General features: G+C 38.0%; 2 protein-coding genes and 1 long non-coding RNA gene across 5 annotated transcripts; 1 reads left to right on the top strand and 2 right to left on the bottom strand.

Moving 5' to 3' along the window:
- Positions 1-7,523: 7,523 nt before the first annotated feature.
- LOC113047091 (uncharacterized) lies at positions 7,524-9,166 on the bottom strand. Of its 2 annotated transcripts, none has more exons than XR_003276206.1 (4): positions 9,132-9,166; positions 8,936-8,994; positions 8,218-8,300; positions 7,524-8,141 (listed from the first exon to the last, which is right to left on the bottom strand). It is a non-coding gene; the product is annotated as an uncharacterized LOC113047091 (long non-coding RNA). The 2 variants fall into 2 exon arrangements; XR_003276205.1 differs by having other exon boundaries at positions 8,222-8,300.
- Positions 9,167-33,197: 24,031 nt separating this feature from the next.
- LOC113047080 (gastrula zinc finger protein XlCGF8.2DB-like) lies at positions 33,198-52,574 on the bottom strand. Of its 2 annotated transcripts, none has more exons than XM_026208344.1 (3): positions 52,516-52,574; positions 40,893-41,017; positions 33,198-35,019 (listed from the first exon to the last, which is right to left on the bottom strand). In XM_026208344.1, exons 2-3 carry the CDS (start codon positions 40,975-40,977, stop codon positions 34,349-34,351), a joined length of 756 nt encoding a protein of 251 aa, XP_026064129.1. In that variant the 5' UTR covers positions 40,978-41,017; positions 52,516-52,574; the 3' UTR covers positions 33,198-34,348. The 2 variants fall into 2 exon arrangements, with proteins under 2 accessions (XP_026064129.1, XP_026064130.1); XM_026208345.1 differs by lacking the exon at positions 52,516-52,574 and adding an exon at positions 43,866-44,288.
- Positions 46,266-48,022, top strand: LOC113047072 (piggyBac transposable element-derived protein 4-like). Its single transcript, XM_026208331.1, has 3 exons — positions 46,266-47,541; positions 47,732-47,792; positions 47,898-48,022. Exon 1 carries the CDS (start codon positions 46,329-46,331, stop codon positions 47,361-47,363), a length of 1,035 nt encoding a protein of 344 aa, XP_026064116.1. The 5' UTR covers positions 46,266-46,328; the 3' UTR covers positions 47,364-47,541; positions 47,732-47,792; positions 47,898-48,022.
- Positions 52,575-72,089: the final 19,515 nt, after the last annotated feature.

Below are 72,089 nucleotides of genomic sequence, written 5' to 3'. Positions count from 1 at the left end.
ATCTTTAATTGTGTTATTTAGACTCTCTTCTATTCAGGTATATGAGTGTATCTCTGCTTTAAGATCTTTTACATGTTTCGTCCTTGGTATCAAAATGATCTGCTTTTTATTCCATAGTCTGGTTAAAACTAAACAAGTTAATCACGCCAGTCATAAAACATGCAAATGAGGTGTCACTGGGACAAAGAAACACTTTCCATCTGAAACTATATGCCCTGTTACTGGTCAATTTAACCAAAAGGGAAACCAGATAAAACCTCTCCCACACCCAAAAAGTGGGCTTCTCTTAAATTGTGATTCCCTGGAGACACCCATCACCTTAGAAACCTCTTGACTCCCCTTTTGGGGAAGTCCAATCTTCTGGCAGTTTTCAGCAACTTTGTTGATTCACTTCGAAGCAGTCAATCCTAACAGGATTCAACAGGAATCTACGTATTACACATGCACCGGGACACTACTCAGGAACTACAGAGCCAATTCAAGTAACATCCATATCTAACATCCATATCTATTCACACTTGGTTGTCTGTATTTGCTGCTCACAGGATGAGGTCACTTTAACGTCCGGTTTTGTTACATGCTCTGGGAGCAATGTATTAGTAGTAAAATAATTTTTAGTGGCCAGTTAAACAGCACAAAAAATGGACATCAACACATTTACAACATGTATGTTGGAGAGAATATTCACTAATCTAATTGAAGGAGGTGATGCATATCATTTTAGAAATTCTTCTCAATATTGTTAACTCTTTTCTTTCTTTAGGACACATCCCATACGTTCAAGTTGACAATTATTATAACCTTTATCAAAAACAAGCTCAGCCATAACCATATACTGTAGGAAGCTATCCGGCATAAATGCTGCAAAATCTGAGGCACACTGTTAGTGGCACTTGCTAGTGATCCTTAAACAAGTCTAATTTTATTACAATGGAAAAGACAGTAACACAACCAATACAATACTTCATTCTGGGTGACAGGAAAAAGATTTGGTGACACCTTTCATTAATCTGTACAGAACCTGTATGATCTGGATTCAGCACCAAAATATATGGTCAGATCCACGGACTTGAATTGGGCAACGTGAGTCCATGCATTAACAGATAATCTACTTCCTTTTTATCTCTTCCCTCTTCCAGGGATTAGGTATTAGGTGTTTAGTGAGAGCACAGAATGACTTCTCAGGCTATGTCCATACGAAGCCAGAGCTTTCCCTATCCAATCTCATCTCAAGAAATATCTGTGTGCACAGGAAACCACAAAACCAACACAAAACACTGAAGTATTCATGCCAGAGCAGCACGTGGCGCTGTAATACTGGCCACAGAGATGCACAAAAAATGGAGAAGACAACTTTGACTATCCGCATAAACCTAATGCGTGGTATATGGAACAATACATTTATTGATCTGTGTTAATGTTAGTTCAGAGTTACTTGAGTTTATTGAACACAATTTATTTTTGGCGGTATGGTTTCTTATGGGGATTCTTGCTCCCAAATTAATTGAACATACGAGAGCTTAAACATCAACCCCCTCGGAACCATCAGCTTGGAAATACAAGACAATTGAGACACTTAATAAATGTCTTTAAAAGCAAACAGCAGTTATCGTGTAGATGTGGCAGTGGGACGTCTATCCTGTAGTTGGTTATGAGGATGAGTATCTCTCAGTGGACCTCAGTGAGGTCCATGTCAACTGGGACTGGAAAGCCTTAGTGATCTGAAACAAAGAGACGACAACCAGAAGGTGCCGTGTCTAATTGGAGAGTGGTAGCGATTGGAGCGATTTGACAGCTGACCGCATCAACTGGTCACAGCCTACACCTCCGTGACCTGACTGAACTAATCCTGTGCTCAATTTCAGACAGGACCACTTTGGCAAGTTATTCCTTATGGGGTTTCTTGCTCCCAAATTAACTGAACATACAAAAGCTTAAACATTAACCCCCCAAACATAATGAGAGGGATTACTGCCTGAAGAAGAACCCCCCCAAAACCAACCTTATTCCATTCTGGGCGGCAGTGGCTCAGTGGTTCATGTAGGTTGTCTACAAACCGGAAGGTTGGTGGTTCAATCCCCGGCTCCACCTGAGAAGTGTTGAGGTGTCCTTGAGCAAGACACCTAACCCCAGCTGCTCCCGACGAGCTTGATGGCGGCTTGAATGGCTGACACCGCAGTTGATGGGTGAATGGGTGAATGTGAGGCTACTTGTAAAGCGCTTTGGATGGCCATGTGGTCTGTTGAAAGCACTATATAAATGCAGTCCATTTACCATTTTACCATTCCTTCAAAAGAGAAGAGACAATGATATTGAGATATTCTTAATGCAGCCTACTAGCTAACAGAGGGGTATTCTCCCCTCAAAAGAAGGGAGAAAACAGCAGGCCCTTTTTTCCTTTTTGAGGGGTGTTCGTCTCTCGCTGAGGGATAGAACAGCAGACCAATGTAGTTATAGCAGCAAGGGTGTTCTCTCCAGTGGGAAAAAACAGCAGGCCATTTAGTTTTTTTGTAAATGTACGTTTTATACGAAATATCCACTTACTCATCAACAACTTTCTATATTTAGCTGTAGATCATGCTGTATACCATTACCATTACTCTGCCTAAGAAGCCTATCCAAAATCAGTTCATGAGTTGACTTCGTGAAAAAACGCTGCCTGCAAGTCATGGGGTGCGTTCGACTTGAAGCAGGGCTACAGACCACGATCAACAAGAGCAGACGCTCACAGTCTGGGGCGGAGTTGAAAACAAACATGTCGACCGGAAATTCTACTCCTGTTAGTGACCCTCACGCGGTGTTTGCTTACTTTATCACAGATCAAGTAAATAAAATGCAGTGTGTGTCAAATACAAAGACTTTTCAGAAGTGTTTTCATGAGCAACAGAAACACTTTTATACAGCGCCATATTTTCAAGAATAAAAGTTCAACAATCGTATGCTATTTAAATACTAATACAGTGGGGTTTATGCTCTTTTATCTGTGTTGTATGATAAATGAGACATAATACAACAGTGCGACTACATTAAAAAGCTTTTACCGATTTGTGGGCATTATTGGAACTGCAAATGTTGAATAAACCATGAAACATACGTGATCATTCTCATGTGGTGAATCTGGCCAATCGTGAAACAACTGTGTCGTCATCAACGCTCCTGCAGCCGCTCTGGAGAAACTGCTGCGGCTGAGTCAGCCGGCTGCTCTCGAAACACTCTCGTGGTACTCTGATGCCCCACATGAAAGTCATGTGGCGTCTCAAGTCGGACAAAATTTCTAACCGGCATGCACTGCTTCAAGTCAGATTGCGATCGGTTTGCGCAGTGCTGCGTGAAGTCAAATGCACCTAATGCCTGAAACTCAGCGAGTCAGCTGCCTAAAGTATTGGATGCAGCCAGTAACTTCACAGTAGTGATTCCTGATGGTTTTAGAGGATGATTACTCCTCGTTGCCCCCTGTTGTTCAGAAAATAGTACACCAGGGTTCTTTCACCTTCAAACGTAAAATTCAAGCACTTCCAAGGACAGTTACATTTTCCAGCACTTTAAAACTGTGGTAAATTACTGGTTTACATACTCTTATCTTAGTTAAAGCACACGCACAAATACAACACAGACACACCTTGAATATCGTTTGGATTCTTGAAGGCACATTAGCAATTTGCATTGTTCTAAACAAAAATCAGCAAATTGCCAGTAGGCGGTGCATTTGGACCAGTACAATAGTTTGTATGAACATCCTTACATTTGAATGTCTTTAGATTTTAGTCACAATGACAATTACATTTTTGGTGGGTGAATGACACGTCATATTCATACATCCTTCAATAGGTAATTTTTGTGGCATGAAACAAGATGGTTACTGCTAAAAAATATTACACCAAATAGAAACAGAAAATCAAGCTATTTATAAGCATTTTCATGAGAACGGGCTTTTCATTTTAAATACCAGCAATGTTAGTTGCAAACACTGCGATTGGTTTTTAAAATACTACATGGAGCACAATGAAACCATTTAAAAGGTGCATACAGTGGTCTCCGTGACAGTATATGAAACAGCCAACAAAGTAAAATGATCCCAAACACATCTATGGAGCACTCTCTTCATTTTATCAAATGATCATAATCACATCTATTCATTTTACAATACTGCTACTAGCCTTTGATTTGAACTGAAAACCCCTTTCATTTGGGTGAGGAAGCTGGCGTTTTAAGTAGGCCTGTCACAATAAAAACCTTTTTGTTGTGCGATAAATTACTGCAGAAATAAATGTGATAAGCAAAATTATTGACATTTTAAAGACCATTTTATGCCACTAAATATATAAGCATAATGTTATGACATAATAATGCAAAAATTACACACTTCCAAATTACAACATTAAATTTTTAAGAATATTTAGATCATGGAAATTATCAAAACATTAGATACCTTTAAAAAAATTGAATAAGTAGTAAATAAAAATGTTCTAACAAAAAGTGTAAAGTCCAAAAAAAAAGAAAAATGCACAGAACTTCTATGGAGATTTTTCTGTCTGCAGATTTTTCCCAGACCTTCTTTTCTCTGTAAATTAAGGGTGCACGGTATTACTAAAAAACACAACCCCTACTTAGCAGTCAGATGTCCGTATACACAGAGGAACAGAACCGTAAACAAGACCATATCTGCAGATTAAACTTTTTTTTTGTAGAAGCAGTTTTTTTATTTGAAGCTAGTGCCCCATGACTACACCACGTTGTACGAGAAGCTGCAAAAGACACAGGTGTAAGTGGAATATAAAAAACATGGTGACACAAACTTTTAAGTGAATATAATGGGCGATATATTGTGTCACAAAAAATGATTGAGGTCATGTACATATATTGCGCGAAAAGTCGATATATAGATTTTTGCGACAGGCCTAGTTTTAAGTGGGATTTGCACATCCTTGCATGCTGGTGACTATGAGCCACTGTAATAGATGGGTTTTGCAGTTTAAAGTTTAAGAATTAATTTATCGTTAATTTAAAGACGATCGATCATGGGAATGATCGAAAATTTACATCCCTAGTACACAGCGCAATTCGTTGGCAGCGCACGCATTTTTCAGACAGACGACGAGGAGAGGATGAGAGATTATCATTGCAACACTGAAGAATTATAAGAAAACATATTTGAAATAAGTTTTTAAGGTTTTTAACATCCAGGTTGTTTGCTCTGAATACATTTTATGAGATGATGTGTGAGTTAATAAGGCTGTAGGCTACCAGTTAATCAGACTAGAGAGATCGGTTCGCAATTCTTAGCATAATAATCCGTACGCTAACACCTGTGCTAGTAATACACGCATATATTATACTATGCCGTGTGTAAATTACAGTATACAAATGTTTAGCTAATTTGGGGAAGTTGTCCACAGCAGTCAGTGTTCAGCGAGTTAACAGTTTGAAATTGATTAGGTAGCTCAGTTACTTCAGTTCACGGTTATAAGGTAGGGGGCAATACTAACGCATCTCATGAACTAGTACCACCAGATCAAAACGCAGGCAAAGAAGCAGCAGAAGAAGCAATATGATAAGAGATCACTTTGTTGATAGACTATTTACTCATCTGTGTTTTGATCTGGATGTATAGTCATTATTAAAAATTTATGCTTTTTGCTCATGTTGCTTTTTTATGAAACTTAACATTCAAGTGCTGATAAAAAAAGGATGCACATCTTCTATGTCTAAAAGCAGAGGGTGTCTGTTCTTTCTTTTGATATATTGCATGTTCAGATATTCATACAACAAAATATTCTGGGGTGCCATGAAATTGTGTAAATTACCATGACCAGCTCTCTCAATGAATGTGCATAGAGTCAGAACTGTACTTTCACTGGTCACCGGGACATAAAAACTGTGAAATTTAATAAAAGTCTCCAAATAAGGTTTAAAACGCCTTTTTCCCACAGGTTATACTTTTACTACGCATGCGCAAGGGTTCCTCAACTGTGTGCATACGTCAGTGGAACCAGACGACTGTTAAAAGCAGATGATTGGCTTTCCAGCAGGAGGGGCGGGACATGTGCCATTACGGGTTTTACTTATATAGTTGTATAGGCCTATTTCACAATATGGCGGCGGAGACAGGAAGTAGGTAAGCATTACTTCCGGTCACGGCACCGCCGGTTACGATCGCTATTCATTCATTGCCATAATGGAGTCCGAACATGTTTTTTCACTGTCATCAATAAATTTACCCACAATTAGGATATCAGATGTTGTTCGTTTTGTTGATAGTTTTCAGGGAGATGTGAGGCGATCAAAATTGGACAAGGGTTATAAATTCTTTTTTGAGCAATTCGTTTTTGATTATCAAGGTATGTATTATTTTATACAGCTGCCATGATTGCTAATTTCCGAATGATCAATCTTGTTTTTGTGGTTTAATAATAATAAAAACGTCCTGTTAATAACTGTGTTTGTGTGTGTGTTGAGACACTTCAGTCTCAAACATTATTTTAGTGAAAGTGGTAATTAGGGCCAGGTGCTATAGGTCATTAAGAAAGCGTGAGGAACCACATCAGCTTGAGGTAACGTTAAATGCATTCAGTATTTAGCTAAAGGCTGTTTATAATGCATTACTTTTCTTAGTATCAATATCAAACATAGCTTTGAAGCCTAGTAGTAACAGCACCATCTGCAGTTAAGATTAAGTAAGCATAGCATGTGGTACTGCACATAGTACTGCATAGATAAGTGTGCATATGAATATATGAAAACACACATGCACTCACACTATGCATACGAGTATAATATATGTACATATTTGATATATTCAATAAACAATAACAAACAACAGCTGTCCCAAACATACAATACACAAACCCAGGTAAACACTAAAGTGTTAAATATGTGAAATACATGCAAGCCTTTGTATCACTTTCTTTAGATCACACTTGAAACCAGCACCCCACCTCAGCTGAATGCATTTACATGCTCGTGTGCTGCTGGAAGAAGTTTGTGCAACCATTTGGTTGCATTACTTTACCAGACAGCACATTTTAGTACACTAGGCACCAGGAATGTTCCAGCTGCCCTTGCATGCACAAGCAAGCAGCAGGCCTGGCATAGACCCCGCACCCAGGTAAAATGAAAAAGAAAACCACTGATCCTTCAAACAGTTTTAATTTGACAACACATAACAATAAATAAGCAGTATTAAATAAGTCACCATTAATAAAAAAGTAAAAAAAAAAGATATATAATGTAAAGTGCATAATGTTCAAATCAGGTTACAATCCTGTACATTATATAAATAAATGTTTTGTTAGGGCATAACTCCAGAACCAGTGAATGAGCTTGTGGTGCGCAAGCCAAAAGCCTCTGGTAGGAGCAGTATTCAGTCAACTCTATACAAAGCATATGGAGGTACTCCCCAAATACTAATAAAACCTTTCCGAAAGAGTTAACAATTAGCACAGTGAGACATAAACATTTTGTTTTAGGACCTTTGCCTGATAGTGACGTGATTGATGGAGCAGCATCCCTCATTTGCCTTCGACCGCAACCACTAATTGCAAAGATTGTTGATGGGATGTCTGCTGTAACCATGGTTTCAACAAAATTTGGAGAAGTCCCAAAAGGTTCACTGCTTTCTTACCAGTGTCCTGTTGTGCTGCCAAGGGATGTGCTAATCCATCCAAATGCACCAGAATTCCCCCCATTACCTATCCCACAATACACACTTCCACAATATCATTTTGTCCCTGGCAGCTGGGCTGAACTCATGCACATGCAGAGCCTGGAGGTGACACCTGAAATGTCAGGGACTATTGAGAAGGGAACATGGGATCAATCCAAAAGCCCACTCTGGTTTACCATGCGTCGCCTCCGGCTTACAGCAAGCAAGTTCTATGAAGCAGCTCATGTGAGGTCAGAATCTACTGCAAAAAAACTTTCTGGCCGGATCATTAAAGGTGCCCCCCAGACCAAATCAATGCGCAGAGGAGTGGAACTTGAGCCAGAGGTTCTTCGCCGCTATGCTGAGACCTTCAATGTTAATGTTCTTCCATGCGGTCTCATTATCCACCCGGGAGCTCCACACCTTGGTGCTAGTCCAGATGGCAAGGTGGTAGACCCAAATGAAGACCCTCCCTATGGCCTGGTAGAAGTTAAGTGCCCTGATGTGAAAGACATAGGAGGAGCATCACACACGGAGTTTGTTGGGGGCCAAGCAAAACTGAGGAAATCACATACCTACCATTGGCAAGTCCAGGGTCAGCTGTTGGTCTCTGGCTTAGCTTGGTGTGATATGGTGACAAATACCAGGGGTGACTTCACTGTGGAGAGAGTATGGAGAGATGATGAGCTGATCCAAGAAATCAAGGCTAAAGCTGATGAATTCTACTTTGGCACATACATTCATGTTTTGCTAGGGAGAAAGTAGGCAACCAATGTTGTTTCTTTTCTCACTGTTATATAGTCATTTAGTTTTTAGGATTTTTATTTTTTTATAGCTTGTTATTCAATTTCGATTAAGATTTATGATGTATGTCTTTCCAAATCTTTATTGCTGAACAATGAAAATATATTGTTGAAACTTAACTTTCCCAAACTGGAAAGATGAGTAAATGAGAGTCAAGTTCAATGTACTTAAAATCAGAAAGATGCTGTTGCAGGTCATTAGTAGAGTAAGTTCATTTGTAAATATTAAATTGTTAATGCAGTCTTTTTTGTTGTGTTTCCCAGACACATTCACAAATATTATTGCTCCCAGTATGCCACGGCAACCATTTTTGTGTGTGCGCTTGAGCGCTTTATGCAATTAAAGGCTTATTATTATGGCTCGTTTTGTTTAAAATGCTTAAAAATTAATGACTACTAGTCGTCAAAAAAAATCTTTAGTTGAGGGAAGCCCTACAAACAATATAACTTAAAATCCTGTCTGAAAAGGGTAACAAAAACTCAAACTTACCAGAAGATAGACAACAGTGTCACAAAGTAGACAAGGCTAGGACTCTCTTCTCTCTGCTTCTGTTAAATTTTACAAATATAATGTCCGTTATAAAATGTGTGTAAATTATCTATTAATGTTACTTAATACTTTGCCACAATTAATAATATTGACCAAAATACTTAAACAGAAAATGATTATTACAGAAATTACTTACCTAGCAAGAGATGAGGTTTACTGAAGATCATTGCTATACATTTTTTTACACTGTTAATGAGAACAGAAGAGGTGCTACAGTTAAATATTAGTTTTTACCTGGAGAAGTGGCAGGTAATGTTTTTTTATTTATTTATTTTTGAAGTACAAAACTATTAAACTGATGAAATTACATAGTTATACAGTATTGTTCAAAATAATAGCAGTACAATGTGACTAACCAGAATAATCAAGGTTTTTAGTATATTTTTTATTGCTACGTGGCAAACAAGTTACCAGTAGGTTCAGTAGATTGTCAGAAAACAAACAAGACCCAGCATTCATGATATGCACGCTCTTAAGGCTGTGCAATTGGGCAATTAGTTGAAAGGGGTGTGTTCAAAAAAATAGCAGTGTCTACCTTTGACTGTACAAACTCAAAACTATTTTGTACAAACATTTTTTTTTTTCTGGGATTTAGCAATCCTGTGAATCACTAAACTAATATTTAGTTGTATGACCACAGTTTTTTAAAACTGCTTGACATCTGTGTGGCATGGAGTCAACCAACTTGTGGCACCTCTCAGCTGTTATTCCACTCCATGATTCTTTAACAACATTCCACAATTCATTCACATTTCTTGGTTTTGCTTCAGAAACAGCATTTTTGATATCACCCCACAAGTTCTCAATTGGATTAAGGTCTGGAGATTGGGCTGGCCACTCCATAACATTAATTTTGTTGGTTTGGAACCAAAACTTTGCCCGTTTACTAGTGTGTTTTGGGTCATTGTCTTGTTGAAACAACCATTTCAAGGGCATGTCCTCTTCAGCATAGGGCAACATGACCTCTTCAAGTATTTTAACATATGCAAACTGATCCATGATCCCTGGTATGCGATAAATAGGCCCAACACCATAGTAGGAGAAACATGCCCATATCATGATGCTTGCACCTCCATGCTTCACTGTCTTCACTGTGTACTGTGGCTTGAATTCAGAGTTTGGGGGTCGTCTCACAAACTGCCTGTGGCCCTTGGACCCTCTTTATAGGTTTTCCCCTCTCTAATCAACTTTTTAATCAAAGTACGCTGTTCTTCTGAACAATGTCTTGAACGACCCATTTTCCTCAGCTTTCAAATGCATGTTCAACAAGTGTTGGCTTCATCCTTAAATAGGGGCCACCTGATTCACACCTGTTTCTTCACAAAATTGATGACCTCAGTGATTGAATGCCACACTGCTATTTTTTTTGAACACAACCCTTTCAACTAATTCAACTAATTGCCCAATTGCACAGCCTTAAGAGCGTGCATATCATGAATGCTGGGTCTCATTTGTTTTCTGAGAATCTACTGAACCTACTGGTAACTTGTTTGCCACGTAGCAATAAAAAAATATACGAAAAACCTTGATTATTCTGGTTAGTCACATTGTACTGCTATTATTTTGAACAATACTGTATATTATGGGGCTTCTCTTTAAACCAGACAATACTAACTACACAACTTTTATATAAGGTTATACCTTCTCTTGTTGACTCACGATGTTACTGGCTGGTGAGGAAGAGGAAGTGGTGGCCGATGTTACTGGCTGGTGAGGAAGAGGAGGCCGATGTTACTGGCAGGTGAGGAAGAGGAGGCCGATGTTACTGGCAGGTGAGGAAGAGGAGGTGGTGAGCAGGAGGTGGCCGATGTTCTGGCAGGTGAGGAAGAGGAGGTGGTGAGCAGGAGGTGGCCGATGTTACTGGCTGGTGAGGAAGAGGAGGCCGATGTTACTGGCAGGTGAGGAAGAGGAGGTGGTGGCCGATGTTACTGGCTGGTGAGGAAGAGGAGGCCGATGTTACTGGCAGGTGAGGAAGAGGAGGCCGATGTTACTGGCTGGTGAGGAAGAGGAGGCCGATGTTACTGGCTGGTGAGGAAGAGGAGGCCGATGTTACTGGCAGGTGAGGAAGAGGAGGCCGATGTTACTGGCAGGTGAGGAAGAGGAGGCCGATGTTACTGGCAGGTGAGGAAGAGGAGGCCGATGTTACTGGCTGGTGAGGAAGAGGAGGCCGAAGTTACTGGCAGGTGAGGAAGAGGAAGTGGTGGCCGATGTTACTGGCAGGTGAGGAAGAGGAAGAGGAGGCCGATGTTACTGGCAAGTGAGGAAGAGGAGGCCGATGTTACTGGCAGGTGAGGAAGAGGAGGCCGATGTTACTGGCTGGTGAGGAAGAGGAGGCCGATGTTACTGGCAGGTGAGGAAGAGGAGGTGGTGAGCAGGAGGTGGCCGATGTTACTGGCTGGTGAGGAAGAGGAGGCCGATGTTACTGGCTGGTGAGGAAGAGGAGGCCAATGTTACTGGCAGGTGAGGAAGAGGAGGCCGATGTTACTGGCTGGTGAGGAAGAGGAGGTGGTGAGCAGGAGGTGGCCGATGTTACTGGCTGGTGAGGAAGAGGAGGCCGATGTTACTGGCTGGTGAGGAAGAGGAGGCCGATGTTACTGGCAGGTGAGGAAGAGGAGGCCAATGTTACTGGCAGGTGAGGAAGAGGAGGCCGATGTTACTGGCAGGTGAGGAAGAGGAGGCCGATGTTACTGGCAGGTGAGGAAGAGGAGGCCGATGTTACTGGCTGGTGAAGAAGAGGAGGCCAATGTTACTGGCTGGTGAAGAAGAGGAGGCCGATGTTACTGGCAGGTGAGGAAGAGGAGGCCGATGTTACTGGCAGGTGAGGAAGAGGAGGCCGATGTTACTGGCAGGTGAGGAAGAGGAGGCCGATGTTACTGGCTGGTGAAGAAGAGGAGGCCAATGTTACTGGCTGGTGAAGAAGAGGAGGTGTTGAGCAGGAGGTGGCCGATGTTACTGGCAGGTGAGGAAGAGGAGGCCGATGTTACTGGCAGGTGAGGAAGAGGAGGCCGATGTTACTGGCTGGTGAAGAAGAGGAGGTGTTGAGCAGGAGGTGGCCGATGTTACTGGCAGGTGAGGAAGAGGAGGCCGATGTTACTGGCAGGTGAGGAAGAGGAGGCCGATGTTACTGGCTGGTGAGGAAGAGGAGGTGGTGAGCAGGAGGTGGCCGATGTTACTGGCTGGTGAGGAAGAGGAGGCCGATGTTACTGGCTGGTGAGGAAGAGGAGGCCGATGTTACTGGCAGGTGAGGAAGAGGAGGCCAATGTTACTGGCAGGTGAGGAAGAGGAGGCCGACGTTACTGGCAGGTGAGGAAGAGGAGGCCGATGTTACTGGCAGGTGAGGAAGAGGAGGCCGATGTTACTGGCTGGTGAAGAAGAGGAGGCCAATGTTACTGGCTGGTGAAGAGGAGGTGTTGAGCAGGAGGTGGCCGATGTTACTGGCAGGTGAGGAAGAGGAGGCCGATGTTACTGGCAGGTGAGGAAGAGGAGGCCGATGTTACTGGCTGGTGAAGAAGAGGAGGTGTTGAGCAGGAGGTGGCCGATGTTACTGGCAGGTGAGGAAGAGGAGGCCGATGTTACTGGCAGGTGAGGAAGAGGAGGCCGATGTTACTGGCTGGTGAAGAAGAGGAGGTGTTGAGCAGGAGGAGGCCGATGTTACTGGCAGGTGAGGAAGAGGAGGCCGATGTTACTGGCAGGTGAGGAAGAGGAGGCGGTGAGCAGGAGGAGGCCGATGTTACTGGCTGGTGAGGAAGAGGAGGCCGATGTTACTGGCAGGTGAGGAAGAGGAGGTGGTGAGCAGGAGGAGGCCGATGTTACTGGCAGGTGAGGAAGAGGAGGTGGTAAGCAGGAGGAGGCCGATGTTACTGGCAGGTGAGGAAGAGGATGTTACTGGCTGGTGAGGAAGAGGAGGCCGATGTTACTGGCAGGTGAGGAAGAGGAGGTGGTGAGCAGGAGGTGGCCAATGTTACTGGCAGGTGAGGAAGAGGAGGCCGATGTTACTGGCAGGTGAGGAAGAGGAAGTGGTGAGCAGGAGGAGGCCGATGTTACTGGCTGGTGAGGAAGAGGAGGCCGATGTTACTGGCTGGTGAGGAAGAGGAGGTGGTGGCTAGCAGAATGTTCACTCCATCCAATATTTGATCTCACCTTCAAGATCTAAAGGACCCTGGTAATTTGCCATCATGCAACAGCAAGACCACATCTGATTGATGGTGCCTGCTAAAGTGACGGGAACATGGGAATCCCAAATGTGGTACTTTTTTACTCGTCTAATTACACATTCAACAAGGACAACTTTCCAATGAGGAAGCCCTTATCTGCCATAACCTCATCTCCAGGCTCCAGTAAGTCCAAGATTCCTGACTGCCTTGTCAACTCCTTGTCAGAGATAGAGCCAATGAATAATTGTAATGCAAATGTGACTCCAATTAAGGCTTTGAAGGTGGTATGGCTCTTGTAAGTGGAGTATGTTTCAGACTGGAGCGTAATTGCCTCTGGGCACTCACATCTGAACTCTGTGCAACCAATAATGACCCTCACATTTGGGCAGTACTGCTGAAATTTCACAGGCATTGTCCGTCTCACCTGCTCCCGAGTCATCCAGATTTGAACAGATCCCAACACAAGGTATAAGTAGTTTGACCAAGTTATTATAATGCGACTCACCGTAGAAGTGCTCACTTGGAATATCTCGGCCAAAACTCTCTCTCGAAGACCGACAGCGACTCGCAAGCAAAACATGAAAAACTCATCAATGAGCTGCATCTTGCGCTGGGGGCTTGGCTTCACAACCTCTTTCTCCACAGTTGAAATTCCAATCCTCTTGGCTTTGGACCAGTACACAATATTGGATTTAGAGGGCTCAATAGATCTCCAGAACACAAAAAAATATGTTTTTGTTTGAGAACCTTGTGAAGTACTTAAAGTCTTCATCAGACACACACCATCTATCCAGCAAAGCTTGAGAGATGGTAAGGGTTGACACCAGTTCCTCCAGCTCTTTTATTTTTTCCAATGCCTCATCAAGAGCACCTAATTAAAAAAAACAACAACAAACAACTTTTTTTATATTATGTTAAAAATGACAAATCAAAATTCTCCATTACAACATTTGCATCCTCCTGCTCACCACAGAGACCTCTTTTTGCCGTCCGTGTCTGGCGTGATTTAACGTCTCCCCAATTGTTCCACGAAAACCTGGAAGGCACAGCCTGCGGTGTGAGATATTTACGTCCGGCCTGTGGATGGACGCGGACTTCATCCTCCGTGAAGTGCATATCACACACAAAAGAGCTACCCTTCCTCACAGTAAATGCCGCGCCCTTATCTCTTCGTATAGCCCAAATCCAACGTCTTTTCATGCTTTCGTCGTTGGGAAAAGTATGAAATGATAAGTAAGGTTTTTTCTTCTTCGAGTTAAAACACAAAGGCTCGCTGACGTCACGCTGTGAAATAGGCCTATTGAGGATTGAGGAAGTAGCATGTCTCTTATAAACCGTCTCTGATAAAACTCTAGTTCCGCCACTGTTCAGAGGAGAGGGGAGGCTAAGCTTTGTCCAAGAGTGATAACGACAACTAAAACTATTGCTATTACTATATTTGTGTCCACACCAGCCTTTGTTAACGGTCTGTTTATCATAAGCTCACAAGTGTTTGAAGGTGAGCTGCGGCTGCTGCTTTACGTTTCACACTAAATGTAAAAAGACACTTTTGGATACATGAGATAAATCTCTTACATGAGATAAGTCTCTTCATGTTTGACTCTGAATGCTTCTTCAATCTTCACGTCTTCACTCTCCTCTTTAATAAACGCTATCTTTACAATCATGTGTCATTACTAAATTAAGAATCATTAACAGAAAAAAAATTAAATGGCAACTAAATATGTTTGTTTCTCTCATTAACTAACAGTTACTTGACACTGACTTTTACTATTAATATATGGAGCAGAATGAGAAGCACCTTTTCACTTTTTCTGTTGAGTTTATGCACTTTACTTACACAGAATATCTTTCATAAATGTTAGATAGAGCATTACAATGTAAATTTCAACATTAAATCCAACATTTAACAAAACCTTTACCCAAAAAAACTATGGAGCAGTTTGCATTAATTCAGAAAATTCAGAAACAAACATCACAAACCTTTCGCCTAATCACAGACGCAGACTTGTGACTTCATACCGCAACACCACAATAAAAGACACGTAGAATACACTTTGTGCAAAAAGAAAACATATATATATATATATATATATATATATATATAGAGAGAGAGAGAGAGAGAGAGAGAGAGAGAGAGAGAGAGAGAGAGAGAGAGAGAGAAAATACAACTCCCAATAGTTTATGTATTGTATTGAGTGCTCTGGTGCTACACACTGGATCACAATATGAACACGTACTCTGAAATTTTATCCTTAAAATTTTTCATGAAGCTACTATTCTGACAACAAAAATTCAAATGATTCAATTAGTAATGATGATGAATTTAAGAGAGTAAAGACCACTTTCCACATCACACAATAAAACAATGTATATCTATAATTACCATTCACTGTTTTCTTAAAAGTAGGCAAGCAGAGTTCAGTGTCTTCAAATAATGATTAAAAATAGCTAAATGCTCAGCAAACAAGAAGAAAACCATTGGGAATAACACAAGAAAACATAAATATGTGAGCTGTGCAGTAAATGTTAATGGTTTCAAGAGTTTTCTTCTTTGAAATGAACCATTGTGTTTATCTTATGAATTCCCAAAAATCATATTTTTGAGGGACATTGAAAGGTCTTTCCATGAAATTTGGGACAACAACATTCTGGTACTGTTCTGTTCAACAGAGTTGAGTTTTTTTGGAAGAAAAAAAACCCCAAACATTTATGCTCGTTGTATTATTTTATTCTATTATTCAGTACTTTTTTTCCACAATAATTATGCCAACAACACAGGATAATGCATCAATATATTTTTTCAAATTTGCAAATTGATTTTTGAGGTTCGAAAATAAAACTTTCAACTGTTGGCTGTAGAATTTCTATCATAAAGATGTGACCAAACTTTACAGATTAAGTCCAATTAAGCATTAAATAAACAATAGTTTACTCTTGGTGTGAAGTGTAACAACAATCGTCAGGCCGCTGGTGCCCTCTGCCAGTATTTTTCATTATACATAACTAAAAAAGCACAGGGTATATTTTTATCATTGTAGGGTGGTTGTGTTCACACACTGCCAACACACATTTCAGTTCAAACAACATGTAAAAGTGAATTTTGCACAAATGTGCATACAATCCATACACTCTTGATGATGTTCACGCTATTTTACTATTTATTATTTACGCTATTAAAAAATGAATGGTGGATGGCGCGATGCAGTTTCGTTTACTAACGTTGCACACATACTAAAGCACGGATGATGCTTGTGGTGTGTCAGTTTCTGCCATCCCACTTTATGACGAATATACTGCTCTGAGAGTCACTTTATTAGCATTTTACCATTCAGTTTGAGAAAACTACCATCATATCACATACAAAGCAGCTTCAAGTACATCACGCCAGCCAGCCTAAATAAGTTTTTTTTAACATCAAGAAACTGTGACAGAAATATTACTATGGTGCAGTCTTAAAGACTCAATGTAACAACAATGCTACTACTACTACTACTACTTCTTTCAAGACTGATTCGCACTTTCATAATTTATAATATAAAGCTGCAAAGGTTTTTATTTTAAGACAATCGTATGCTCTCTTGGGCCACAAAAAAATTATGTGGCGTACCGCCTTGTGTTTGACATATGTGATTAGTTAATTATCTTCCAACTGTGTTCTTTTCTTATCTTAATAGTCAACAATTTGGTTCAGTATAAATAACCCTGCCTTTCCTACGTTTCTTTGTCCTGTCTCCATCATTAAAAGTGGTTGTTTTCTTCATTTCCCCCCCAGTGGATTAATTAAAAGACTCGGTGTGTTGTATAATCTGTCTCCTGCATTCTCCTTCAAACTCCTTGGCTTCATAACACAATCAATTCAATCTTCTGTCAGTTGTGTCATCATCCGCATCACCTGTTGAATGTTATTGAAGGGTTACTATATTTTAGTCATATGACATTGCTAAAAAAGAACATTATTTGGTGTAATATAATGTGTTTATGCGATTTAAGGTAAAGAAATCTATGCTCCACCTTCTGAAATGCTTCGATTTTTACCGAATCTGTTCAGTTTGAAAAGCGAGGGGTGCTCTTATTGTGCAGCTACAGACACAATGCAGGCTACTGATTCAGGAAACAGTCCACATCCTCCATAATATGCGCTGCACACATCTGAATATTTGTGATCAACTGTTCTGGAACAGTGTTGTAAATACAACTTTAATTTCAAATTCAAGGTGATGAGTTTGACTTACAATTTTTTTTAACAGTCAGGTCTTCACATCTTCAGTGTCTTTCTTGAATCTACCAGGGAAGGATTTAATGTTGAGGCACTCAACTCAGAACAAAAGCTGTTTACAGTTAGTCCTTGTTGGTCATTTGAGTATCAATAGGCAAATCAAATCTTTCAGTGACTGCTACGATTAGACAAATATTTTACTACTGTACAGTACAGAACCCATGTTCCGCATGCGTGACTGAAGAAATCACTCCCAGAAATGACTATTCGGTCCTGAATCACATTAAAGTTTCATTCAAAATGAACCAATCATTCAATAACGACCCAACACTACAAGAGGTCGACCAACTTATCAGTTTTGGTGATTAATCGCCACCGACAGTGGATTGCTGGAACAATCAGTTATCGGCAAAAATCCATCCCCATAGTTTTCCGTGTGTGTAATCAGCAAGTGTTTAGAAGCAGTTAGAATAGAAGCAGTTTAAGTCCAAGAGTATACATTGTGCTGGTATAATTGTAGGGCTCTATGTTTTCCGTGATGCAGAAAACTGGAATCGTGGAATCCATTCATAAAAACAGAATTCACAGTTTAGCGCACGTGATGCTCGTGGTGATGTCAGCGTCTGCCGTCTCACTAAATGAGGACAAAAACACACGAAGAACATCTCCATGCTCTGCAACATGCTCTGAGAGTCACTTCATGAGCATCTGACCATTTGATTTGAGCAAAAGCATCATATCACATGCACAGAACACAGCATCCCGTTAAAATAAAAGTCCGGTTTCTAAGTCTATTGTTCAGTAGAATGTACATAGCCTGCTACTACTATAATGTAACCATCATCATTTTTTAAGGATAATTCACACAACATTTCTTCCATGTTTGATTTTGAATAGGAACTCCCCTTTGTTTGCCGAAAAAAAAGTGTGCTTAAATTTCAGTAATTTAAAATGTTTCATGCTTTGATTTGATAACAATAAAAATGTAAATACACAAATTTTTGAGGGGAAAAAAATCATTAGACTGTCATAAAATCATAAGAAAAAATTAATTAAGTTGTTTCATGCATTCAAATAATTAGACATGCTAAAACAGAATCTGGTAACAATAAAAAAAATATGGTGGGAAAAAATAAAACATTTCATAGGGCCCTAATCATGTAATTTTTGTTAAACTTTTATTAAAATGATTTGAAAATGTGTACATTTCATGATTTTAATTAATTAAACTTGCTTTATTAATAATAAACTTTCATTTAACTATTAAAAAGCAGTGGAGTAAAAAAACTAAAAAAATAATCCAGAAAAATTTAATAACAGAATTTGTAAATAAATAAAATGAAATTTAGGAAAAAATGAAGCATATTTTATAGGGCCCTATAAGAGCGTGATAATTTCAACACTTACTATTATTTTTATTGTTATTAATTTTATTACTACTACTACTAATAGTATGTTTTTTTTCAGTATCCATTTAGAAAACTATCAGTTAACTAATCGGTATTGGCCAGTGTGGTTCAACCTAGCTATAGGTATCGGCAAAATCCAATATCGGTCGACCTCTAATCACTACTTTGACTCTCACTCACAAAACTCGACTGAACTCTCTCGTACAGTGTAGAAAATCGACAAAAAGTGATTACTGATTGAAACTCCTTAATAAAGACACACAGTGTACAGACACAAAGTCTATTCACACGCAGTGAGTCCACAGTTTATAACATAATCAAGCAGAATGTCCGAGACATTTGTATTTTCACTGAGTGCAGTGAAGTTAAGAGAGAAGATCATCAGCCTTATCTCAGACATAATGTCTGACTCTGTTATCACCAAAGAGGTGGCAACTTACTAAAAATCTGTTGAAACAAAAACAGGAGATTCAGGAAGCGTTAGCTCTGATAATCAAGGTGGCATGAAGGCTTGTGCTACAGGCGGTGTGGAGAACAGCCCAAAAAGTGAGCTGGAAGTTTCAAATAAGTAAACATAAAAACTAAAGCCCACCCCAAGACCCTTCAGAATAACTAAGAAGGAGGGGGGGCAGTCCATGTGTTCTTCTGGAGACTCTGTTAGACTGTAAAGCACCTCTTCCTCTGCTACGACTCAATTGTCTGTCCAAGTCCCATCTGAGATGAAGTCAGTGGATGACACCATACATGTTGAGCCTGAGCCGGTCTGTCTGAGCAGGTCTGTGCAGGTCTCCAGTCCTCCACGTCTGTGTAAACGGCCGACGCAGATCAAGCCGTGTTGATGCATGTGTCACATTCATCAGATTCAGAGATGAGCCTGGATTGTGGGGAGTTGTCATTACCTTTTGATAATTCTGCATTCTTTTCTACTTCTCATTATTTGGGTTGTAAATATGATACTCATAACTTTCTTCAGAGTGACAGATTGTACCTGATTTACAATGAATCTGAATCCAAAGGATTCTTTAAAAGGATCTTATTTGATATGTTCATATCAGACGATAAAAGGAAAGTGCAGCCTGATGTATGTCAATGTTCTTCTTCCTGTGTGTTTTTTAAGATCTAGAATGTGTCTCCTTCTGGTGGGAGAGCTTCTAGGATACAAGAGTTTTGTCAAGGTGCATGATATTTGATGATAGAATTAAGGTAAAGCACTTTTATTGACTTGAACCAGCATTTTGCCCTAGATGTAGAGATGTGTGTCCACTGTCTTGGTTTAAACTGATTGTAGAGCTTGGAAAAATAAACTTTGCTTTTGCCATTCACAGGTTGCCATGAAGTAACATCCACAAGCACAAAACTGACCACTGTCTTGACATTTTAAGTTGACGAATCTGAGGATAATTTTTGTTCTGAGTAATTATTGCTGTGCTGTAAATACCTGTATCTAAGATAAATCATAAATGAATTACACAACAAAGACGTACGTGCAAATCTAAATTCAATGATGTCCATCATTCTACAGATCTTCTAAGTGAGGAGTTTGAAAAACTGTTTGTTATTCACTAGGCTCGTCATACCAAACCTGTCATTGCAGAAGTGTTGTGCTCCAACATAATCAAACTGCACAACTGGATTGAGAAGAAGAGGAGCTTCATGCTCATTATGGAGAACCCTCAACCATGCAGTACCTTGCATCAGTACATCACTTATTCAGATCACAAGAATGAAGGAAAAGCTCGCTGGTTAATCTGTCAGATAGTCCAAGCTGTGCAACACTGTGTTGACCGTGGAGTCTTCTATGGTGAGATCCACACGGAGAACATCCTGGTGACTGACCACAGTTTGGTGTTCAAACTAATTGATTTCGGTTGTGCTCATCCAATCAGCAGAAATATTGAATATTGAGGTGTGTTTCGTGTTACCAAAGCAGAATGCAGTGTCATTGATCACAGTATTGTCTTTTTGATAACAGCGTTGCTCAATAAGGCATAAGGCACACCAAATACCATGCTGACCCAGCGTATGTCTGGGCAATAGGTGTTGTGCTGTTTGAAATCTTGCACGGGTATTTGCCATTTGGAAGCAAAGATGAAATACTGCTTGACTATGTTAAAGCAAAACCCACTTTATCCTCAGGTAAATATGACAGACACTTCTTTACAGTCTCAGACAAAAAATACATATCAGACAGGAAGTCTACCAAGTAACAAATTTTTACCAATGTGACTGCAGACATCATTATTTAATTGGGGGTATTTACAGGAGTGCTACTGGCCAAATGGATGCCCTAAGAAGGATTGTATTGTTGTGCCCCCCTTCCTCAAATATGATGATGAAAAAAGGAGTGAAAGGAGTGAAAAAAGGAGTGAAAATAGAACTTTAATAAAATAAAAAAGTAAAAAAATAAATTAATAAATTGTATTATTTACAAATTACAATTGTAGCTCTCGACATTTACCTATGGCTATAACTTTATTATGACTTTAATTTATTTAATTTATTATATATTAATTTATTGATTTTAAGTTGTTTTACTATGATAAAACCATGGTTTATTTTTGTAAGGGGTGTGATGTCCACATGTGTTTTGTTGAATAAATTATAGAGGCTGTGTCAATTACAAAATGCAATAATTATTACAAAAAGATGGCCAAAAATGAAAGATTAAGTGAATATTTTAATTAAATGTTTGGCTTATAGCATATTAAACAAGGATTTTGATTGTCCTGTAAGTGTAACAGCAACAATTCCCATTTGGCTCCTTTTGCAGGTATTGTTAATAACATGTTATGTACATAAATTTAAATTATATTAGCCTAAGTTATGTATTTTAACAGTGTTAGGCTATAGTTCTGTTTTATAGCAACAACATCAACAAAAAATATGACAGTATATAAATACTTCTTTGTAAATTATTATTTGAAGTAACAAAACCATGGTTAATTTTCAGTTAACATGGTGTCACGATCATTAGCTGGAGTGCCCATGAACTTCAGTAGAGGGCACTCCACTCAGGACCAATCCACCAATCAACCACCCGATGTCACCATATCATCACTCGGACACTAGCACCTCTCATACTGTTGCACCACACCCAAACTACATCTCCCATGAGTGACTGCGTCACTATCACCTTGCCACACCCGCACCTCATTCATCAGCTAATCTCCTTGCCACACCTGCACCTCATTTACACACACATATAACCAGCACACTCACTCCACCACATTACGAAGTCTTGTTTAGCCTGTCTGACATTTCCGAGTGGTTTTTCTCCTGTGTTTGACCTTTGGCCTGTTTATTCAACTTTGATTTCTCTGCTGCCTGCCATGATCTCCGCTTGTTTCTGGTTTCAATTCTGGTTATCCCTGATACACCTGACGCCATTCCTGATTTCTGACCATTCTCTAAATAAATACTGCATTTGGATCCGAATGCCTCTGACTCTCTTCATAACACATGGCTACAAGAACAATCACTTTTGGTGTTATTCTTGTTAAAATCATGGCAAATTTTCGTAAGGTAACCTGGAAAGTCAGAGAGAATATTAGGTGGTGAAATCATTTCGGACACTAAAACTCATCAACGTCAGCAGCCACAAAAAAAAAAAAACATTCACAGGAATGTGCCTGAAAGTGATACACGGACCTCGTTTTCACATAAATTATTTACAATTTATTTATAAAGTGTGCATTGTAGTTGACACCTAAATTAACATATAGTCTTGCTCCTCAAATGCTATTGAGCTTCAAATTTACGTTTGAGACCATTCGGTTGTGAAAAAGTAGCATAATTTACATGTTATTTAGAGTTTATTTTAATAAATATCAAAAATGTAAAAGGTGTGCATTATAGTTGACACCTAGATAAACAATTACAGTTGTTTTATGACTGTAAGTCTATACCAATATCGCATGTAACTTTAGAGATGGTCCCTAAATTTGTGATTATCGAACATCCAACGTAGTGCTGGACGGTATACCAGTTCATACCGAAAACCGGTGTATATTTTCATTACGATTTTAATTTTTAATATACTACCATACCGATGTATTTAATTACTCAATGTTCGGAATGAATGTTATGCTGCGCCGTGGCCGCAGGACACTGTTTCAGATGAACCCTTTACAATGTTGAACTTCTAAGCAGTTACTGCGAGGCTTGGTGAGGGTAAACACAGTAGTGCTCTGGTGTTACGTTATAACGCCTGTTTCACACATACTCTGTCCGCAGTGCGTCGATTTTTTTTTTACGCACCCATGTTAATTCCAGCGATCATACCGCACGAGGTTGCGGTCCATCAGCGCATTCAAGGAGTGGTGCGTCTGTGTTACAAAGATAAACGGAGGTCTTACGTGTTTGGAACAACACGAGGGTGAGTTATTAATGACATAATTTTGCTATTTGGGTGAAATAACCCTTTAAATGCAGTTCATGCATTTTACTTCTAGGTTTGTATAATAAGCTGCTCAAGAAAGAGGCAATTTTTTTATTAAAAACTACTTTAATATCTTTATCAAATGCGAGGAAAACAAAAACAGAGACGGGGACCGCTATGCCTTTGTCAACATCAAAACGAACGTTACCTCAGTGCAGATTAATTCTATCGTGTCATTGAAAGAAATACCATTCATTCGTTGTAGCAATAAAGATAAATTGGTAATTAAAGAATTAGGACAACCAAGACCAAATTTAAACATCAAACAAGTATCTACAAAGGGTGTGAAGTCTTATAAATGAGGATTTTCGAGGACTTGGTATAAGCGGAGAAAAAGGCTAATAGGCTGTGAAATAGCCGTTCCATCGCGAGAGCGTGACAGACATCGCAGGTGTCACCGAAATGCATCATCTCTCAGAGAAGGTGAAAAAACACGAAAGAGCAAAGATGCATATGGATAATAGGTAGCAGTGTAAGTGAGTAATTTAAGCAAGCAGTGTAATTTAAGTGAGGGATGTGATATAAATGAGCAGTAATATAAGTTAGTTGTGTACATTTTTGTAATTTATGGGACTTCAGTTATTTCTTATTAAACTGAAATCGAAGTAAAACGTTTTTTGGGAAAAACCACATCCTGACGACAACCACATCTTCATTTGCTGCTGAATTGTGTTAACACACATATAGAAACATAAGGAGAGCAAGAGATTGATTCCTAATGTCAGTTTTTTTTTTTATAAATACTATAGTAGTTCAGTTTTCTTTACATCTTTAACTAGCCATTAAATTATCAATTGAATGGGTGAACTATCCTCATTAATAGAGCAAACATTTGCCCCCCCGAGAGAATTGGCAGGAGCCGCCACTGGGTTTAAGTCAGTTATTTCTTATTGTGAGTAACACCCTCAAATCCCAAGCTGAAATTCGGCAGCTGTTTACGGATGGTTTGCATGTTGCCACAGAAGATAGATGTGAATCATCTCAGTACTTAAATGTTTCATGACTGATAAAAATAGCATTTTCTAAACTTACCATCAGTTGAAGCATCTTCCTCAAATTGTACAGTAGGTGAGCTCATTCCTACTGCCACAGATGCCTTTTCTGGTGCTGGATCCTTAACTTTTAAAATAATAATTAAATATATTTGAACACACACTCTCGTTACATGGAAGTAGCTTAAACTTTATTAACTTATTTTTCTTTAATAAATTATTATGCATTTTATACTTACGTTTTTACATATATACTTTTGACTACTTAATAATAGCAACTAAATAAACCAAATAAATAAAATTAATAATGAGATAAAATGAAATTAAATACAGGGAGTCTTAATATCGAAATATTGCATAAAGTGTAAACCTAATGAGTGCAATACGGATGCGCTATAAACCACTGCATCTCAAACCGGTCCTGGATGATCCCCAGTACTGCACATGTTGTATTCCTCCCTTGTTTAACACATCTGATTACTAATAATCTGAATCAGGTGTGTTGAATGAGGGAGGAAAACAAAATCTGCAGTACTTATGGCTCTTCAGGAACAGGGTTGGCTATTATTTTTTAACTCCTGACTGTTTTTTTTCCGCCGTTTTTTTTTTTTTAACACAATATATTAGGCATTTTGTTTCAAAATATATTTGTAATGTTACTCGAGTTATATTTTAGTCAGCCGTTATTACTTATAATGTCCCTCACATTTTATTAAACAAGTAACTATAGAATGCAATTCAGTTTTCTTTTTTTAAATAAAACATGGAGAAAAAGGGGAGCACTAAAGTATGTATAAATACATTTTTCAGTATGGATGTTGGATTGAAGTATTAGCTGGTGTATGCTGAAGTATGGCAGAAGTAAACTTACCGTCCTCACTCACCAGCTGTTGAGTTTGTTCTGCTGAAACCTTTGTTTTTACTTTTGGCTGTTCTTTTAGACTGCAAGAATAATTATGCAGAGAAAAAGAAAGCGTAGTTACAGTGAATTAATAGTTCAAAATTCACATTATCAATTTGTTCTGTGACAATTTAATTTTCTTAATATTTAAGATTGCAAAACCATCTTCTAAATCTTTCCATAAAACCTATTTGCCTTAAAAAAAATAATAATAATAATTGGTGGCGAATAAAGAGAATCTTCAATAATTTATGAAAAAGTATTTAAGTCAACGAGACTGATTCCTTCACTTACCTTTTCACAAACATCTATAACAAGTGTAATTATAATAACACATTACTGTTTATATTTAATTTACAATATAATCTTAAAGTTGTCATTATCATGTACCCATCTCTTACAAACAACAACATTTTATATGATTTAAAAAAAAAATACTTCTACCTCGAGATGTTAAATGTTAAACTTTTCTCATTATACTGCCTATTTTCATGAACTGCTCGTTGCAGTATTCTATGCAATATAACCGTCAGCTTGGGCCTATTTTAAAGTGTGTAAATCACTTGTACTGCAATAGCCCATTGAATATTAAATGCAATACACTCGGAAAGGAGCAAAGAGACGTAGGAGAATACTTCAAACATGGAGTTTTAATGGCAACAATGCAAACACAGGAACTCAAAGAAGATATTTAACAGTGGATGGGAAACAAGGGGCAAAAAAACACTATAAATATACAAACACCAATGGGACACCCCTGGGAGCAAATTAACTAATCAAACACAGCTGGACACAAATGAAAACCAATAAGGACAGGACACAGAAATAACCAAATAAGGGAAAACAGGAACTTAACAGGAACATACATGTGACAATAACATTAGGTAGTATTGTAAATAACATGTTAATGGCATTAAGTTCACTTATAAATAACATTCAGAAAACATTTTGACAGCATTCAAATTAAATTCTCAACATGTTTTTCTCTGGTAAATCTTTTGGGATAGTTTACCCAAAAATGTACTCAAACACGTTGTTCCAAATCGGTAAAACTTTCATTCATCTTTGTAACATAATTAAATGATATTTTTAAAGAGCTTTCTGTCCGTCCATGTACAGCAAGAATCCTAATGTTATCAAGGCCCAGAAAGGTACCAAGAACATCGACAAAATAGTCCATGTGACAACAGTGGTGCAAAAATTGTATGGTACTCTAAATGATGCTGGTTGACAGTAACTCCGGATGAAGAATAGTCATTATTTTGGGGGTGTTTTTTGTGCACAAAAGGTATTCTTGTATCTTCATAAATTTACAGCTGAAACACCGATGTCACATAGACTGTTTTTTCAATGTTCTTGGTACCTTTCTGGGCCTCGAATGTTGTAAAACCCTTTATTGTCTATGACGGGTCAGAAAGAGCTCAGATTTAATCAAAAAATATTTGCATTCCAGTGATGGAACAAAGGTCTTGCTGGTTTGGACGTGAGCCGACCCTGCTTTCGCTAGTTCATCGACGTCAGCTTGGTGTGTTCCAGGCTTAAACATCAGGAGTCCTCATGAACTCTTTGAAGTCTTTTGTTAGAAGACAGAGACCATTTTCATTTTCAGATATGCCAATCACTTTAATAACCTCCTCTGTAGGCTATTACTCAACAATCTGAACAACAAAAATCTGATCTTACCTTTTGATATTTATATCTAATTGGGCTCAACTGCTGATTTTTTTTTAATTACAGAAAAACTTATTGATTAACACTAGCTTAATTGGTGCAGATGGTAACTTGTACTTTGACTGAGGTGTATGTGGAGCTATTAAGCTTTTTGACTCCATTTGATGTGCTGAGTCTTAAATGAGTGAACATAGCCTCATCGTCCAGAAACATTGGAAACATGGCTTCATCGCGCCAGAGTGTGATGCTTAGTATACTGCCAACACACTTCAGGTACAGCTCCAAGACTGTTTTTTCTCCCATCTCAGACTTGGTCATCCTTATGAACTTCACCTGTAAAAAGTTAAATGTTAGTAAAAATAGTTACTACTTTATAATACAGCTTTATGTGTTAATATTAGTTAACCACTTTAGTTACAATAAAAATACTAGTACAAGTTCAACATGTTAATATTAATTATTGGACCTGGACTAATGTGAATTATGTAAAGTTGTATATTTATTAACTAAACATTAACAAATAAACATTACAAGTTAGTTAATGGTATATAATGCATTAGCATATTTAACATAATTAGCATGAACTACTGAAACCTTAATGTAGAGTTTTACTAAAATATGAACCAGCAAGTGTTGATGATGACCTGTAGCCGAAGAACCGCTTCTCAATATTATTAACTCTGTTAATTGTTATCTTTAGGTCACGTCCCAAAACCATTTAAGCCGGCAGTTATTAAGCCTCTTATTAAGAAACCAAAACTAGATCCTAGTGAACTGGCAAATTGTAGGCCCATTTCATATCTTCCATTTATGTCTAAAATTTTAGAAAAAGTATCTGCTCAATTGAGCTCCTTCTTGCAAACAAATGACTTGCTTCTTGCGTCAGATCAAGGCTAGTTTTACTTGATCTTAGCGCTGCGTTCGACACCATAGTTCATGACATACTCCTAGATCGATTACAAAACTATACAGGTATTCAAGGGCAGGCTCTAAGATGGTTTAGATCATACCTGTCTGATTGCTACCATTTATTTAATTGGGGAGTCATCCCATTTATCATCATTAAAATATTGAGTGCCACAAGGATCCGTCCTTCTATTTTCAATATACAAGTTGCTCCTTGGTAATATTATTAGAAAATACGGAATTAGTTTCCACTGTTATGCTGATGATACTTATGTTAAAAATGTAAAATATTGGATGACCAATAATTTTCTCAAATTAAATTCAAATAAGACAGAGATATTAATTATTGGACCAAATAAACAGTACACAGAATCTAGTAGACTACAGTTTGCAACTAGATGGTTATACTGTCAAAAATCTGGGTGTTATATTAGACATAAACTTGTCTTTTGAAAATCATAATTCCCATGTTACAAAAACTGCATTCTTCCATCTTAGAAATATTACCAAACTACGAAACATGTTATCTGTTTCTGATGCAGAAAAGCTAGTTCATGCATTCATGACCTCTAGACTGGACTATTGTAATGCACTTCTAGGTGGTTGTCCTGCATCTTTAATAAACAAGCTACAGGTAGTCCAAAATGCAGCAGCTAGAGTCCTTACCAGGTCAAGAAAATATGATCATATTACCCCAATTTTACAGTCTCTGCACTGCCTACCTATTAAGTTCTGTATCAGTTACAAATTATCATTACTTACCTATAAGGCCATAAATGGTTTAGCTCCTGTGTACCTAACTAGCCTTCTACCACACTACAACCCATCACGCACCCTAAGGTCACAAAACGCTGGACTTTTGGTAGTTCCTGGGATAGCAAAGTCCACTAAAGGAAGTAGAGCTTTTTCACATTTGGCTCCCAAACTCTGGAATAGCCTTCCTGATAATGTTCGGGGTTCAGACACATGCTCTCTGTTTAAATCTAGATTAAAAACACATCTCTTTCGCCAAGCATACGAATAATGAATCTCTTAAATTGTGAGTGCAGTTGCATTTGATCAAATGCGCATTCTTATTCTTTAGCTTGGGTTAAACTAATTAATTTTACTTTGTTGGAACAGCAGCTACGGTAATAATGTTTGTTTAATCTCTGTTTTGCCACGGGATTTACACAAGCTCCAGTCTGGATCCAGAACACCTGAGAAGAGATGATGCTGACCCTCAGAGGACCTAATTTTTTGAAAATTCCTGTCATTTGCACATAAACTGACAGTCACCACTTATAAAAACAAAAGTATTGTAAAAACTTAATTTTCTTTAAAGTTGCTTTGTAATGATTTGTATCGTAAAAAGCACTATACAAATACATACAGTTGTACCTGCACTCACTCACATCATCAACACTTCCCTCCACACTGGTGTTTTTCCCTCATCATTTAGACAGGCTCATATAACTCCACTACTTAAGAAACCCACTCTCAACCCATCTCTTTAAGAGAACTACAGACCAGTTTCCCTCTTTCCTTTCATTGCAAAAACACTTGAACGAGCTGTGTTCAAACAAGTCTCTACATTTCTCACACACAACAACCTCCTTGACAGCAATCAATCTGGCTTCAGAAGTGGACATTCAACTGAGACTGCCTTGCTCTCGGTTGTTGAAGCTCTAAGACTGGCAAGAGCAGAATCCAAATCTTCAGTACTTATCCTGCTCGATCTGTCCGCTGCTTTTGACACGATTAACCACCAGATCCTCCTATCAACCCTACTGAAAAAAGGCATCTCAGCAACCACATGGTTTGAATCTTACCTATCAAAAAGGTCCTTCAAAGTATCCTGGAGAGGTGAGGTGTCCAAGTCACAACATCTAACTACTGGGGTGCTTCAGGGTTCAGTTCTTGGACCACTTCCATTCTCTGTCTACATGGCATCATTACGTTGTGTCATTTAGAAACATGGCTTTTCATACCACTGCTATGCTGATGACCGTGAACTTTACCTCTCATTCCTGTTAATCCAACGGTAGCTATTTGCATCTCAGCTTGTTTTAGAGACATTTCTTCCTGGATGATGGACCATCACCTTCAACTCAACCTTGCCAAGACAGAACTGCTTGTGATTCCAGCAAACCCATTGTTTCATCACAATTTCACCATCAAGTTTCACATTTTAGGCCCTTTCTTTCGGAACATGCTGCACAACTCCTTGTTCAAGCTCTTGTTTGGTCCAGGCTGGACTATTGCAATGCTCTCTTGGCAGGTCTTCCAGCAAGTTCTATCAAACCTTTACAATTAATTCAGAACGCGGCAGCAAGATTAATTTTTAATGAGCCAAAAAGAATACACGTCACACCTCTGTTTATCAATTTGCACTGGCTTCCAATAACTGCTCGTATAAAATTCAAGTCATTGATGTTTGCCTACAAAACTACCACTGGCTCTGCACCCATTTACCTTAATTCGTTACTTCAGACTTATGTGCCTCTGGAAGCTTGCGTTCTGCAAGTGAACATCGCTTGATTGTGCCATCCCAAAGAAGCACAAAGTCACTTTTACGGAATTTTAAATTAAATGTTCCCTTCTGATGGAATGACCTTCCCAATTCAATCCGAGCAGCTGAGTCCTTAGCCATCTTCAAGAATCGGCTTAAAACACATCTCTTCCATCTTTATTTGACCCTCTAACTTTAACACTCACTATTCTAATTCTATTCTTTAAAAAAAAAAGAACCTTTCTAATCTTTGCATTTATTATGCAATTGTGTGTGTATGCATGTGTGTGTGTGTGTGTATGTGTATATATATATATATATATATATATATATATATATATATATATACGCACACACATGTGTGTGTCCTCATTTGTAAGTCGCTTTGAATAAAAGTGTCTGCTAAATGAATAAATGTAATGTAAATGTAAATACAAATAAACTTGAATGGAGTTGAATTATCTGATGCAGGATATCAGCAGCCTGATAAAAAAGGCTAACTGGCACAAAGTATTTAGCAAATTACTTGTAATGATGGAATTTTGGCTGGGACTGGAGGTCAGTCATAGGACAACAAATTAACAAAACAAAAATATCTACTCAATATCGACAGTACTGGTTAAATTACTAAATCATAAACCGTTATTGTGTCCCTCTTACTAGCTTATTCACAGCATTTTTTGTCTTTTTTTCATATGAATGCTTATTAGTCACAAGTTTAACTACTTTGTACACTGTAAATTATTTTATCATGAATAAATTAATACTCTTAAAAATTGCAACTAACCAAGAACTGAGTCCAGTTCCTCAAAGAATGCGCAGTGTTGTGGATCCGTCCCCGTCTTTTTGTTATGCTTCACACATTTGCGGTAACGTCGCTTCAGATATTCTATGCATTCTTTGCACTTCACCCAGTCGAAGGTATTTTGTGTAGATGGACAAACCTCACAAACTTTTTTTAAGAACTACCACCCACCAAATTAAGAAAGTATATAATTTTCAAACTGAAACGTAGGTTCTCTCCAAACAGAAATTAAAGATGTTTCCTCCCAACTCCAGTGTCGCGTCACTTACCTTTTCGCCGCCATCTTGCATCATACACGGAGGCCTAGGTTGGACGACCGCATGTCAGTAGGCTTCAGAAGCATAAACATGTGCAGACTGTGTGAAGAAGCCCGTTGTTACTCGAATCTGTATAATCTGTCAATTAAACAATATAAAGAAAGCCAGATGTGCAATAATTTTGGGTAATTGTTTGTTCATATGTTTTTGCAGAGTGGACCATAAGCATATGCTTTTGGTAGTATAAATACAAGTAGTCCGGTCTGCTCGGTCTATGTATACGTCCAGATTGCTCATGTGGAAAGTATAACACAGGCTTAACCGTGAACTGAAAATAAAAACAGTGCTGTAAGAGCAGATATGTAGAGCGTTCAGAATACAGCTTATTATATAATTACATCACGACCGTTGTGAATTTTATGACAACACTAGCAATCTCAAATTCTCACCACCATTCATAAAAAGTCTCTGGGTAGAGTAACACGTTTCAGCACTAATTCTACTTACGTTTGGCACTTTGAATCAGTTGAACGTTTTTAACTGTCCTGCACCACAAGCTTGTGCAGCGCTCTCAGGAAAATTTCCATCCATGCTGTTTTTGAAAACAATAGCTTATGGCCAATTGCACAAATTCAATCATCATGTCATGCAGTAACCATATCTCTGTCACGGCTCTGCAGCGTGTGATTATGAAGCAGATGCTTTGGGGCAGCGCCGATCATGCACTCCCACAAATGCGACCACGTCAAATTTTAACTCATGCATTCTCAAAAAATGGCCGCAGTCTAGAGCCCTGAAATGGTTTGGTCAAAATGGTAAAGGATGGTGCAAGTATTGCATGACAAATAATTAACTACACTTAAAGCTTTTGTAAAAATCGGTCCCACTTTATGTTAAGTGTACCTTATGCCTGTGTACTTAACTAGAACAGTTTGTGTCGGCCTGTTTTAATTTAAGTCTAGTCTTCGTGTGAAGCTGTCATTTTAGTCACGTTTATACTCTTCTTAGTCTACTCAAGTTTCAGTCAACTAAAAGTTAGAGCATTTTAGTCTTATTTTAGTCAGAACTAAACAGACTATTTTCGTCTAGTTTTAGTCTATGAAACCTGATGACATTATCTAGTTTTAGTCAATGAATATTTTATTTTAGTCTCCTTTTAATAATGCAATTCTATTTAACCCAGTCATTAAAGTCCGAGTACCTAGTAGTATAGACTCTTCTATATTTTCTTTTAGTCATACCCATTTCAAGGTTACCAGGTAAATACAAGGTTATCTTTTTATATTATTGTTACCTTATAAACTCAAGAATACATCTATTCCAGACGCGGAAGATGCTGATTTGAATTTACAACATCTATTATACCAACCAAACATGTTAGAGGTACACACATATCGGCCCCTTCCTCTGTGTCAGAGGGTAAGACACAAGAATAATCATAAAACAGGCGTGGTTGATCTCCAGCAAAAAGTATCCAGACAGAGTAATCTCTGGGTAAAAGGGTAAATCCAAAAACACAAAAGCAAGTATCAAAAACCAGGTAAACAATCCAAGAACAAAACACGAAGGTAAGACAAGGCAGGAAACAAAACAACACAGGCTAAACAATACTCGGCAGTTTGAAAGTGATTTGAGTGTTATATAGTGAATGTGTGATGGGTTACAGCTGTGTGCAACCAGTGCATACAGCTGTGTGTAATTAGTGCAATGGATGATGGGAACTCCAGATAGTTCAGGGTGACATGCAACAGTTAGTGTGGCGCAAGAGTCCTTGTAGTGAGTGGGTGCCCTCTGGTGGTGAGTGAATGGAACTTCATAGACCAGATCATGACAAAAGAGACATTTTAGCATAGTTTTTATTTTGTAAACCACATTAAGTCCTGTTTTTATTCTTCAAAAATATTGAATTATAAATTTATAGTCATCTTCACATGACCAGCATTTACGTTGCGTCTCGTCTCCATAATGTGATAAAGGTTGACAATGATATTGAGTTCCAAAAAAAGGACACGACTAGAAATCATGTTTGTATCATGTTTATAATGGGTTCTAATGTTTATGTCACATCGCTTCGACCGGACAGGGCATCACAATATGTTAAGGGCCGTAACATTTCCATCACACACATGAGGTATTCGGTCAATCACAATGCACTGATCGCTGGCCAATCACATCACATCTCGCTTTTTAGGGCGATAAGCTTTGTAAAAATGTATCATGTTTCAGAATGCAGGGCATAGAGGAGAAACAATAATGTACAGTATGTGGGAAATAATGTTCTTTTCAGCAGCATCATATGACCCCTTTAATTTGTGTTCTTAAGATGAACCGAGTCCTTAGGGGTTTATAACGACATGACAGAATTAATATTTTTTGGTCAACTATCACTTTAATTTTACACAAGATGTGAACTTGACCACACTGCTGGATTCAGTGGTCAAACAATACTTTGTCCTGTTTGAATAAGTCCAATCATAATAGTTTACTGTACAACCACAGCTGCACAGAGGTGTTGATGTCGTGTGAAGACATATCCACAGCATTATTAAAAAAGTAACACTGTAATTAAATGATACAACTCAAAGTAAATGGTAAGATTTGCACATTTCACTCTTAAAATGCTCTCAGCATTACTACATACATTTAATTTGAATTCTTTAAAACAATTTACTTTTTGGCCAGTTTAAAAGAATGAGATCGACTCTATTCTAAAATAAATCTCAGAACTATTTTAAATTGTTTTGTTCTTAAGGATATTTTCATCTTTTTATTACAAATCCTTAACAATGATATAATGGTATAATCTTAAGAAATCCAAATGAATGTGAATGGCACAAATGGCATTACAGTCTGTATCTCATATTTCCTTAATGTCTCAGTGACTCGAACTCACAACCTTTCGATTATGAGCCCGACTCTCTAACCATTAGGCCACGACTTCCCACTTTTTAGTATGAAATCTGCATAGAGTTTTATAAATGAGACCCCTGGTCTTCACTTCAGAGCATCCTACACATCGTAATGTTATTACATGATTCCTGTTCGAGGAAACTCCTTCCACACTGATGACATAAAACAGTTTAATCTCAAAATGAATCCACATGTGTTGATCAAGGTTGTGTTGAAAATATGCTGTGTAGTTTTCTCATGTGCCTGTTACGGTTTGATTTTTGAGTAAAACTCTTTCCACACTGTTCGCAGGTGAAGGGCTTCCCTTCAGTGTGAACTCTCATGTGCTCTTCAAAGCTTACCTGTAGTTCGAAACTCTCTCCACACTCACCGCATGTAAGAAGTTTTTCTTTTGTGTGAATTGTCATGTGTTTGTTAAGGAATCCTTTTCGGCGGAAACTTTTTCCACACTGATGGCACACATTATGCTTCCCTCCAGTGTGAATTCTCATGTGCTCTTTAAGATATTTATTTTGATCAAAACTCTTTCCACACTTAAGGCAAGTGAAAGACTTGTCTCCAGTGTGAACTGTCATGTGCACTGTAAGGTTTCCTTTATGTATGAATCTGACTCCACACAGTTGGCAGGTGTAAGACTCCCCTCCAGTGTGGACTTTAGGGTTTCCATGTTCACTGAAACTCTTTTCAGAGTGAGAAGGGATGAAATAACTCGTAGTTCCTGTTTTATGATCTGTTTTCTGTGAGAAAGTCTCTTTAATCTGTGGTTTACTGATAGATTCTTCTTCGGTTTTAAAATCATGATGAATCTCATATCGTTCTTTCTCTTCCTTTTCATTTGGTGCTATGCTCTCTTCTTTCACCGGCATGAGGTCTATGGTGGAAAAGAGGTTATAAAAGTTAAGTTAAATAGCACAAAAAACAAAACAAAAAAAAAAATAGTTACCAACATTTACTAATCTATGAAAGGAAGTTCTTCAGTCATGGGGATTGCAAGAGGAGTGTCAAGTCTGATTCACTACTGATAATGCCACAACCAACATCAGAGCACTGAAAATGAAGGACTGCACAGGGTTACAGCATTTTGGGCATCGTCTTCACTTGACGGTTTCGGAATTGAATGTTGATGTTGAGATTATTTAACCATTCTATTGAAAATCAGGAATTTCCACAATGTATGATGGCAGCGTTTCTTTAATTCTTTATGGAAAAATGAAATTGATCCAGGATCATACCGCCCCATAGCTCTTCTGAATTCATAATAATTATTTATTATAAAATTGTTGGTAATAGTGTAAATAGATGTAGAAATAAAATTATTCACCCCAATTAGACTGGTTTTATCTGAGGGTGCTTTCCTATTTTAATTGTGAGACACTTTATGAACATGTTATATTCAAAGTATGATTATAATTTAAATGTCACCATCTTATCGGTCAATACCAAAAAAGCATTCGACCAAATTGAATGGAATTATATGACTTGGTGCTCCAAGAGTTTGATCAAGGTGAATCATTCTCTCTATGGGTGAAAATGCTTTATGCCACTTTATGCACTCAGTGCTTACAAATTTCGATAAGCTCGTTCAAAACAGTTCGGACATTGTGTGAATCAGAGGTAAAAAAACAAAAACAACAACTATATAAATATTGTTCAGTTTCTTGTATAAAACGTTTGTTTTGAGTCTTTAACCCATCAATGTATCATCACGAGCCATAGGGTTTAATATGGATTGGTCCGTGCATGTTTTTTTTACTCTCATAGATTTTGTTACCATTTGCCATAAAAGAGTTGTAATAGTATGAGATTTTCATGGATGATTGTTTAATACCATAAACCGCAATAATTATGAAGATTATCATACCATTTTTTGGAAATGAACAAAATGTTTGAAAGCATGTGTTTATTCAAATTTCACTAATCATAAACATGAACATTTAATCACTGATTATTTATTACTTTAATACCTTCTATTTATCATTAATAATCCATAAATTATGGTTTTAATTTTTCTAGATTCTTTACTTCTATGACTTAATACAAATAATACTAATAAAAAATGGTGGTAATGAAAATGCGTAAACGTTTAACAATTTAACGTTTTTGCAAAAGGGCTGCACAACAGCATTTAATACATTAAAATGAGGGGAAAAATTATACTCTTAAAATGTGTTTATGTGAATTGTTATAACTAAAATATAAAAGTGTACTTTTATTTTGACAGGTTGTAGTGAAGAGCTTTGAGGGTCAATGTATTTGTTTTTGACAGTGGTTTTCTCAAATAAAATGATGAAATGATTATTAATTGTTCTCTCAGTAGGGCTCTCAGTGTTTGTGTTCACGTCCTCAGATAGCAGGCACTGTTACACCTGGCACTTTTTAAGCCACGTAGGCGCTCATTCACAGAGACATGCAAAACAAACAGATTAGCCTATATATTTATATAGCAATGCTTTTGTCATTATTTTACAGCTCTGTTTTTGATTTATTCATCAAATCACACATTTTGTGTGTCATCTGCATTGTAGCTATCTACTTTAAATTCATTGTCATGACTAGATTCTGTGCTTCAGTCCGCATCACAGAAATCATATAATGCTTTAACCATAAGTTACAAATTGGACATAGTTGTATCTGCATGGAAAGATGATGTTCTGAATAGGTAAACATGTTTGATGCATTTCCTCGTTTTGCAGCCGCTTTACGGCTACAGTTTTTGCAAACTGTATCCACCCTCGTGGACAAATAAGCATTTGTTTTTTCTATAGTAAAAGTATTCCCATACTAGTACCAATTTTAACTCATATTTTGACGTGGGATAGAGATTAGAGATAACCTCTGTCTCTGATGTTGTCTCCGCTGTACGTGTGGGTGGAGCAAGAGAACAGTTAAGTTGAAAGTTGTTACCTAGGGGCAGGTGAGATTCGGTGTCTGTTATTTTCCATGAATAAGCTAATTTATATTGTATGATAATCGTACATGTATACATCATGGTATATCGTCATACCGGTTTATCGTTACAACCCTAGCCATAAATTGTACGCTTGAGAGGCTGCAACAACTGAAGCTAAAAATCATAACTTGTGTTCTACTGAAGAAACAATCTTGGATGCCCTGGGGTTAAGCAGATAAACATACATTTTTCATTTTTGGATGAACTATCCCTCTAAGCCTTCAGCTTGTTTGTATTGTTGGATCGACAGTTTCTCATCTTTCACATGAAATATCCCATTGCGCGAGCTGTCTGTTTCTGAGCATTACCTGAGAGGCGCGCACATGAGGTAAGTATTATTGCTGCTTAATTTGCCTTAAACAAATACACACTTATATGCTTAAAAATGCCTGTCTTGGCAAGTATCTTTATAAAAAGGCACAGTGCTTTCTGTAATTGGGTCGGATCGAGGTCAGGTTATGTTCACCCCTTAAACGAACCATACAAACCGTAGTTTGTCTGGAAGCAGACCGAGAACACCTCTACAATTGGGTCTTGGTGTGGGTTTTAGATGCGCACCAGAGTGCCAACACTGCATTCACACCTGCCCAAAATATCTGCACCAAGAGGGGCACGAACATGAGTTAGATTCAATAAAAACAAACAAGATGTGTGAATACACTCTTAATGATGAGTGACAGAATTAAACGTTTTAAAAAAGGCAACTTTTTGTGTTGTTGTATTCAATGCCCATGTCTGAAATATTTTAACTTTTAAATATTTATTTGGGCCGTTTTTTTTCTCCACTATTATTGTTATGTCAATATTAGTGCTGTCAAAATTAGCGCGTTAACGCATTCGATTAATTTGAAATATTTAACGCGTTAAAAAAAAAATAACGCAATTAACGCGGTTGCAGTTTTTTTTATTTCCAGTTGTGGCCTATGTGTGTTCAACGTGCAAAGAAATATGGATAAGACCAAGGAAGGACTTTTAGACGGAAAGTTTCAGTATAAAACTCTGCCGGATTACTCTTCAGTCTGCCACAAGAAACATTACTCTTCATTTAGTCTGCCACAAGAAACAGCAACATTAAAATCATGAACTCAAATGTCATTGTTTAAAAAAAAAAAAAAAACAATGACTGTAACAGTGCGTAAATCAGACCTTTCTGTAACGCTAACGTTAATAAGCTTAAATGAAAATAACGAAATAATTGTGTAGCGGAGTATTTTTTGTACACAGTGCCGCGAACTGTCAATCACTCCTGTACGCGTGCATCACTGTCCTCCTCAGCTGCAGCAACTTGCGCTCTCTCTCTTCATCAAGCTTTAAAACAAAAAGGGGACAAAAAGATCGAATTGTCTTTGTGCATAGGCTATAGATTAATTAGATGAATCTCTAAATTTGTGGCTTGCCGTCTACGGTATTTTTTTAGAACTTAGAAAAAAGATGCTGCAGCCAATGAACCGCCAGCGGGGGCTGCAGGACGACTCAACCTCCGCAGACAGTTTTTAATGTTTATCAGACAATAAATACTCAAGATTTTGCTTTAGTATAACTCACAACGAGTTTCACACACCTTCTCCGGCCACGTTGAGTTGTTGACACTTAACAGTGGGAAAAGCGACACATGCGCTATTCACTTGTGTAACTTAAGGGTGAAAGGGTAATGTAGTTTCTGCTCTGGGTGGGATGAATTAGGAAGCTTGCATTGTGAAGGGCGCTCTGAAAATCGGCAGTGCAGGTAAAAGATTAAAACCTCTATTAAAACAGATGTCCAAATGACATTTACAAGCACGTTCTGGGCGCACGGAGAGGTGGCGGTATGCTCAAGAGCTATATTTGGAAGTGGCCGTACTGAGTACTGGTGCATACCGGCCCACTTAAAGCACTGGCAATGACTATTCTTTGGAATTTTTTTGCAGTCCACTTAGAATTCAACATGGAAATCATTTTTGTTTTTTATTGGCATTGATTGTTTTGAAATTCACATGGTACTTACATGCCTGTGTTTTTATTTCTGTAATAAATATGGCTTTCAAGCCAACAGTTAATTTGGAGGATATTGATGGTTTATTGCAGGTATGTTGTTTACATGAGAAAATCTGTGTTACAAGTTAAAAAAATTCCAATAAACAATCATATTTTGAATTTAAATAGTTTCTTTGTCTTGAGTTTACATTAATTATTTACATTTTACATTTACATATCCAAAAAGTTTCAGTCTTTTAATTGCGATTAATCGCGATTAATTTTAAAAAATTGTGCGATTAATTAGTTAATTTTTTTTAATCGATTGACAGCACTAGTCAATATATCTGATTAATAAGAATCATTTATGAAAAAAAAAAAAATCATGCAATCATTTAGATTAAAAAAAGAATTCATAGGCTACGTTCACACTGCAGGCTGAAACGACCCAATTCCGATTTTTTGCCCCTATGTGACCTGTATCTGATCTTTTCCTGACAGTCTGAATGACACAGATCCGATCTTTTCAAATGTGACCCAGGCCACTTGGGTGTGTGTCCTGAATCCGATACGTATCCGATCTTTTAAAATGCGACCTCCGTCTGAACGGCCAGGCCACATACATCCGACCCATACGTCATTGATACGCTACAAACGTCATAATTCTGCGTTGAAGTAGGCAGGAACGAGAAGAGCCACTCACATCAGTATCCCACCACTCCTGCCTGTGACTCCGCACCCACACGTTTCTCTGTACCGACGTTGCTAACACTGCTCTACAAAACGCGATGGCCAAAAACCTTGCTCTCCTCCTCCTTTTTAATTTTCTTCTTAAAACGAGAAGATTGTAATTGTGCTGGCTCTGTTGGGAAAATAACTTTAATACTGCAAAAAGAGCTCCGCTGTTGACTACACTTATGTTGACATCCATTTTTAACGTTACTTCCACAAACAACGAGTGATGTCGATCACAGTTGAGGACTCTTCTGCGCAATCGGGTCACTTATGGGTCATTTCACGTTCACACAGGAGATCACAAAAGGTCGCATTTAATTTGAAATGTGAACGGTCTAGCAAAAAAATCTAATTAAAAAAAAAAAATCGGAATAGAGCATTAAGCCCTGCAGTGTGAATGTAGTCATTGAAAGCCATAATTATTACTCATACTCAACATGTCATCATCGTACCATTTATCCACTCCCTGGTAAGAACATCACTAGACATTATTTACAATTAATTTTACATAGTGTTTATTGAAACATTTTTTGGAGAACTGTAACATTTATTTGAAAGAAAGAACGGCAGCCAAAATATAATGTAAATTTTAACTTTGTTGGCACTCAGTCTTGTGCATTCACCCATTATACTACATAGCTAATGGCTATATCAAAACTCAAAAAGTACAGTCAAGAGTAATGAATTACCGTTCCTTTTTTTTGTGGGGGGGGGGGGCTGTCAGATTCATGAACACAAACACCATTGGATCTCACAGATCAAGCACATGTTTGAGCTTGTTTACATATTTAATGTAAGAGAGTATAAAGCAAAATGCAAACAAAAAATTAAATGTACTTCTCGAGTTGAAATTAAATTCTGTTAAAATTTATGAGTAAAAGGAGTAAAAGTTATGAGTTTTTCTTTAGAAATGTAATCAAGTAAAAGTACAAAAAGTTTAGTTTGTAATTGTACTTCAGTAAAATACAAATCTCCCAAAAGTAATGAGTACAGTAATTAAGTTAAATATAAAAAGTATTTTACACACCTGGACATGCTTTAGAAACATCATGTTTTCCTGTAAAGCTTGTCATTTTAATAAGAATCAAACAAGAATGAAAACCAACCTGTATGTTCCTCAGTATTTTCTTGTTTGACTTTCAATGTTTCTTCAATCTTCACGTCTTCACTTTCCTCTTTAATAAACGCCATCTTTATAATAGTGTGTGGATCTCAGGAGTTTTTGGACAATCTGTCATGTTTAAAATAAGAATAATTAGAGATAAATCAATCCAAACTAAATCACTGGGTGTGTCTAAATCAGCTCCCTAGTTCAGCAGTCAGCACACTGGTGAGGGACTCAATAGAGTGACGATTAATGGCCTCAAATCACATAACTACAGTTTCACAGGCAAGGCTTAAATTAAAATGCAAGTCTGAGCTGTTTCACCAGAAGGAAACTTGCACTGACTGATCTTAAAATATATCTGTCTTTGTTTTATTTCAAGATGCACAAGAGTAATGTTTTTTTTTTTTCTAAGACACTTTTATAAAAATAATTACTTAAAGGTACAGGTTGTAGGACCTTCCACTAGAGGGCGCACTACCAAAACAATAACAAACCCGTGGTTTGATGATGCTAAAAAGGAGAGTGGAATGATGGGATTTGTTGTCTTCTACCAAACCGCTGACAGCCATCAATCAGACAGAAAGATAAATCATGGATTTAACGCAGGTTCAACGATTTGCGCGAGTAGATTATATACAAAGTCAATGTAAAGACGCGGTCAGACTATGGATCAGACGTGTCCACGTGCGTGTCTAGAGATGCGATGCCCCGCGTTTGGCGTGTATGCCCCATAATACTAATCTTGTTGATCGTTATAATAGCATACGTTTTCTGTAAATATACGGATCAAAAGAAACTAAATTTACAAGCGGTTGAAAACATTAGAGATATTGTTAGTAATCAGCTGAACAAAATATATAACATTAGCCTAGTGGTGTTTGGATATTTTACTGCAAATATCTTACAAATTTTACCTTTAAATATAATGATGCTATAATGCTATAATAAATTTTCACTTTTTCAACTTTAGTTAGTCTGTTATGTTGCTGTTCGAGCATAAAAAAAGATCTGCAGTTACAAAGCTCAAAGTCTAATTCAGAAGGAGATATTTTATTTAACAGAAATCACTTTTCAACAACTACAGCAAACGACTCGTTTGGACTAAATATTTTCTGGGATTTGTGATATCACAAAGATCTAAGAATGGGAGGAGACCTGGTTGAGCTGCACTTGAGAAGGCAACGAGTGTTATCACCAAGTCGGAGACACACTAGCTTTCCCAAGACAGAAGACGAACTTAGAGTGGTTACAATCATCCGGGTTTAAATCACGCTCAAACTGATTTGATTTTGACACAATATTTACAACTGAAGCTGTGGCGACTGTGGTAAGGGGCGTAACATTTCCTGACCAGCTGCCCAGTGCTGCCAATCACAGCGCACACTGGCCCAGCTAACCAGTCACAGCGCACACTGGCCCAGCTAACTAATCACAGCGCACACAGGCGCAACTAACCAATCAAAGCGCACACTGGCCCAGCTAACCAATCACAGCGAGCACTGGTGCAGCTAACCAATCACAGCACACACTGGCGCAGCAAACCAATCACAGCACGCACTGGCCCAGCAAACCAATCACAGCACGCACTGGCCCAGCAAACCAATCACAGCACGCACTGGCCCAGCAAACCAATCACAGCACGCACTGGCCCAGCAAACCAATCACAGCACGCACTGGCGATGCTAACCAGTCAAAGAGGACACTGGCGCAGCTAACCAATCACAGCACGCACTGGTGCAGCTAACCAATCACAACACATTTTGTATTTCAGAAGTCGGGCCTATATTTGATACAGGAACTATTTGAGCCATTCATGCAAGACTGGGGAGAGGTGTTGTAATAATGTACAATGTGTGCAAAATAATGTTTTTCATTACAAACCTAGTATGAGAGCTTGTTCTGACATCCCAAAACAAAATCAAGAATTTGTAAAAATAGGAGTCCTTTAAATAATTGAATTATGGCCTAATCCTGGTTTAACTAAAGCCCTGTGTGTGAAACCAGACCATGTACCCTTACGAAAATAAAAGTAAAACCAAAAAAACATGGTTACTATAGTTAAGATGCAATTCCAGCGTACCACCCGCAGGCCATGCAGTGCTTTGATGGTTAACTTTGTGAAACACCAAAAAAAAAAAAAAGAAAAAGTGAAACATGTTGTATATCTTTGGAAAGCTGAGGTTCTTACGATTCGAATGATACAAACTATTTTAAGAAACATTTAAAAGAGCAGGTACAATCAGTGTTTTTGTCAGAGCAGCAACAACCGAAAGAACAATAAAACTGAGTCAACTCAGCTATAATGCCTTTTGTTGCTCCAAAAATCCACTACATTCCAAAAAAAGCAGTGTAGTTACACTGGAAAGGGCCCAGACTATCCATCGTGATAGGAGCACACCTAGTCGAAAGAGTGTCATTAGCGATGAAATGAGCGATGTTTCATCTGTTAACTCCATAGTGGAGGATCTGTTTTTGGACGGGGAGGACGTCACTCTCGACAAGTAAGTGTTTCATTATATTCGATAACATTTACTGTATGTACTGAGGTATGTGGTGAGACCGTGTCAGTGTATTTGTTCATTTGTTCGCTCATACAAAAGTTCGGTTTTGCTGTGCGCATGTGGGTGTGTATGCACATGTATACTCATGTACCAGTGTAAATGTCTAATTGTTTGTTTGCACGTTTCTGTTTATTTATGTGTGAGCATGGAAAAAAAGTAGAATACAGAAAAGATGCAAATGTTTTGTAAAATTATTTATTTTATCTTTAACCTCTTAACCCGCACCGGCCCGGCCACGGGAAAAATATTCAATAAACTATCATAAACTATATATCATTTGAAAGCTAAAACACTCAATATCCACGTTCTGAGCTTGTTTTTTAAAATCAATACAGCAGAGAGGAAAGGGTTAACATAAATGCTGAAGGACCGGTCATTTAAACTTTTACAAATTGCGCGGCAGTACTTACGTTTCATCGCCTACAGTTCTGGTCAGCTCGGACTATTCCAAGAAACACCAGCACACATTTCAAGGTAAGGGTCCACTCTTCAAGATGCATCCCACTTTTTAATCCAAAACAACGAAAAAATAGGGGGAAAAACGAAAGACCCTCCTTTGTTTACATGCGCGATTTGAGTTATAGTAATCGATAGCGTCCATTTTAAAAGAAATATCGATTCTAAATCGTATTCCAGCTCTTGTTTCTCATAGAATGGTCTCTTCCGAGTAAAATGAGCCCTCCCTCGTATCTCTCCTTCAATCACAGGCGATGTTATAGCCCAGAACACTCCAGGGGTCACTGACTGGTTTAGCGAGGTGCCAATCGCCACACCTCGTGTTTGGCTATTGTAAGCTAGCCAATGCCTAGCCAGCACAGTTTTGATTGATGGAAGTGTTAGCCAACCATAAGGATGTTTACAGCGATTCACAGTTTGCACTGTTACGTAATCCGTTTGAAGATTCAGCTTGCGCAAAACTGTAGTGTGTTTTCAGCGCTCTCGTCTTACGCACTGAACAGTGAACAATCCTCCTTTGTTTACAGGCGCGATTCGAGTTATAGTTATCGATAACGTTCATTTTCAAAGAAACATCGATTCTAATTCGTATTCCAGCTTTGAAACGGAATGTATTCCCCAAAAGATAGTCTCTTCCGAGCAAAATGAGCCCTCCCTCGCCTCTCTCCTTCAATCACAGGCGATGCTGGAGTCACTGACTGGTTCAGCGAGGTGCTAATCACCGCACCATCTTTTCGGCTATTTAAAGCCAGCCAATGCCTAGCCAGTAAAGTTTTGATGGATGGCTATGTAAGCCAACCACAAGGAAGTTTACAATGATTGACAGTTTGCGTAGTGGGCGTAAGCATTTGTCCAGAATACCCGTGCGTCAAGTTAGTGTGTCCGTGCGCCTTCGTTTTCACCACGCTGCATCCAGCCATTCACACACAGAACGACTTCACGGCGCTACAAGGAGTGCTCCACAAGCGGATTTTCTTCGAAACTCGATCTAAATCTGTAAGTTACACCATGGCACGTCGAATTCAGAAGAGTTTTTATGGTGTTGAGAGTGTTTTAGATGAGGTGATGAGAAGCAGCGACGAAGAGCAGCAGAAGGACTTGGAGAGAAGAGTCTCAGACGGGGATAGCATGGTGTCGAGCGTCGATTCTGCTTCAGAGGAGATGTTTATCCATGGACTCGATCCCGTTTTAGATCGGTAAGTTTCAACATCATTGTATTGAATGTTTGTATATGTTTATCATGTAATTACAGTGACAGCGGTGAGGTACAAAATTTAGGGTGCAACATTACCTTATGTGATGGGGTTGTATATTATACATAAATAAGGACATCACACTTATAATCTGAAGTGTGTGTGTGTGTGTGTGTATACACACACCTGCACGCACACAACACATGCACACACGTGCATGTGACACTGATGAGGACTGGAATCCAGAGTCCAGTCCTAAGCGACGGAAGAGACCACGGAAGTCATCTTCATCATCTTCATCTGAATCTGCTGCAGCTACAAGAGGTAGAGGTAGAGGTAAAGGGCGGGGGCGAGGGAGAAGGAGCCAGTCAGTCCCTGCTGTGTCCCCTAGCACCTCACAGGTAAGTTGGCATAATGTGGATGAGGATGACGTTGGGCCTTCCAAGCCGGTGTTTAGGCCTGCTAGAGAACTTGGGCCACAGTTGGTGAAAACTGCATCCTACACAGCACTGCAGTTGTTTCAGCTTTTCTTTTCTGCATCTGTGCTGCAAACCATCGTTCAACACACAAATTCCTTTGGATCCAGAAATCACCAGGGAAGAGACAAGGCATGGCAGACCATCTCTGTTGAAGACTTGAAGTCTTACCTGGCACTGGTTACGTATACATGGGTCTTGTGAAGGTCTCTTCTGTGACTGATTACTGGAGGAGGTCTCAAGTCTATAGTATTCCCCTTCCTGCTAAGATCATGTCCTGTAGGAAGTTTCTGAACATCACAAACGCTCTTCATCTTAGCGATCCTCAGGATGATGATGAAAATGGGAAGTCGTGGCCTAATGGTTAGAGAGTCGGACTCCCAATCAAAGGGTTGTGGGTTCTAGTCTCGGGCCGGACGGAATTGTGGGTGGGGGGAGTGCATGAACAGCTCTCTCTCCACCTTCAATACCATGACTTAGGTGCCCTTGAGCAAGGCATCGAACCCCCAACTGCTCCCCGGGCGCCGCAGCATAAAATGGCTGCCCACTGCTCCGGGTGTGTGCTCACAGTGTGTGTGTGTGTTCACTGCTCTGTGTGTGTGCATTTCGGATGGGTTAAAGGCAGAGCACAAATTCTGAGTATGGGTCACCATACTTGGCTGAATGTCACTTCACTCACGAAAATGAAAGGAAGAAGGGAACAGCATCTTATGACCGCTTGGGGAAGATCAAGCCTCTGTATGACAACATGAGGGATGCCTGCAGAACATTTTTTCATCCAAGTCAGAACATCTCCATAGATGAGAGGATGGTGGCATCAAAGGCGAGGTCTGGACTAAAGCAATACATGAAGAACAAACCCACTAAATGGGGCTACAATCTTTTAGTCTTGGCAGACTCACTAAGTTGTTACACCTGTGCGTTCTTTGTGTATCAGGGTAAGTCGATGCCATCCCAGAATGGGCTGAGTTATGAGTCTGTCATGTCACTCATAGACGAAAAGATGTTGGGCGCTGGTTATAAGCTGTATGTTGACAACTTTTACACCAGTCCCATGCTTTTCAGAGACCTCCTCTCAAAGAGGATTTGGGCTTGTGGCACCATTCGTCCTAACAGGATTGGTTTCCCTAAGACCACCACCAACAGATTGCCGCGGAATGCTCCACGAGGGTCCATTCAATGGCTCAGAGAGGATGAGCTGCTGTTTGTGGAATGGAAAGACACCCGGGAAGTACTGATGTGTTCTACATTCAACAAAGCATATGAAGGTGACACAGTGCAAAGGAGGATCAAGGACAATGATGGGCAGTGGTCCCAAGTGTATGTACCTATTCCAGGTGCTGTGCTGGACTACAACAGGTTCATGGATGGGGTGGACCTGTCTGATGCCCTCATTGGATACTACAAAGTGCTCCACAAGACAAGGAAATGGTATCGGACCTTCTTTAACCACTTTGTAGACATTGCTGTTGTCAATGCCTTCATTTTGCATCAGCATCTGGCTAGAGAAAAGAAGGAAAGACCTTTGACCCAGAAAGCATTCAGGGAAACGCTTGTTCTGGAACTTGCTGGCTTGGAATCAGCCACAGCTGCTCCTCCAGCTTCGAGTGTCGTCTGCCACAACCCAAAGCACATCACAGATGACAGCACTGCTGGCCGCCGAAAGTGCACGCTTTGCCATCAGAAGACACCAGTCATGTGTGCAACCTGTGAGGTGTCACTGTGTTTTCTGCCTAAGCGTGACTGTTTCAATGTCTGGCATGCACAGGGTGGGAAATATTAATCATGTTTTTAGTTTACGTGTTACATTGTATACAAAGTTCAAATCTAATAGTTGTTCCAGAAATGTTCCCAGGTTTAGGTGGATCCATCAGACCCTGAAAAATTGTTCTGAGGAGGGAGATGAAGGGAGTTGAAGCCATTGCTGGTGTGAGACTATAACAGCGAGGGATGCATGACCAGTAAGTTTTGATCCTGAGTCTTTCTCTTATAGGAAGCTTGTGTGTTCCATCTAATGCACACATTAGAAAAAAAATCCCAGACTTGAATCCATAGCTTTGATTTATTCAAATTTCCTAGTTTTAATTTATTAAAATGTTCTTTGTTCTGCTTACACAAATTTTGCTCCGTCTTTTTCCCTCTTATCTGCAGTGGGTGTCTTCTGAGTCGGCGCAGTTGAAGCAAGTGGATTGACTGGATTGAGGCAGTATAGGTTCGTATTCACACATACACACACGTGTTTACATGGTGTTGCAAATTTGATTTGTTCTGCTTCCACACTTTCCCACTTTCTCTTTCTCCCTTTCTTGTCTTTCAGAGGCTTTGTTTCCCAGTTGGTTAGAGGACAAACCTTCTTCGTGACTGCCTTGAATGTCTTCCTATAGTTTGTAAAAGTTGTTTTAGTAACTGGATAATTATAATAATTAGTAGTTACAGTTACAAATGTACAAAAAGCTTTGTTATTTAGTTCTAAAATGATCACGAATAAGATCTGTTATTTGTTATTAGAATTGTTCAAAATAAAGACTTTATTTAGAATGTTCAAATGTTGTTCTGAATTTCTTTTTCTTGTGTGGTTTCATTTACAGAGCAGTTCAGAATTGATATACATGGTTTATGTAGTATGAAGTTTCATTCTCTAAATAGCCATTTTGAAAGGATTCCTAAACTGTTATTGGAAAGAAAAGAAAAAGCTTACAGAAACTACAGTTTTGAAGATACCATAAAGATGTAATTTCTGTACTTCAAAAAAGCTTTTATTTTAAGAAACGTCTAGGCGTCCTTTCCAAAATGCCATTTGGAAACTCCAATTGGACACCTGCTAACTAAATGAGTCAACATTTCAAATGTTATTCTGAATGTTTCTTGTGTGGTTTGGTGGGCAAAGCAATTCTGAATTGACTTGCATGCATGTATAATTTAGTTTTGACTCATTTGGTGATTTGGTTACAGATGTCCATTTGGAGTCTCCAAGTAGCCTTTTTGAAAGGACGCCTAGACTTTTTTAGGAAAAAAGCTAACAGAATCTACATTTTTTGGAGTATCATCCTCAAATTTGAATCTAAACATGGACAGAGATTCAGCTTTACATTTGTGGTGTTTTCAGGCCTTTGACATAAAAGTTACATCCATTTTCCATTGGTAAAGTTCATTCAAATAAATCGTAAGACAATCTCATGTATATTTTACCATGTTTTACTCTGTTGCTACACTACCTCTGAGTTATTATGACTCTTGGGTAACAAAGTTTCAAGTGTCTAGTTTCAAACAAGACCAGATTTGTGAATCTAGACCACAGGGTTCAAGAGCTACAAACATTTTTATTTGGGTATGTCGTTTTTCTGAAAATGCTTAAAAATAGGGGCACAGGTTATGAGGTTAACCCAGACAATCACCTGACAAAGAATCAGATGAAGACTGGGAGCCAGTAAGCAAAAACAACCCTACTGTGGGACATGATGAGAGCACCTCATCAGGAGAGGAGCCTCTCTCCACACCTTCCCAGAGAGGTTCTGCCAGAACACCAAGAAGGAGAGGGAGAGGAAGAGTGAGGCTGAGATGTCAACCAGTGCATCTAAAGACAGATGGAACAATGTTGACATTTCAGATGTGACACCACCACAGCCCACCTTCAGAGCCACAAACTCACCTGGACCGAAGCTCATACAAACAGCTAGCTACACGGTTTTACATCTTTACCAACTTTTTTTTTACTAACTCCATATTACAGACAATAATTTGTAACACCAACGGCTATGGCTCAACTCGCCACTCAAGACCCTCCAACCCGTGGATTGACGTGACCTTGCCGGAAATATCCCTTCAATCACTGATTACGGGCGATGAGGTAATCTGTACAACTTGCTGTTCCCTAAAAAGCTCCTCACCGGAAAAAAGTTCCATGGTATGTGCCAGTCCCTCATATCAGCAGCTTGGAGGACGATGCTGCTAATGAGCAGAAAAGAGGTATCCCAGAATGTGATATTCTGTGCAAAATAAAGCCGCTGTACACTGAGATAAGGGATGCCTGCAAAGCAAACTATCACCCCGGACAGGACATTTCAATAGGTGAGTGGATGGTTGCCTCAAAAGCATATATCGGGCATATATGGGAATTTTTTGTGCATGAAGGAAAACTGCAGGGAAACAGTGGCAAGGGGCTCAGTTATGAGTCAGCGATGGAACTTATTTACACTCAATTGCTTGGCACAGGGGACAATTTCTACACGAGTCCCTACCTTTTCTGCGACCTCCTTCAAAAGAGGATCTGGGCATGTGGAACCATACGCACCAACAGAATTGGTTTTCCAAAAACAAAAATACCAGCAGTGAAAGAGTACAACCGGTAGGTGTTAATCAACTATCTTTCATTCTATCTGAAAATAAATCAAATATGTGGCTCAATGTTGTTTTGTTCTGTCCATACAGGTGCATGGGTGGAGTGGACCTCTCTGATGCCCTGATCAGCTATTAAAATCATCCACAAGACCCAGAAGTGGTACAAGACATTTTTTTTATCACTTCATGGACATTGCCATTGTGATTACAAGGTTATCACAAAAGGTAAAGGACAGGTAACAATGCACCAGAAGGCATTCAAGGAGACTCTTGATGAAGAGCTGGCAGCAGTTGACAGACCTGCTCCATCGCCCGCTCCACATAGAGCACATCACAAGCCTGTACAGATCAGTGGAGACAGCATCACAGGTCATCTGAGGTGCAGACATTGCCATGCAAAGTCACCTGTGAAGTGCTCTTCCTGTGATGTGCCTTTGTGCTTTTTGCCGAGTCGTGATTGTTATAATGAGTGATAACTTGTAACTTATATATTTTTTGTAAATAGTTATATAGTGTGATACATTAGTGTGTTTTAATATAAAAAAAAAAATACCATAGCACTTGTTTTGTCTCTTTATTTGCACAAAGCTTAGTGTCCAGAATTGAAAAAACCCCACAAATCTTTTGGTAATGTGTTAGCAATGATTGACAGTGAATCTGGATAAGGAATAGAATAGCTCTGGGTGTAACCTTTCATTAGAGACCAAAATTATGACTGTACGTTGAAGCATTCAAGAATAACAGCATTTTATGTGTTGATGTTTATAAAGGACTATTTAGAGTCTCCAAGTTAGGGCTGAAGATCTTTGCTTAATTTATATCATCTTACGCGGGCTCAGGCTTGCGCTACAGTCATGTGATGTGTTTCGGTTAGCGCGAGAAGCATACGAAAATGGAGAAAGATGCGAAAATGGATGCGGAGTAGGTGTAACGGAGGCTTGCCTCTGGTGATTACGTTTTGGTTGCACCAGAAACTAAAGCGAAGTCTGAGGTGTGAAAAATGTTTTGACCGTGTTTATAATGAGAATAATGAGTGAATAATGACGCACCATCAGTGAGCGCAGGAACGCGCTGAAGACAACTACAGTGGATTCAATAATGTTCCTCCACAAAAACATGCAGGCTTAGCAAAATCTCTGTGAGGAAGGTTTTTCAAATGATAACTAAATATTAATTGAGTCTTAAATGCATAATGTGGACTGAGTATTTACGCTAATGTTGGCATTATTCTTTTATTAAATGTCAGCTGCTAGTGGCAAAGCAAATCCGGAGCCTTTATCTTAATTTCGTTATTGCCAAACACCCATCTTAATTTAAAGTTTAATTTGTTAAAAAAGACTTGTTTTTATTTGTCCGTTGGTCTATTTATAGGCTAAATGAGCTAAATGAGTCTATTTAGAGTGCCGAGATGTTAAGATGTCACAGAGGACTTATTTTATTTCTTTGTTCCAACTTCCAAGTGGTGTAGTCTACGTTAGTTATGAATAAATTATGTTAAAACATGTATAAATTACTCATTATTGACAAGGCTTCATGCTTTGATCCTATTGTGTTTTCCAGCTAATAGCTCCCAAATACAGTTATCTGCAGACATCGATTTACAAATAAAATTTGGCGGAATGTATTTTTTTCCTCTTTTTCAGTGTGTTCCAAATTGTATTACTCATTATCAGTAAGACTTACAGTGATTCTGACTATTTGGGAAGAAACCTTAGTATGTCAAAATATACCAAAACTATGCATATACTCCAAATGGTTCAAGAACAGTGTGCAATTTACTTTGGTATGTCTTTTTTTTTTTTTTTTTAGGCGTTTTACTACATTTTCACAGGAATTTTAAAGTTAAACCATGGTAACTACAAATTAACCATGGTTTTGCTATATTAACCATAGTTTAACCATGATATTTGTAGTAAATCTGTGGTTATACAAATGGTAGTCAACACACCAAAAAAACATGAGTTACTACAGTTTTAGTATAATAAACCATGGTTATTTTTCTTAAGGGTAATTACACAAAAACATTAAAAACCTGGCACAACAAATTGATACAAGAACACAAATTACACAGACATTTCATATTTATGAATTTATGTTTGCATTTGTACTGTAATATTGTAATATAACGTTAGGTAAAAAATGTTAGCCTGAATGCAGAAAGTCACTTTGGATAAAAGCGTTTGCTAAATGCATACATTTAATTTAATAGTTTGTTTATCACATTTAATCGATTGCACTTACCTCAAAACATGTCCTGTGGATTTGTAAAAGTTATCATTATTAAACGCGTTTGTGTTTAAACTGTTTTGTCCGGAATGCGCCGCTGAATCGAGCGATTCAAAACAGAGAATCGTTTTATGAATCAAATGATTCAATTGACTCTGAATTCGTGTTCATGATGAACTGATTCTCGTATCTGTTCCTCGTGTGTGAACGCGCTTTACTCGCTCAAAACAACGTGCACAGACTCTAGATAACGTGTTGTAATGTTACAGTCAGTGTTAATTAATTAACTTTAACTTACATCGTTTGTAAAAACTATAAAGACTCCATGGTTTGCATTAATATAAAAACTGTAAATGTTTAAAAACACGCACCTTTCTTCAGCCGAGTCACAACAGATGCAGGAGCGGGACGCTAATGACGTCACAGCGCCGTATCAAAATAAAAGTCCCGTTCACACAACAAACATATTCAAGCATTTATTCAGTATTTCAAGAGTTATTCATAGTTGAATTATTGATTCAATAAATTTTGGATATAACCATATCTAACCATTTAAATATTAAAATTGTAACAATATAGAACAATATATATAAACTGTTACTCCACTTTTAATATAATAAAACCATGGTTAATTTTTGTTTGGCAAGACAAGTTAATATTTTTATTTGATGTATTTTCTAGTGCTATAGCCAAAATCTTGTAGGCCTCATTATTTTATTGTTAGACAATGAACTTCGTTTGTCAATGAAAATTGAAATCAACCTCAAATACAAACAGATATTCAACAGTCAATAGACATGTTGTGATGTTATTAATTGTAAAAATTAATTGTGCAATGGTAAATTCTTTTGTAATTGCAGTTGCCTTCAAACAACATTAGCATGATCAGTACCTGCAGATTTATACATCAACCTTGTAGGGTTATTAATGTATTAATTTCTCAATAATCTTTTCTTAAGTCCAGCATGAAATCAGAGAAATTGTTTGATATGACAGACTTTCAGTGGAAAGTGGTTCATTTATTTGTGAAAACGTTTATTTATTTTTTTGTAATTGTGCCATTTTAAAACCGTATGAAAATAGTTATAAATATGTTATTTTAGCTATGGTTAACAAAATGTAAACTAACCTTTTTCATTAATTTAGTTTTCCTTTTAACAATGTCAGTTACATATGATTGTGGAGAATTATGGTAGTTGACATAATATGAAGGCCAAGAATGGTAATCCTCAGAATTTGTCCTCTGCATTTAACCCATCCAAGTTAGTGCACACACATTAGGAGTACTGACCATACGTACACACACACACTGCAGACTTTGAAACTGTGGACACACATTCACATACAATGCTTCATTTTGCAAGAAATGTGAGGCATTTTGCATTCTGTGTGTGCAATTCTTGGATGTGTGTAAAATTTAGGGGGGAAAAAGCCAAAGTTTTTTTAAATGTGTAAGCAGTTGAAAAAAAAAGTAATATACAATATTAATTGCATACAGTATTCCTCAGCTATACTTTCCAAGATGAACTTATTTGTAACAATCCTATCGCATGTGTTCTTTTGGAATAATTGTTATTTTGCTGTTCTTATTTTAGATGGCGAATAATTGTCCATGGAGGAATTGATGGTTATAGCAGGAAAATCTTGTATCTTCAAGCAAATGCTAACAACCAAGCCTCATCGGTGCTTCATTGTTTTTTGGAGGCTGTACAGAGTCTTGGATTGTCTGTTCGTGTCCGAAGTGACAAGGGTGGTGAAAATGTTGATGTTGCTCGTTTCATGTTAGAACATCCCTTAAGGGGATCAGGTATTTTTACTTTAAATATTTCTTTATTTTTTCACTTCAACAATCTCATCCCCTGTACTTCATCATGATATTGATGATGTTGTTTTTTCTACATTACTAACACAAACAAATTTGTACCTTAAATCTTCCTTTTTACTTTGTCAGAAAAAAGGAGCATGATCACAGCAGTGTGCACAATCAACGAATTGAGCGATTATGGCGTGATTTGTGGTGCTCGGTTCTCAGCAACTATTATGCAGCTTTCCATCATCTTGAGGACTCTGGCTTTCTAAATCCCAACAATGACCTGCACATCTTATGTCTACAATTTGTCATGATTCCCAGGAAACCTTAATATTTTCAGAAGCACATGGGACCGACACCCTCTTTCTTCACAAGGCAACAAATCTCCCCAGCAACTTTGGCTTTCAGGACAAATTTCAAGTAAAGAAACATTGTGTGATCAGGTGGAGTAAGCCTTGATGGTTGGGTATTTCTGGTGGGCGGTTTCCTTTTGGGCGGAATATTGACCAATTAGAAGTCTGAAAGTTGCAGGAACCTTGGGAAGGCAAGCATTGATGTTAAGCATATCACAGTGCAGCCCGCCAAATTTTGATCAGAGCTGCGCGCCTCATTTCAGCGGAATGATGCAGAGCGATCGATTTTCGTAAGTTGCAGTTATTGATTTATATATATATATATATATATATATATATATATATATATATATATATATTTAAAAAATTTATTATTTAGCTTTATATCTTTGATATGTATTAACCCCTTTACGTGCAAACATTGCCGACGGCCCCAGTTTATTATTGTTTCACTTTCACAGCACATTAAACATCACTGTCTTACTTCATCTGGACAAACTGTGCATCAATTGAAAGTTTAAAGACTCTAGCTTCGATATTTGACCAATATTTTGATAAAACATTGTTGCAGTTACAGATATTTAGTGATTTATGTCAGGAGTGCAAAATAATAAATCCGTATTATGCCACATTTTGAATAGAAATTCACCACTCACTCATATTCAGTCACGTCAGCAGCGGTTTATCTGTGTTCACATAGACTCACTGAACAGCGTCAATAAGGATTTACAGACCAAAGATGCATATCTGCGGAGATATATGGATATATTTACTGATGTTTACTTCATATTTCTTCAGACAGAATCATTATTTCTATTCATTTTCCACGGATTTACGCGATCAGATGATAAACAGCCTCTCCCAACGATCTGTGTGTGCGTGCAGTAGTCACAGCTCGTGCGGTGTGTGACTCAGACTCTGATTGGGTCTTTCAAACGTCAATCTTAGAGTTTCATATCTGGACACCGCCCCATCGTGTCACATGCTTCCTGCACACTTCCTGGTAGTTATATGGCCAAAACAACACTGAAACACCTCTGTACACACAAAATATCCGAACAATAAACCCGCGATTACGATAGTAAAGCTTGGTATGAGAATTTGAGATCTGGGGCGTTTTTATAAAAAAATCGAAAATGTTCATGGGAAATGCTAACTTGTGCAGCGATGAAAAAGGCTACAAATAACATATTTTTACAACTGTAAACGACCAAATTCCACCCCTGATCGCTAAAGGAAGTTATTATAAACACTCGATCGGGGTTTAAAGTGAGTTTTGAGTAAAAGTGTACTAATAATTTCATAAATTGTCTGATGTAGCTTGATGCTAACGTTAACCAATGCTACTAATAGCAGGTGCTTTTCTTCTTCATAATGCATTTTTGTCTCAATAATTCACGTAAGGTCGTAAGAAAATGTTTTGTTGTATTTTTATAGTAAGACTTTTGATATATAAGGGCTAAATGCAAAGAGAGACTGAAGTGAGATCGCTGCTTTGTTGCTTTGTAAAGCCTGAAAAACCACAATCAAGGCTAATAAAGGTGGAATAAAAACAAAAGAATAATGATAAAAGAATAATGCGGATAATGTGTCATACTTGGCGGAGGTGTGAAAGACTCGTTTGGTGAGAACAATACAATCATGATTCGGGCAGTTTTCAACAGTGAAACATACACATGTTTACATGTGAGATCTTACAGAGATGACAAGGGCCATAAATCAATCTGATTAGCCTTCTCTAAAAACACACATGACATGGCCTTAGAAAATATTTCATAAAATTCACAGTTTTACAGATTCGATTATGAAATTTTTTATGAAGGTTTGGAAGACTTGTGGCCTTAGCTACACTGTGTTTTCAAACTCATTTCCTACATCAAATTTTTTTTTTAATACATTTAAAACATATGTTTTTAATATTTTTATTTTTGTTTTTATGTTTGAGCTTATATATCTCTATTATCATAACAGTCCTGAGTTATTCTGATTCCTGAACAGTAAACTTTAAAGTGTCAGCTTTGTGAACAAAGGTTGATTATGTATCTAGTCAGAAAGAATCATGAGCAGAAACCTTTTTATTTTGGGTATGTAATTTCGGTCTCCATGCCAAAAAAGGGGGGTTACTAGTAAGGGGTTAAGTGGATCATGTATTAACAACGTCTTAACAATGTTTAAAAGCAGACTAATTGTTTGCTAGGTCTTGGCTACAAGCTTAGCTGCTATTCGTCTTCCATAACTAATTTCTGCAGCAGCAACATAAGGAGGTCTTGTATAAAAACCTGTTAAGGTGACAATTTAAGAATACAATTGTTATTTTTTTAAATCATTATTATTGTTACTAAGTTCTGCATGTAAGTTAGGTTATTTAGGTTTTTTGAAGTCGATCTTGTTCATTATCAAATGGTGATATTGGGTTAAGTAGGTTACAGTATAACAAAAGTAACAAAGTATAACAAAATTCTTAATGACAATTTTAAAATCATAAATGTGTGGAGAAAACAAATAGTTACAATACAGCCTATTGTGATGATTGAACTTTAAGAGGCTATACGTGACTCGTGAGTGCAGCAAATTTCTAAGTTAAAAGAAAAAAAACTAGCCTAATGGACCACCTCGCGGTTTCAATTATTTTTTTTTTGTGCATTTTCAGGACATGATCATGTTCCACCGTGAACATTTTGATTTATCTGATTTACGTGCAATGTGCATTTAAGGTGTTAAGATTCAAAGGACGATAAGATTCAAAAGAACGCAATACTGGCGCACGGTCAAAAAAGGGGGGTGGGGTTCTTTATAGCCTAAACACTGATTTGAGTCTTAAATAGCGCTATTGCAATCTTTTACTCCTATTTATTTATTTGCATTTGTGTGAACTGTTGCATTATTATTTTCAAGCTTAATAAATCATTATGTTATGTGTTTTGTAAGATTAGCATTTATTTCTAACTTTACTTCTCTTATTTCCTTACAGAGAAGAAAGTGAGTGATTACAAGCTTCTGAAATGCTTTTTAGAGCATCAGACTTGATCAGAGGACAACAAAACATAACATCTTCATCCACATTTATCCCAACTCAAGTCTCATCCCCACACAAATTCCCTTCCCTTAAATCCCCAGCAACACCATCCATCAACTGCCATTTCCACACAGACATCCTTACTGCGTTCCAATCCAATCATCTTTCATTTCTGGACCATTGGACACAAATACACTGTCACAAAACCTTTTTCAAAATGGTCCAACAACCTCGATTCCAACAGAACTGCATACAAATACACCCTACATGTCACAAAACAACCTGCAAAACAGTGCAACACCAGCTACTCTAACACCTCTGTCTTCAGTGACATATATGCCTAGTAGACAACCTCACACATTTAGCAGAAAGAGAACACATACAGACACTGTGTTAAGGGGTCTTTTCAGCCCATACCAAAAAGCACAGACAATAAGTTATTTTCAGTACACACAAACTTTTTGTTGTTTGGCTGAAGTAAACAGTAACCTGCCTCCTTCCCAGAAAGAACGCCAAATTTTGGCTTTATCTGGCCTAGGCTTGAAAAGGGTGGTTCTGGTTTGCACACCAGGCACATTTGAAGAATTGAACACCCAGCTAACCTGTGCTTACCTTCTTCTTAATAGGCATACCAATACCAAATTCGGGGTATTCCATGCCATATTTTAAGGGTCAGCGGGGCTTAAATAAAGCCACAGCTTACATAGCTCCACTCCAAAACAACCTTCCTTTACAATCCATAATGGCAAAAACATCAACAGAAGATATGGTAAGATTAATGTTTTAAGTGGAAATTCAATACACCTATATTGAGTAGGAACACAAAGTATAATTATAAATTGTAAATGAATATTTAGTAGTTAATGAATACTGTCAAAAATGTTTAACATAATTATTCTTGTTCAATGTGTTGTTGTTGTAAAGGACGTTGTAAAGGAAGTCTGCCAGGAGTGCTCTGGAGTTGTTCCCCTTTTTGACCTGGAGAAACACATTAAACAGTGTAAAAGGTAAACTTCTTTTCCTGCACACGTTCTTTTTGTCTTTTTGCAGACCAAACCCTTTTTCATCATCTCTTATGATTTTCATTTAGATAAAATAATGTAGATAATTATTAAAATTAATTTAAAACTTCGTTATATACTTATACTTATTCTTTAACCCAGAAACTTGTTTGGATTCAAAAAAAAAAATAACTGGATTGAGCATTCCACATAAAACATTTTTTTTATTTTGTTTTTTTCAGGTCCAAAGGGCAGATCACCAAACAGAAATGCAACAGAGTACTTTGTAAGTCTTTGTTCTTTAATCGTCTATTTTTGTAATGCATTTAGTAATTAAAAGGATACTCCACTGTAAAATAAAAATTCTGTCATCTTTCATAGTAGGAGTCCAACATTGACTCACCCTCATGTTGTTTCAAACCTGTATGAATTTCTTTCTTCTGCTGAACAGAAAGGAAGATATTTAGAAGAATGTCAGTAACCAGGCAGTTTTTGGTACCATTGACTTCCATTATATATATTTTTTCCTACTATGGTAGTCAATGGGACCAAAAACTGCCCGGTTACTGACATTCTTCTAAATATCTTCCTTTCTGTTCAGCAGAAGAAAGAAATTCATACAGGTTTGAGCAACATGTCCGTCCTATTATACAAATTGAGATAATAAGAAACAATGTTGAAATTAATCTACAGTAGCATCTAGAATTGCATATGGAAAAGTTACCTGGCTTTGCCGTATGTCCATTAGAGTTTTTTTTATTGATCTCCTGATTGTGCGGGTTGATACTTGTAATTGCAGTCTGGACTGAAGTTGGTCCTAAATTTTTTTTGCTATCCGCTCATCATCCTCATGCAGCATTTCATTGACAAGTTTAAGTGCAGCACTATACATACCAATATTATATATATATATATATATATATATATATATATATATATATATATATATATATATATATATATATATATATATATATATATATAATATTGGTATTTTATTAGTCGACATACTGCAACTGTATGAGATATAATCTTAAAAGACATAAAAATAAAAATAAATAATAAACTCTTGTATAGTATACCTGTTCATTTTCAATACAGTTGTTTAGTCACGTGAGTTCGACGACGACAAAGACGTCTTATAGTTTTGTCAGAGACATGCACACCTGACTGCAACAGGAAAGCCCTGATGTCAGAAAGAAAGTGCCCTGCTCCCCACGAAGACCTGACTTTGTCGCTCATTTCGAAAGAAATCTTCGTCATGGCTAAATGCCTCGTCGAAAGTCTGCTTTCCAAGAGTTGGAGATCCTTAGTCTAGCTCTAAATAATTGACCAAGATATTTAACATTATGGCACCGTATTGGTAGAACATAGTACAGAATATTTACTGCCATAAAATGTCCCTGAAAGACAAAGAAATTACATTATCTTTTGTGTAGAAAAAGCACCATTCTTTGATGTGCCACATTGACTCTTTCCAAAGACTAAAGCCCCTTTCACACTGCCATTCCGGCAAATACAGGGGTAAAGTGTTACTGTAATTGTTCCCTGGTCGCTAGATTTGGCACTTTCACACTGCCAGTGATGACCCGGTATATGTGCGTGCTTTCACACACAACCCTTGAAGATCCCGTAACGACACGTGACATCAGGGCGTGACGTGTAATGTACGAGTCGACAACGCTTGGCACGTTATACTTTAACTGAAGCAAGCAAACGATCTCTGCGTCAGCGCGGAAAGTGAGGAACTAACTGATCTCTGCTTCATTACAGTTTGCACATATGTTTTCGTCGCGAATGTTGATCTTCCTTCAAAATAGCCGGTAAAAGAGTCGCGCCTCGATACGGAATTAGATCTGGCTTTTGTTCACACAGCGCTCGTTCAGGATCGATTACCGCAATGTTACCAGGTCCCCGACCCGGGTTCAATTCGGTAATCAATTACGGGACGTGGTTGCTTTCACACAGAAGGCGACCAGGCAATGTTACGGGAATAGGGCTTGGGCGCCAAGTTGCATTCTGGGACGTGGCGGCCATGTTGCCAGCTTTGCGAATGTAAACATACAGCCAGTTGAACGAGAAGAGCAGAGTTGGTAGAAAGAAAAAAAGATGTCAAAATCGCGAAAAGGTTGTGGGATTTATAGGGATACGCTAAATAGGGATGCCAGGGATCCATATGAAATTCCCAACAAATAGTGGAGTACCGACGGAGACTTTTTGCTGCACGTTTGCATTACAGATATCTTCGGCTACCTTGTTTGTTTTGTGAGCGCCTACACTTCAGAACAGTTCCGAAGCTACAAGTCAAGTCTCATGTACAGTTCACAAATGGATGGGTTCAGGAGCTGCAAATCATAGAAACGGAACAGCGGCAAAACAGTGTACAGTAATCCGGTAAGCTGCGCTCTAACGTTACCTAGCTGCTAGTTTAGTAACCGTTAGTGCTAACAACCATTCACACATGGACTTTTAACAATGTGTTTCAAAAGTGTAGTTAGTAGCTGTCCATCCTCCCGTTTTTCCGGGGTTCTCACGTATTTGAGCTGTTTTCCCGCTGTCTTCCCGTTTTAGTATTTGCCTGTAAAATATCCCGTTAGCCCCTCCATCAGACCTGTCAAGTCTCTGTGTTGTTGTCCTGTTGCTACTCCTTGTCCTTCCAGCGAAACAGATGTTTTCAAAGCATCGTTTTGCTTACTTGAAAGCAACCTTAGCGTGATGTTGGGCTTTTTAAGATAGCGTGGTTGTTGTGAGAGCACGATTTCACGCCAATCTGTAACTAAAGTCACGTTAGACCTAGCTTCACAAATCGCTTAAAGTTAGTTAATGCAGAAGTTTTGTAATACGAATTTTTGCTGTCAGCAGAGGGATAGCAACAAAAAGATGAATGTTGAAATTTCCCGTATTTTGGATGAGTAACTCGAGAAATTTCCCTTATTTTCAATGTTGACTTAAGCTATATAAATTAATATTCAGATGTTATGGTCTCCGTAGTTGCGCCTCCACGCAGGAAAGCAGTGTAAAGTTAATCCATTCTCATTTTATTTTCCCCATGGCTATTATGTGTTGCGCTATTACACCCCACAATACAGCAACCGTTGAAAATGGTTAAAATAGATTTTTAATTCATCAAATTAAGACGAATTAATTATGAAAGGGAGTATGTCTAAACACTGCGCAGTAGTCCGAATGGCAGTAAAGGAAGCATTCAACGTGATCCACGCCAAGTAATTACGTCACGACGCCCAAGCCCTATATTGCGGGTCTGACGTGCAGTGTGAAAGGGGCTTAACAGTGCTAGCTCCCAAACACTTGACAAGTTTGAGATGGGGGAAGGGCACATTGTTTAAAATGTTTGTCACCAAAGCCATTAATCCAGAGGGTGGGAGAGGCAAAATACTAGCCTAAACTAAGCTTGACAGACCTTTTTGCAATCTTAGTGCTTTTTGCTAATTTTGACATACTGATCTGATCATATGATCAGATTATTATTTTTTATTTTTTGCATAATATTAGCAAAAATTAAGATGACGAAATACAGAATTGTTAGACTCTTTTATGAGTATTTGCAGTAAGTTTATTTATATGTTTGTGTTATGGGGATTTACAGTGTTTTACGATCCACTAGGATCCAGTAATACGGAGCCCGCAACGTCACCTGTAGGAGAAAAAAAAAATCAATAGTGGCGACGGTTTTGTCTTAACTTTTTGACTTGTACTCATTTATTTAGCCTATAAATACAAATTATAAAAATAACTTTATTTTTATTTTCATAATTATTATATATTATTATACAGGTTATGCATATGAAGCTTTTATACAAAAGAGGAAAAAAATACTCCAGAGTCACAATGCCAGGTTTATTGCACGATAATAATCAATTGCTAAGATTATCAAATACAAGATTTTGATGCACATCTTTCTTATTAAATCGTTACATTTCAACTCGTACAACTACACTTGATAGATAATCACTTAAGACACTTGCTGTAAACCTATTCTACATAATAATATTCAGTAAAACTGTATGTTAACACGTAGGAGCTTTCTGCATGAATCCGTGAGTACTCGCTCCAAGAGCGCTTGACCACTGCTCCATCACGAGTACAATTCATGCCAACGGCGCATGATATAACTGCATATTTAGGAATAATACACATGTTAAACATATTTAGCTATAGCTTGTATATAATTTACTGTCGTCTTTTTAGCTTGTTGTTTCGGATTGCACTTTAACCCCAGGGGAATATCCAAATCAAATCACAGAAGGTAAAAAACAAATAAAGTTAAAACTTGTTTTGAACAATTTATTTGTCATCCTAATATTAAGTAGCAGGGGAAATCATAAATCTTATTTTTTTTCTGTGATTGTTTTTTTTGGGTGGTGGTGGGGGGGGGATGGGGGTATTGGCCAGCCCCAATATAGAACCCCTTTAATTTGCTGTTGCTTTGTCAATTTGCATATGCTTTGTCAACTTAGCCACACATTTGCAACCCCACCTACATTTCACAGCCAGCATAAAGGTAGCATCTGCCACATAGTACCACATACTACAGTAACATCGGGGACACTTCTGATTGGCTGGTTTTAAAGAAAATGAAGAGTTCGTCGTTTTACAATTCCAGGCTGAGGAACACAAAAAAGGTGAATATATATATATATATATATATATATATATATATATATATATATATATATATATATATATATATATATATATATATATACACACATATATAATTTACTGATTTAACAATCATGCACTCTAAATGGTTATTTTTCAAATAGCTTAATCTATTGTATTAATTATTCCGCCCTTGCTGACAGACAAGTTTGTCGGAGAAAACGGCCGAAGAAGCGCATGGTCCTAAAAAAAGTGCTAATCTACTTGATATGGTTATTTTATGTTTTAAAACCTTATTCTGTATTTGTGCGAATGGTAAAAGATGTGAAATGTAGCCTAATAATAATAGTATATCGTGTTTTCTCCTAATAGGCCGATGTCCTGTTTAGTTCGGTGACAGTTGAAAGCAGTGGACGCCAAGCAAGACCCACTGTGTTGGAGGATTTGAGGCCTGAGGTGGCGAGGCAGCGCTTGGAGATTGAGACACTGAGAAAGCAGCGAAGTCTCTGCAAGGCGGCACATGCCACTGAAACTGAGGCAATGAGGAAGGAGCTGCATGCATGCAAACAGGCACTTGCAAGCACAAATACAGCCCTTTCTGAAATAAATAACACACACAAGCAACTTGTTCAGACCCATGCGACGGTTGTAATGCAGTTGAGAGAGGCTCAAACAGCAACAACGGAAGCACAAAGAACACCCCCGTCTTGCACTCCTTTAGCAGACTGTATGACTCGGACCGGGGTCACTCCGAACCTGAGTGCGGATGCAGACCGGAGTGAAAATACGCCCTCCATCGCTTCTGTGGATCTGAATCGTGCTCCACCTGGAAGTTGTCATCCTGATCTCGAGTTCTGCCCTCCCACTCTAGAGCAAACTGACATACTGATGATGCAGAGTCGGGGACGTCCAGATCAGTATGGTTGCTTGTTGTTCTGTGCTGTTGTGCCAGAACAGCGATATGCAGAATGGGCAACCACAACTAACTGGGACGGTTCGAGAGGTAAATTTGCATTGCCCATGAAAATAAGACAGTATGTTACAAGCACTGTCTCCCAGAGGTTTCCCCACATGTCCAGCACTGACAGCAAGCGGGTAAAGGACCGGGTCAACGAATTCCTCCGCTCCCCAAGGAACTCTGTTGCCCACCGACGTCTAAACTCTTGAAGACACTTTCTTTTAAAATACATTTCTTTTAAATACATTAAAAAATCTGTTAATATTATATTTTAGTAGTTGTATTTTATCTGAAGATTTCTATAAAAAAATAAAAACCTGTATTTCCCTCAAGACCTAGTCATGTTTTTGTGGTTGTTTTAATTTAAACGTGTCTGCTTCTGTTTTAGCCAATTTATTTTCAATAAACTAAAACATAAATAATAATAAAAAAGGAAAACGAATACAGCTCGTTATCAGACTGTAAAAAATACAATGAAAAAGTCATGACAACTCATTTTTAAGGTTGGCAACTTAAACTTATAGAAATAATTTAAGCAATTTAAAGTGTTTTTATACTAGTTTAAATCTGAAATTTTAATACTATTAAACTGAATTTTAAATCTCATGGAATTTTAAGTTTAAACGGGTAAAAATGCCACAGTGAATATTAAATATAGCCTATATAACATAAATTCATGTATAAAATGGCACAGCAACATTTATATCAAACACTTTTACGTCGTCCACAATTGAGCAACGCGAGAGGAAGGTATTGCGCAAGAGCACACAAGTGAATGTGAAGAGAATTTTTAGGGGGTAGGAGGATTTTTTTATTCATAAATGAACTGTCATATTAAGAACCTTTGTGTTGATACTTCAGGATTTAGCATTAAGCTGGGCAAATGCATTTTTGTGTCAGTGCATGCATTGTTTTAGTTTGACTGGGTCGGCGTTAGCTTAGCTTAGCACAATTAATGGAATCCTTTGTTGCCAGCTAGCATGGCCTGAGTAAAAGTGATCAAAAAAATAAAAAAAACCCACCTAATTACTTCTTGTGGCCTGCGTATTCACAACGAGTACAAATAGCGATCCAGATTAACACTAGGCGATTTCCTAGGCAGATATTGACTTGGGACTATATTATGGGGAAGCACAGAAGAAAGCACTGCTACTTGGGCGCAGAGAATCACGCAACACATGAAAACATCAACTCTATGTGAATACAGGTATAATATGGGTCAATCTATACATGCGTCATGATTAAAATAATCACTTACTCTGTGGACAGCTGTCCATTTGGTCCATTCGGCGTGGGGCGTTTTTTCCAGTTCACTTTGTCACACCGGAAAAAAAAATCGAGTACTGCAGAATGGATCAGCACCGTGAAATCCTCTGTAGATGTGACACAACTTGGGGCACGCTCATCTTGATCTGACTTGTTGAGCCTGGTCATCAATGGCAAAAACATGTCCCACTCTCTACAGCACAGACACTCTATTTCCGTCGGCATAGATTGGCATATTCCCCCACATTCACACCACCAGTTCATGTTGGCTCTCATCCTCACGTCCTCAGGCTGTTGAGCGATCTCAACCTCCTCCTCCTGTCGTTCTATTTCCAAAGCACGCAGCTCGTCTTCTGTAAACTCTGGTTCAAATAGGTATGGTTCTGGTTCTTGACTGTCTGAGAAGTCACCCTCTTCGTCTCTCTCAAAATCAGCCATGTTCATCGCCATTCGTGTACTGTAAGGAAAATAGCCAGACAGCTACTATTCACGCCGGTATGTTGACGGAAGTCGTGGGATTTCATGTGTTGCGTGATATCTCTGCGCCGAAGTAGCAGTGCTTCGCCTGTGCTTCCCCATAATATAGTCCCAAGTCAATATCTGCCTAGGAAATTGCCTAGTGTTAATCTGGATCGCTATTTGTACTCGTTGTGAATACGCAGGCCACAAGAAGTAATTAGGTGGGGTTTTTTTTATTTTTTTGATCACTTTTACTCAGGCCATGCTAGCTGGCAACAAAGGATTCCATTCATTGTGCTAAGCTAAGCTAACGCCGACCCAGTCAAACTAAAACAATGCATGCACTGACACAAAAATGCATTTGCCCACCTATCTAAATGTAGGAAATAATGTGAATAAGCCCTATTTCAAAAAACGGTGGAGTGTTCCTTTAAGGGTATCATAAAGTAGACATGTAGGCCGGCTTTGTATTTGAAATGCCAATATGTCTGATAAATGGTAAGCATATTTTATGTAGCCTATATAATTCTTTTCCTATTACTTTTATATTTAGGTAAAGCAGATGGGATAGTGATTGCAGTTTTTGCTGCATTTGAATACGCTACAGCGTATTTCTATTCAATAAGATCTATTCCCGATTTAATGGGAGATGGAGAAAAATTATGTGGAATATCGTGCTTTTCCAAAATAACCATTTAAGCATGTCAGGTTTGTCAATAATATTTAGCCTCTGCTATATTTAACTTTAATAATACACCATACATAACTTTCTAAATCACTTTCTAAATCAGTCATTGATTGCAGTAATCAAATTTGGACTAGTTAGAGGATACAACCGAAGAATAAGAAGTTAAACTAAGGTATAAAAAAAAACGTGTTACAACGTGTCTTCACACGTAAACTTGTAAAGTTATTGTTACATTACACTGTTTACACATCCCCTCGATGCAATTTTTTCTGGAATAATTTTTTGACTGTATTCACTGGAAGAAAGCGTGGTTACTCCCTGAGAAATATTGTATGTCCAATAAAATAAGAGAGGTACACTTTAAGATTCTTCATAATGTTTAGCCAACCAACTCACAAATTTCCCCTTTTGTTGATATCTCTGACCTTTGTGTATTCTGTAAAGTTTAGAAAGAAACTTTGTTTCATTTATTCTACCACTGTAATCAGGTTAAGGCTCTTTGGCAGAGCTTGGGTCTTTATCTTTCTCATTTTGTCAAATGTGATTTCAACTTTTCATTGAAGGATATATTCCTCTATTTTTCTGGGAGTGACTGTGCTATTGATAGTGTTGTTAATTTCTTTGTGTTGCATTGTACATTTTTTTTAGACTTTGACATTACGTGAGGACAAAAACATCCAAAACAAACCATGGCTAACAGTCAGATTCAGCGTATATTTATGATCCAGATTCAGATCCAGAGGCTGAAATTTAACAAGAGCAGCATCAGCAACAACGTCTCTATGTGGTATGTAATGAAACTGTATATATTTGCTTAGCGGTTTTGGAAAATGACTAAGTTCCACTTTATTTCGTCTTTTTTTTTTTAAGCTATACATGTGGAAGGTGCAGTTTGATGACAACATCGCATGTTGTTTACTTGATGTGCTTACGCGACGATAGCTAAGTTAACAACACAGAGATATTTGAAGCAGTTTTACTCACCGCCTGCGGTTCCAACACACGATCATGACCCTTTTTCGTTGGGACTGCATTATCCTTAAGAAATAAACAATGTGCAAATCCGGCGTCAAACTGGGCCTTGTTTGTAAAACAAGCATCTTCGAAATGCAGGGAACAAACAAAAACACTTGCACAACTCCGTTGATGCTCTGTAAAAATAAACTCCATCCACTGGTCCCTTAATGCTGTTTTTTTTTTTTTTGGTAATCTGTGCAGGGTTGTCTTGCCCTGGCAACCAAAAACACACTCCTTTTGTGACATTTCGCGACGCTCTCGCTCTGATCAGGCTGTGCTCAGCCTCTCTCTGCTCTGCTATACGGGAGCGCGCGCTCTTCCGGCAGAAGTGCCCTTAGGACCCATATAAGGAGATTCCGCTCCATCTAACGTCACACAGAGCCATACTCGAAAAAAACTTTCAGAAACTTGTGACAAACCGGAAGGAGTATTTTTGGAACAGAAATACTCCTTCAAACGTACAACTTAATTTTTTAAACTTTGTCCATGTTTACCATGGGAATCCAACTTTAACAGTGTAAACCTTTTCCACTTTAACATTTATGATGATTATTTGTAAAAGATTATGATAATTTAGTAATTTTATTAGGATTGAGTAAGTGTTGAGATCTCGAAGTTCTTGAAACAAAAAATCATGCTTGATTAGATTTACTTTTTATTAGGCTTACTTTATTTGTTTGATATTATGTATAAGAAATAATGCATGTTTTTAATCTATACACTAAGTAGACATCGAAAACGCCTCTTTTACCGCAGTGGCTACCGCCGCCGCAGTGTCTGTAAAGTGCATTTGCAGCTTTTGACCGCTGAGTGGCGCTTTAACCACAATTTATCAAACAAGCGCATCACAGCACATTTTCGCAAATAGACGTCAGTTTTGCCTCCCCATGTGTTACATTTGACAGCTTCAGTCACGGAAAATGAAAGAAAAACACTAAAGTTTAAATATTTAATACATTTAATATTTAATATTCACAGATGAAAGTTTGGTATTTATGAAGTTATGTGCATTTCTCAGAACGAATTCAAGCAGGATAAATGTCAAGCGTGTGCCTGAGCCTGTGCTTATATTTTCTAAGCTACATGGTATTAAACCGTATTTTAGATTTGACACCTTTTTTTCCTATATAACTTATTTGTAAATAGAGCAGTCTCTGTCTGTGTCTACACCGGACGCCAGAGTTGTCATCTGTGTCCCACAGCGAAAAGTGTGTCTAAACTAGATGACATCACACTATAGTGTCAGATCATCTGAACGCAGTGTCAGAACATTTCATCATAAACAGAACGAGCATCAGTTCACTGATGGGGATCGTGTCCAGTGTATCCATCATTGTGTTCTGTTGTATTTGGTTCGATCGTTCCACTCCAGACCGGTGTAGACCTGGCGTGCATTTTTATTGTTTTATTTTACAGCCCTGCTTGTTTTAATGTTTTTATTATATATCTGTATTGACTGCATGGTTATATTATCGTATTATTTACTGCCATGCGACCTACAAAAGTAAAGCTTGGCGAGTTGATGAACGAGCATTGCTGCAGGTTGATTTTTGGCGGATGTTCGTTTCGTCAGGTGAAACATCTCTCTCACTCGCAGCAGAGTCTGTGAGAAGCAACAACTTCCCCTCCGCGTGCACTGATACCAGAAACACGCTCCGCCTTCACCCAGTGAATAAAGTATTTCAGTATGTTTGAAATGTTATGTTCATAACATAGCATATAAAATAATAATAATAATAATAAATAACAGGAGAGTTTCAAAGTGGCTTAAGCTATGTGTAAACTTTTTTCCCTATATCACATGCCAAACTAATAATATTGCAAACATTGCATCTTTAATTGCTGTGAAAATTTTGTTTTTGATGAAAATAACATCTTTGTCAGTTAATTTATTCTATCAATTAACTTCTTCAAGATTTCAAAATCAGATGCAGCATGCTGATAATGTAGCACTGTAAGATTACATTTGTTTGAACGCATTATTGCAAAAGCGATTGAGTGTGAATCTGTTTAAATCATGCCTTAACCCAAATATAATCAGTAAAAGAAACAGACAAACTCTTAACATCTTGCTCGACTCTTGCAGTAAACCTTCTGATCAAGCTAAATATGTTTAACATGAATTCTTGCTGAAAAGCTTGAAATGTTTTTTTAAATGAAAAGGAATAGTGTAATGTGTGAATGTTGCATTTCTCTCGTCGGAGAGAGCCAGCACTGTGAATATAACCAAAACAACAGTCCTATAAAAACCAGTTCAGCAAGTGAAAGCCCCATAAGACACTTGTCCATGTGAAAGAGCAATTCACACCTTTATCTCGACCCCACAAGCCATGAATAACTATCCAAAACCCAACCCCCTCCAGCTGAACAGAATTGGGTCTGTGTTTTGGCTCTGAGGAACGGTGTGTTACTCGGCTGAAACATGCCTGCACTACACTTCATAATTTTCTCGCAGCCCATATTATTATTTTCACAAGACCATTATGATAATAACAAATCATCAATTAATAATTAATCATTATTTTACGAAAATCATTGTTATTTGTGATGGTGGATGTTTGCGGGAGGCTTTAAGACCAAGCGGAGTCCTCTGTTCCCGCCTCACAGCGCGCAGGTCGCCGAGGCTTCACTGTCTGCGGTTTGACTTTACTGAATCAGATTGAGGCGAACTTATTGATCATGAGCCCAACATTTAGCAAGACAGGAAAATTCGAATGGAAGGAAGACGTGTATCATTGAGCTAATGCTGTTAAAGAGAGAGAGAGAGAGGTCTAGGACTATTCTTAAACTTGTATATTGAAGTACATATCCAAACACCAGAAACGTTATGCATTTTATGAATAATGAAATGTTATGAAAATTATGCATTTTATTTATTCACATGCTGTATGGTTGAAATAATATTTTAGTTCACAACTTTAAGTTCCATTGTTTAAAAAATGCTTTATTGGCTAACGTTTCATAAACCTTCAGTTGTTATGCTCTAAAATCCATGCCATTATTAATTTCACAGTATTTTTACCACCTAAAATGACTAATCTTTAAAGTTACAATTCTATAATGGTCAAAATTACTCAGGTCAATGGTATTTTTTAATGACATTATTTTATTATTATTATTATTTGAATAATTGTAGCTTACATAAATAGATAAAGCAAAACAAATATTCGGATTGTCCCTTATTTGTTCCCTTGTTTTCTTAAAGAATAAACACGTATTTTTTACAAGAATAAACATAACATACTATTAATTAATAAAAGTAATTTAAGCAATTAAAACCTTTAAACTTGAATTTAAATACTATTAAACACTTTAAATTCTCAAGGAGTTTATAAGTAAAAAAAAAAGTTCTAAATGAACTTGTGTTAACAATATAATTAAAACTAACAATATAATTCGATTTTTTTAAAATGAACAATTCCTGTATAAAATGGGACAGCAACCTTTGTATCAGTGGTTCTCAACCTTTTTTTCCAGCGGGCCGCACTATGGTCTAAGTGCAAGTCTAAGCATATAATTTACATATAACGTCAGCAATACAAACCAACCTGATTTATAATATTATAGCCTAACTATTATGATATATAATCTATTACATTCATTGAAATAAACAATTCTACTCCCCATAAATAAAACACCTTTGGGAGCTGACCAATTTTGTGAGATTTAGCTTGAAAGGAGTAACACAAAGAAGTTGCGATTGTAACGCCTGTGTTATACTTTCCGCATGAGCAATCCGGACGCAGACTTCTTCAATTTATACTTCTGAATGCGCAGGCTGATGACCAGCTCTGCAATTGCCCAGAATTATTGCACATCTGACTGTCTTTATATTATTTTACTGACGGATTGCACAGGTTCCAGTAGCAATGAGCTTCTTCACACTGCCTGGCTGCACATGTGCAATTTTGTTTTTGAAGCCTACTGACCAGGCGCACCTGTCCGCGCGGTCGTCTGCTCGGTGCCTTGACACACTCTCTAATGACGATTTTTACATCACGCCTACCTAGCGGACTCGCGGACGCAGAAAGTCTGACAGAGGGTTTAAGATGCAGGCTTGCATGACTTGACGCGCAACATTTCATAAAATGTGTGTTCACAAATGTAGCCTATTTTGATCCAAATATGGAAAGCACTTTTGAATTTAATAATATGAGGTTCTCTCCAGAGATGTTTTGCCACAATTAAGGATTGCTACTAGTGTATGGTGTTTCTATTTGCCTGAACTTCTTCAAGTGGGTTGCGCGATAAAAAAAAAAAAAAAAAAAAAAACGAAAATCCAGCACTTCTCCTTCAATACTGATACTGCGACTATTCACAGTTTGTACATGTTTAAATCGCTGGCATTTTTTTAATTTCTTTTTTTTTCTCCCTTAAAAAACAAATGTGTCCATTCTGATGAGCAATTTTACCTTAAAAGGCAATTTACCTAATGGCTGTTGATGACTATTTGAATTGAATTCTAATTTACCTAATGGCTGTTGATGACTATTTGAATTGAATTCTGCCAAAGTGCGCGCTTGTATGTGTTCGTTAAATGCTTATTCCAGTAGGTCTGCTCATGTCTGAAAATAATATATGAAGACGAAGAAAAAAAATCACATAAAAACATTAGGATATAGCTTATATTTCATTAGTAGCATCATTTTTTTTTTATTGATGTAAACAATAAAATTTTCCAAACTGATAAATTATTATTTTTTTTAATTCAGCATGTGGTGCAGGCCGCATTTGAATTTGTGATGGGCCGTGGG

This window comes from Carassius auratus, chromosome 28, assembly GCF_003368295.1.
Source record: "Carassius auratus strain Wakin chromosome 28, ASM336829v1, whole genome shotgun sequence".
Taxonomy (NCBI): Eukaryota; Metazoa; Chordata; class Actinopteri; order Cypriniformes; family Cyprinidae; genus Carassius; species Carassius auratus.
Note: the sequence above shows the minus strand (reverse complement) of the source record. Positions and strands in the feature narration are given on the sequence as shown.

Coding starts and splice junctions, on each gene's coding strand:
- LOC113047080 (XM_026208344.1), bottom strand. CDS start 40,977: ATGGCGTTTATTAAAGAGGAAAGTGAAGACGTGAAGATTGAAGAAACA. Junction 35,020..40,892: donor AAATACTGAGGAACATACAG/GTTGGTTTTCAT, acceptor TTTCCACCATAG/ACCTCATGCCGGTGAAAGAA.
- LOC113047072 (XM_026208331.1), top strand. CDS start 46,329: ATGAGGGATGCCTGCAGAACATTTTTTCATCCAAGTCAGAACATCTCC.